General features: G+C 42.5%; 1 non-coding gene across 1 annotated transcript; it reads left to right on the top strand.

Moving 5' to 3' along the window:
- Positions 1 to 37,307: 37,307 nt before the first annotated feature.
- Trnat-ugu lies at positions 37,308 to 37,381 on the top strand. Its single transcript has one exon. It is a non-coding gene; the product is annotated as a tRNA-Thr (tRNA).
- The last annotated feature ends 34,708 nt before the right edge of the window (positions 37,382 to 72,089 follow it).

Raw genomic sequence — 72,089 nt, 5'->3', positions numbered from 1 at the left:
ACATAACCTCAGAACTCATAACTGACGTCAGAAATCCGTTAACACCAAAAACACGTATCGTTTCCCTGTGGCTAATTCCATAATACCCGGATAAAACGTTCCCGAGGTAAGACGATGCACAAATAGCGCTCTCAGAGGTGTCAGTCACCCTAAAATGTTCCGAAATCCCGGCTCAGACTGTGCGTCTCTCAGTCGGCTATTTGTCGGTAAGCTACACGGGCCATCCATCCTGCCACTATCGTCACATCATCAGTTCCGTGTCCCGGCAGCGGAGGCGTTTGTTTTCGTTTGTACTCGCCTCGCTGGCCGCAGCGATCGGCGCGCTAACTGATGGCCGGCTCCTCCGTGGCGTCCATTAATCTCGAAGCGGCGTGCGTCTGTGCGGCGGCGAGAGGAACACCGACTGACAATGGGGATCGGTTGACAGAGACGATAGCGGGGCCCGCCTGCCCGCTCCCGGAGACGGTGGCGCCGTGAAGGGCGCGCCGTAAAGCGAGGGAACAGGGCCGCAGGTAGCGATAAGGCGGCGACAAACGAGCGCCGGTGGCGCGGCAGATGGCATCGGCGCGCCGGCGTGTCCGGCAACGCCCAGCGGCGCCCCAGGCTGCCGGTAGCACAGCCGCCTGCCACCGGGCACCAGAGAGCTGCTGGCGCGGCGCGCCCACTCCGCCTTCCCACCGACACTGGCAGTCCCAGGCCTGAAGTCCCAAAGTTGTACGTACCGTGCAGCGTGCACTTCTCTCGCAGGATATCCTACGAAAAAATGTCGATATTTTTCCCAAATCGTATCGATATATACAGGATGGCCGATTGATCGTGACCGGGCCAAATATCTCACGAAACAAGCGTCAAACGAAAAAACTACAAAGAACGAAACTTGTCTAGCTTGAAGGGGGAAACCAGATGGCGCTATTGTTGGCCAGCTAGATGGCGCTGCCATAGGTCAAACGGATATCAGCTGCGAATCAGGAGGTAAAGTGCGAGAAGTTTTTCTCTGCGATTTTTCTTTATCCAGTGCACTCTTCCAAGTGTTGCTAAGTGCATAGCCGTTGTCTCTACTAAAGTTATTATCGCTAACTCTAATTTCGACTGCTTCCCGGATCACAGAGTCCCAGTAATTCGATGCGTGGGCTATGACTCTGGTTTCTTCAAATAAAATCTTATGCTTGTTATGCAGGCTATGTTCAGCCACCGCTGATTCCCGTACTTCATGTGGCGTTGGTGCTCGATGCAGCGGTCGGCAACGGTTCTTACAGACTGGCCCACGTAATTTTTGCCGCATTCGCAAGGAATAGTATAAATTCCCGGCACTCTTAAGCCGAGACTATCTTTGACTGATCTCAACATTTCCTTAATTTTCCTAGGTGGTCGGAAAAGTGGTTTTATTCCTTGCCTCTTCAGGACTCTGGCTATCTTGCTCGTTGTAGCACCGCAAAAAGGAAGCCGCGCTATGTGTTGGTCCTCTTCTTGTATGTGGCCGGCATCGTGTCTTACTTTCTTGGACAATACTGATTTAATTTCACCGGCAGAATAACCATTCCTCTTGAAAACAGTCGTCAAATGGTTAATCTCGGGACCGAGGTGGTCGTTGTCGGAAATAGTCCTGGCTCTGTGTACTAAAGTATTCAGCATAGCTCTCTTCTGAGACGGATGATGGAAGCTATGGCTATGCAGATATAAGTCTGTATGGGTTGGCTTCCTGTACACAGAATGGCCCAGTCGTCCATCCGGCTTTCGCTCTACCAACACATCTAAGAAAGGTAACTTCCCTTCCTTCTCTACCTCCAATGTAAATTTTATGTTTGGATGTACACCATTCAGATGTTCGACGAACTGCTGCAGCGTGTCGCTGCCGTGTGGCCAGATCCCCGACGTATCTGCAGAAGCATGTTGGGCGGAGGTGAGCACTGCTCAGGGCTCGTTCTTCAAAGTCATCCACGAAAAAATTCGCTATTGCTGGTGACAGCGGCGAACCTCGCTAGTTCACGACAGTCAGTTTTAGCCCTGACGACGACCATGGAGGTAGCGGTCGAAAGCTTGGAGTTTTATCCTGAATTGACGCGGCATGTACACCGAGAGATTTTTACTCAAGAAATACGTCGCGAAAGACTTCGTAGCCAAGAAATATGAATGTTTTGTAGCTGCGGCATGTCGTACATCGGACAAACTTGTCACACTGTAGAAGAGAGATGTACTCAACACCGACACTACACTCGTCTGGAGCAACCAGAGAAGTCTGCAGTGGCCGAGCATTGTCTCAGTACAGGCCATTCTATGAATTATCGACATACCAAAATTCTCGCATCGACGAGTTCGTACTGGGACAGCGTTGTTAAGGAAGCAGTGGAAATACGTAGCTCGACGAATCTTGTAAACAGAGACACGGGCTGTCAGCTTAGTACAGCTTGGGATCCAGCACTGGCCATATTGAAGTCGCTTCGATCAGAGAGGTGTATTATTGGTCATAAGACGGATGACGATTCGCCAGCAACATAACTATTCTGTTGACAACGGGAGGATAATCAACGCGCCTACGTGGACGCACATTTTTGCTTGCGGCTTCCGACAGAGGTCGCTGGGGCGGCCGATGGCAGCGCAGAGCAACGGCGGCAGCCTCCGCGCGTGCGCCGAAGTCTTTGGTTCTTCACCCTGTAGGTGGCGTTGCTGTCCTTCCAGCTATCGGTTGATATCGTCGCTATTGGCCATCGAATTTGGCGCCTCCACGCATGCGCACTTCCTGCCTAAGACTGGCATAAATAGGGGGCTCTGTCCTGCCTTAGCATTATCCAGCACAAAAGTCAAGTAACAACAACACCCGCCATGTCACCCCACATTCTCACCACATCATTTAAGAAGGTGAAGCGCATAAAGCGCTAGAACTTCGTCCCCAGCTGAGGGTTCAGCCCTCCGTCATGTGCGTCGTCGTCGCCTTAGCAGTGTGTTCGTCGCACCTGAAGATGTCGGCCAGTTGCGCTGATGAAATATTGTGGAGTTTTCACTATGACATCCGACGTCTCGCCCGAGAACCATATATACATGAATATTTTAGTTGGACCACTTTTAGAAGAACAATTGGTAACAGGTAGGTTTTTTAAATTAAAATACAGAACGTAGGTACGTTTGAAGATTTTATTTCGGTTATTCCAATGTGATACATGTACCTTAGTGAACTTATCATTTCTGAGAACGCATGCTGTTACAGCGTCATTACCTCTCAGTACCACATTAATGCTATAAATGCTCAAAATGATGTCCGTAAATCTCAATGCATTTGGCAATGCGTGTAACGACGTTCCTCTCAATAGCGAGTAGTTTGCCTTCCGTAATGTTCGCACATGCGTTGACAATGCTCTGACGCATGTTGTCAGGAGTTGTCGGTGGATCACGATAGCAAATATCCTTCAACTTTCCCCACCGAAAGAAATCCGGGGACGTCAGATCCGGTGAACGTGCGGGCCATCGTATGGTGCATCGACGACCTATCCACCTGTCATCAAATATGCTATTCAATACCTCTTCAACCGCACGCGAGCTATGTGCTGGACATCCATCATGTTGGAAGTACATCGCCATTCTGTCGTGCAGTGAAACATCTTGTAGTAACATCGGTAGAATATTACGTAGCAAATCAGCTTACATTGTACCATTTACATTGCCATCGATAGAATGGGGGCCAATTACTCTTCCTCCCATAATGCCGCACTATACATTAACCCGCCAAGGTCGCTATGTTTCACTTGTCGCAGCCATCGTGGATTTTCCGTTGCCCAATAGTGCATATTATGCCGGTTTACGTTACCTCTGTTGGTGAATGACGCTTCTTCGCTAAATAGAACGCGTGCGAAAAATCTGTCATCGTCAGGTAATTTCTCTTGTGCCGAGTGTTAGAACTGTACACGACGTTCAAAGTCGTCACAATGCAATTCCTGGTGCATAGAAATATGGTACAGGTGCAATCGATGTTGATGTAGCATTCTCAGCACCGACGTTTTTGAGATTCCCGATTCTCGCGCAATTTGTCTACTACTGATGTGCGGATTAGCTGCGGTGGCCGAGCGGTTCTAGGCACTTCAGTCTGGAACCGCGCGACCGCTATGGTCCCAGGTTCGAATCCTGCCTCGGGCATGGATGTGTGTGATGTCCATAGGTAAGTTAGGTTTAAGTAGTTCTAAGTTCTAGGGGACTAATGACCTCAGATGTTGAGTCCCATAGTGCTCAGAGCCATTTGATTAGCCGCGACAGCAGCTAAAGCACCTACTTGGGCATCATCATTTGTTGCAGGTCGTGGGTGGCGTTCCACATGTGGCTGAACACTTCCTGTTTTCTTAAATAACGTAACTATCCGGCGAACGGTCCGGACACTTGGATGATGTCGTCCAGGATACCGAGCAGCATACATAGCACAAGCCCATTGGGCATTATGATGACAATAGCCATACATCAACACGATATCGACCTTTTCTGCAATTGGTAAATGGTCCATTTTAAGACTGGTAATGTATCACGAAGCAAATACCGTCCGCACTGGCGGAATGTTACGTGATATCACGTACTTATACGCTTGTGACTATTACAGCGCCATCTATCACAAAGCGAAAAAAGTGGTCCAACTAAAACATTCATATTTCTTTACGTTGTTTGTTGTGGTCTTCAGTCCTGAGACTGGTTTGATGCAGCTCTCCATGCTACTCTATCCTGTGCAAGCTTTTTCATCTCCCAGTACCTACTGCAACCTACATCCTTCTGAATCTGCTTAGTGTATTCATCTCTTGGTCTCCCTCTACGATTTTTACCCTCAACGCTGCCCTCCAATACTAAATTGGTGATCCCTTGATGCCTCAGAACATGTCCTACCAACCGATCCCTTCTTCTGGTCAAGTTGTGCCACAAACTTCTCTTCTCCCCAATCCTATTCAATACTTCCTCATTAGTTATGTGATCTACCCATCTAATCTTCAGCATTCTTCTGTAGCACCACATTTCGAAAGCTTCTATTCTCTTCTTGTCCAAACTATTTATCGTCCATGTTTCACTTCCATACATGGCTACACTCCATACGAATACTTTCAGAAATGACTTCCTGACACTTAAATCTATACTGGATGTTAACAAATTTCTCTTCTTCAGAAACGCTTTCCTTGCCATTGCCAGCCTACATTTTATATCCTCTCTACTTCGACCATCATCAGTTATTTTGCTCCCCAAATAGCAAAACTCCTTTACTACTTTAAGTGTCTCATTTCCTAATCTAATTCCCTCAGCATTACCCGACTTAATTCGACTACATTCCATTATCCTTGTTTTGCTTTTGTTGATGTTCATCTTATATCCTCCTTTCAAGACACTGTCCATTCCATTCAACTGCTCTTCCAAGTCCTTTGCTGTCTCTGACAGAATTACAATGTCATCGGCGAAGCTCAAAGTTTTTATTTCTTCTCCATGAATTTTAATACCTACTCCGAATTTTTCTTTTGTTTCCTTTACTGCTTGCTCAATATACAGATTGAACAACATCGGGGAGAGGCTACAACCCTGTCTTACTCCCTTCCCAACCACTGCTCCCCTTCCATGTCCCTCGACTCTTATAACTTTCCATCTGGTTTCTGTACAAATTGTAAATAGCCTTTCGCTCCCTGTATTTTACCTTTGACACCTTTAGAATTTGAAAGAGAGTATTCCAGTCAACATTGTCAAAAGCTTTCTCTAAGTCTACAAATGCTAGAAACGTAGGTTTGCCTTTCCTTAATCTTTCTTCTAAGATAAGTCGTAAGGTCAGTATTGCCTCACGTGTTCCAGTGTTTCTACGGAATCCAAACCGATCTTCCCCGAGGTTGGCTTCTACTAGTTTTTCCATTCGTCTGTAAAGAATTCGTGTTAGTATTTTGCAGCTGTGACTTATTAAGCTGATAGTTCGGTAATTTTCACATCTGTCAACACCTGCTTTCTTTGGGATTGGAATTATTATATTCTTCTTGAAGTCTGAGGGTATTTCGCCTGTTTCATACATCTTGCTCACCAGATGGTAGAGTTTTGTCAGGACTGGCTCTCCCACGGCCGTCAGTAGTTCCAATGGAATATCGTCTACTCCGGGGGCCTTGTTTCGACTCAGGTCTTTCAGTGCTCTGTCAAACTCTTCACGCAGTATCATATCTCCCATTTCATCTTCATCTACATCCTCTTCCATTTCCATAATATTGTCCTCAAGTACATCGCCCTTGTATAGATCCTCTATATACTCCTTCCACCTTTCTGCTTTCCCTTCTTTGCTTAGAACTGGGTTTCCATCTGAGGTCTTGATATTCATACAAGTCGTTCTCTTATCTCCAAAGGTCTCTTTAATTTTCCTGTAGGCGGTATCTATCTTACCCCTAGTGAGATAGGCCTCTACATCCTTACATTTGTCCTCTAGCCATCCCTGCTTAGCCATTTTGCACTTCCTGTCGATCTCATTTTTGAGACGTTTGTATTCCTTTTTGCCTGTTTCACTTACTGCATTTTTATATTTTCTCCTTTCATCAATTAAATTCAATATTTCTTCTGTTACCCAAGGATTTCTACTAGCCCTCGTCTTTTTACCTACTTGATCCTCTGCTGCCTTCACTACTTCATCCCTCAAAGCTACCCATTCTTCTTCTACTGTATTTATTTCCTCCATTCCTGTCAATTGCTCCTTTATGCTCTCCCTGAATCTCTGTACAACCTCTGGTTCTTTTAGTTTATCCAGGTCCCATCTCCTTAAATTCCCACCTTTTTGCAGGTTCTTCAGTTTTAATCTACAGGTCATAACCAATAGATTGTGGTCAGAGTCCACATCTGCCCCTGGAAATGTCTTACAATTTAAAACCTGGTTCCTAAATCTCTGTCTTACCATTATATAATCTATCTGATACCTTTTAGTTCAAATGGTTCAAATGGCTCTGAGCACTATGCGACTTAACTTCTGAGGTCATCAGTCGCCTGGAACTTAGAACTAATTAAACCTAACTAACCTAAGGACATCACACACATCCATGCCCGAGGCAGGATTCGAACCTGCGACCGTAGCGGTCACGCGGTTCCAGACTGAAGCGCCTTTAACCGCACGGCCACACCGGCCGGCTTATACCTTTTCGTATCGCCAGGGTTCTTCCATGTATACAACCTTCTTTCATGATTCTTAAACCAAGTGTTAGTTATGATTATGTTGTGCTCTGTGCAAAATTCGACCAGGCGGCTTCCTCTTTCATTTCTGTCCCCCAATCCACATTCACCTACTATGTTTCCTTCTCTCCCTTTTCCTACACTCGAATTCCAGTCACCCATGACTATTAAATTTTCGTCTCCCTTCACAATCTGAATAATTTCTTTTATTTCATCATACATTTCTTCAATTTCTTCGTCATCTGCAGAGCTAGTTGGCATATAAACTTGTACTACTGTAGTAGGCGTGGGCTTCGTATCTATCTTGGCCACAATAATGCGTTCACTGTGCTGTTTGTAGTAGCTTACCCGCATTCCTATTTTCCTATTCATTATTAAACCTACTCCTGCATTACCCCTATTTGATTTTGTGTTTATAGCCCTGTAGTCACCTGACCAGAAGTCTTGTTCCTCCTGCCACCGAACTTCACTAATTCCCACTATATCTAACTTCAACCTATCCATTTCCCTTTTTAAATTTTCTAACCTACCTGCCCGATTAAGGGATCTGACATTCCACGCTCCGATCCGTAGAACGCCAGTTTTCTTTCTCCTGATAACGACATCCTCTTGAGTAGTCCCCGCCCGGAGATCCGAATGGGGGACTATTTTACCTCCGGAATATTTTACCCAAGAGGACGCCATCATCATGTAATCATACAGTAAAGCTGCATGCCCTCGGGAAAAATTACGGCTGTAGTTTCCCCTTGCTTTCAGCCGTATTTCTTTACTTACTACACGAATATGTAATAAAAAATGGGGGCTCCAATTTAAAAAAACGCGGTTGATATCCTTTTGACTTATGGCAGCGCCATCCAGCGGGCCAACCATAGCGCCATCTGGTTTTGCAGTTTTTTCGTTTGACATTTCGTGAGATATTTCGCCCCATCACTGTCAATGGACCACTCTGTAGAGGCGACAATTTGCCCACCGGTATATCGATACTGAAATGACAATATCGAGTACCGACCTTATATCTTTTCGTAGGTTTCGGTAAATATTTAAATTTTTCTTTTGAAGGTGTAATGGAACATAATTTTACTTTCACTACGTGAAGGAGCGGGCCAACCATAGCGCCATCTGGTTTCTCCCATCAAGCTAGACGAGTTTCGTTCTTTGTAGTTTTTTCGTTTGACACTTTTTTCTTGAGATATTTGGCCCCGTCACTATCAATGGACCACCCCGTATAGGCGACAATTTGCCCACCGGTATATCGATACTGAAATGACAATATCGAGTACCGACCTTATATCTTTTCGCAGGTTTCGGTAAATATTTTAAATATTTCTTTTGAAGGTGTAGTGGAACATAATTTTACTGTCACTGTGTGAAGGAGTCGTACCACTTTTTGAGTTTTCATCGTGTGCAGACTTTCTCTTTGGCTGTGTGAAGCCATTGGAGGGGCACAAAAAAGAAGTCCAACTGCACTGGATTGGGGGGAAGGGGCAGTGGCGGTGTGAACGGAACAACAAGATTTACGACGTGAAGAAATAGCGTACCACCTGCGTTAAAAAACAATTTTTAGCGTAACTAGTGTGCTATCTCTTCACATCAGCATGCTTCGAAAACGATTGCTGAAAATGATGAACAAAACTCTAAATGACAAGACTGGTCTTTGCGGTGGGCGCAGACGTGTGAGGGGAGATGCTGACGTAATTGGTGCTTGTCGCTACCAACAGAAACTGCAACGTTTAACTCCACCGCGCAATTTTGACGCTACAACTGCTAGGTCGCTGGCGCTTGCAGAAATGAAAAAAACAGAAGTCGACATGATGCGTTTCGGACAAATCCGGTATGTGACGTAATGGAACGACGGATCCATCAGACACCTATTAGTGCCCCACTTACCTGCAGTTACCATTGTTAGCAAAGTGGTTATCGCCAAGCGTGAATGTGCATCGTTTTCCTTTCAATTCTTGCTTAAGAGGGGTAAGATGGGTGTTGATGTATAGAATATCTAATAATAAATCAAAAATATACAACTCTAAAATCGGAAGTGCATTTACAACGTGCAGCCGATATTTTTATATTTCTTGATGCAGTAATTTACCAACAGCCGTATGTATTGTAGAAATGTATTTTATGAACTTCTTATGTGCTACCAGTTTCGGCATTATATCGATGCCATCCTCAGGCCCTACACGTCATAGTCGTAAAATCGCTGTACACGGAAGGAGCCATATAACTGGATCCGTGAATCAAATCGTTATGCAACAGCTCTTGATCGCCCGGCCAACAAGAGCTGTTGCATAACGATAAATGATGAAAAGGAAAACAGAAGTTAAACTTTAAACTCTTGTTGTCTTAAATATAAGTTTTCCTGCAAATACTCAAAAATTTCTGTCTTCAACATCACTATGAAGTTGACATCCTCGAAGAGATGACTGGCTTACTGGCTCGAAAATACTCTATGTGTGATGAATAATTGTGGCGGCCCCGAGAATTCTTATGACCAGCTCTGCGCTGCTGTTGACTACGGAGCTCTTTTGATTCACATGCTGACGTTTTCTGGCGGCAGCTCCACAACAGGTGCTGCGATCAACAGAGGAATGCAGAAGAATTTAGTCCAATTTTAATTTAATTTTTAAGGGCTGTGGGAGAGTACAACCTTTCATCGCCGCAGCAGTAGTAGGGGGAGGGCGGTGTGCCCATCGCCACGGCTTCCATTTAGCCCCGGGAAACATCCATAGTGCTCATTTGATAGCAGGTTCTGTGGTCCTACAGGTGTCCTCGACGGGTAGAAACGAGAAAAAATTCTTGCCGTTATCCAGGGAAGAACACAGGACCTCTAAAGCTGGAGTCTACTGTTCTACCCGCTGAGGCTGCCTTCGTGAAAAAGAAAATTGAGAAGTCTTGAAGACACGTAGCGTTTTCGAGAGAATTTCAAAATGCTTTGATGTCGGATGTGGGACTCATGAAAATCTACTTTGAACTTTTTGTTCTTGTTTAACAACTTCTATATCTGTTTCGTTTAAAGTCTAACAGGTAACTCTCTGCAAGTTGTACTACGTGATCAAAAGCATCCGGACACCACGAGAAACATACGTTTTTCATATTATGTGCATTGTGATGCCACCTACTGCCAGTTAATCTATATCAACGACCTCAGTAGTAACTAGGCATCGTGAGGGAGCATAATGGGGCCCTCCCTGGAACTCACGGACTTCGAACGTTGTCAGGTGATCGGGTGTCACTGTGTCATACGTCTGTACGCGAGATTTCCACACTCCTAAACATACCTAGGTCCACTGTTTCCGATGTGATAGTGAAGTGGAAACGCGAAGGGACATGTACAGCACAAAAGCGTACAGGCCGACCTCGTCTGTTGACTGAGGCTGCCGACAGTTGAAGACCATCACACAGGAATTTCAAACTGCATCAGGATCCACTGCAAGTGCGATGACAGTTAGGTGGGAGGTGAGAAAACTTGGATTTCATGGTCGAGCGGCTGCTCGTAAGCCCCACAGCACGCGGTAATTGCCAAACGACGCCTTGCTTGGTGTAAGGAGCGTTAACATTGGACGATTGAACAGTGGAAAAACGTTGTGTGGAGTGACGAATCACGGTACACAATGTGGCGATCCGATTGCAGGGTGTGCGTATGGCGAATGTCCGGCGAACGTCATCTACAACCGTGTGTAGTGCCAACAGTAAAAATTCGGAGGCGGTGGTGTTATGGTGTGGTCTTGTTTTTCATGGAGGGGGTTTGCAGCCCTTGTTGTTTTGCGTTGCGCTATCACAGCACAGGCCTACATTGATGTCTCAAGTCCCTTCTTGCTTTCCACTGTCGAGAGCAATTCAGGGCTGGCGGTTGCACCTTTCAAGACGATCGAGCACCTGTTCATAATGCACGGCCTGTGGCGGAGTGGTTACACGAAAATAACATCCCAGTACGGGACTGGCCTGCATAGAGTCCTAACCTGAATCCTATAGAACACCTTTGGGATGTTTTGGAACGCCGACTTCGTGCCAGGCTTCAGAGACCGACATCGACGCCTCTCCTCAGTGCAGCACTCCGTGAAGGATGGGCTGCCATTCCCCAAGATACCTTCAAGCACCTGACTGAACGTATGGTTGCGTTAGTGGAAGCTGTAACCCAGGCTAAGGGTGCGTCAACACCGTACTGAATTGTAGCATTACCGATGGAGGGTGCCACTAACTTGTAAGTCATTTTCAGACCGGTGTCGGGGTACTTTTGATCACATAGTGTATAAAAACTGGACACTTACGGAATGTTTTATTCGAATTCTATTCCATCACCTCCTAAAACATTTACTTCGTACTACTCCTCCTAACCACAACTTATTTTCTGAAATTCAAGTAATTCTAATAATTACACACTCCAGCTTTGTAATGAGTGAAAAGTAATATACGAGTTTTTTACTATCCTGCTTAAAATTTCAACTTAACTCACCATTACGTGTTGAGACCTTTGTAAAACATTCAACAGTTTTGCAATAAGTAAGTGCGGTATCGCAATAAAAGACAAAGAACTTCAATTTTTAGATCCAGAATATAGGTAAGGGGCAAAATACTTGAAATTAGTGATTTTTAAACATAATTTAATACTTGCTATACATCTGGTACATATTGTTAACACCACTGTAAGGTCCCCTACAGGCAGATGGTTTTCCAGCGAGAGATTGGACTATTCCTCACTGCAATAAAGAGGTTGTAGTCATGAAATCAAGCTATTCATGTAACTATTGTCATTGCGTCTATCTTGTACGTCTTTCATTTATGTCTAATTCATATAAATTTTACTTTGTTTAATTCGCTTTATAAGAGTATTAACATCTTTCATTCGTTAGACTGGCATGAAATCAGTATAGCAGTTCAATAAAGCACTGCTATCCGCCGGTGCAACGCACTGAAGAATAAGTAAAATTAGGCTATTAGTATCAATACATATACGTAACTGACTGTAGCGTTCACGTTAGTGACGCGTATTGTGCAATATATTAGGGCTTTCTAAGATTTGTCTTGTTCGTATTGTTCTGAGGAGCATGCACTTTGATCTGAACTTGGACAGGCCACTGAGAGCTCGCAACGACGTTTTCTAATTCCATATGCCACCGTGTGTAGTGCCAACAGTAAAAATTCGGAGGCGGTGGTGTTATGGTGTGGTCTTGTTTTTCACGGATGTGGTTTGCAGCCCTTGTTGTTTTGCGTGGCACTATCACAGCACAGAACGACATTGATGTCTCAAGCCCCTTCTCGCTTTCCATTGTTGAAGAGCAATTCAGGGCTGGCGATCGAGCACCTGTCGTACTTCACAGACTTCGGGAACATAGCGGAAGTTTAAGACATTTGAAAGCAGCAAGAGATATTAATGAAAATATGTAGTCACAAGAGGGGCATTTATCACAAACAAGAACAAATAATGGGAATGTTCGTAGATAAATATCCTGCACCCAAAGTAAAAGTCTGAAGTGCCAATGAAAGAAGCTGAAGGAAACCTCGGAACAGAACGAAAAATTTTAAATGGAAAAAAGTGATGACTGTACGTCTGGGCGTCTTCTGTTTCTACCTCAGTGCTGTAGTATCAATTGACCGTATTGAGAGGGTAAACGTGATGTTCACCAGGATTTGGATGCAGTACCTTTAAGCGCACGCTGAATAATTGGAAGTTTCAGCACCAAACCGTTTCCCTGGCATGAGTAAAATAGCGCTTGTTTCTAGTGGAAGAAGCTTTGGCCTTATTTGATTTTAACCCTGAAACAGCACCTTCTTTGCGCGCTAATGGGTCTTAAGAGCCTCGTAAACAGGTCTCGCCATTTACTGCCCCTTAAATCTCACGGCAAACTGCGGCGGGCGCTACACAAACCCGCAGGGGGCAGCTGTTCGCCCACAGACACTGTAACTGAACGGAACCGTGCTTGTCAGGTATGGGAGGAGCTCTTAGCTGGTGCCGGCGCGCACATAGTGGACTGCGTCCTCCATTTAGCGGGCCCCTACCTTAGCCGACACCGGAGGGCGGTAATTCTAGTCGCGAGAGCTACAGCAGCCCACTTCGCACTCCGCGACTGCTCACCTGTTAACAGGTTTCCACATCAGCGCAGGAATGCAGCTTTCGATAAAAGCAGCGGAACTATAGATCTACAACATGAATAACGAATCAACGCCCGCTAAACCCGCTGGGCAGAACAGGTAATTAGGATTGTGGAAAGGGCCAAGTAGGTTGGGGTCAGTTTCCTCTTTTAATTGAATTTATTGTAATTCCATAACACTTTTACAACCAAAGCGGCAGATAGCCGGACCTTTAGCGAATGCAGCTCTTTCACGGCTGAAGGCCACCAAACAAGAAAACAAATCAACAAGATAAAAATCTAATTGACATAGCAATAAAATAATTAAAACAAACAGACATCACAGCAAAGTAGATACAACAAACACATGCAAGGTGCAACACACATGGCTGAAGGCCACAATTAAGTTTCCAAATTTTAGAATATACCGGGTGATCAAAAAATCAGTGTAAATTTGAAAACTTAATAAACCACGGAATAATGTAGATAGAGAGGTAAAAATTGACACACATGCTTGGAATGACATGGGGTTTTATTAGAACAAAAAAGTAAACAAAGTATTGCTAGACGCGTGAAAGATCTCTTGCGCGCGTCGTTTGGTGATGATCGTGTGCTCAGCCGCCACTTTCGTCATGCTTGGCCTCCCAGGTTCCCAGACCTCAGTCCGTGCGATTATTGGCTTTGGAGTTACCTGAAGTCCCAAGTGTATCGTGATCGGCTGACATCTCTAGGGACGCTGAAAGACAACATCCGACGGCAATGCCTCACCATAACTCCGGACATGCTTTACAATGCCGTTTACAACATTATTCCTCGACTACAGCTATTGTTGAGGAATGATGGTGGAAATATTGAGAATTTCCTGTAAAGAACATCATCTTTACTTTGTCTTACTTCGTTATGCTAATTATTGCTATTCTGATCAGATGAAGCGCCATTTGTCGGACATTTTGTGAACGTTTGTATTTTTTTGGTTCTAATAAAACCCCATGTCATTCCAAGCGTGTTTGTCAATTTGTACCTCTCTTTTATTATTATTTTTATTATTTATTTTATGGCCTTCATTGGACCACTGTAGTCAAAAATACAAAGTTCTAAACAAGTTGTTACACATGGATACAATTTGGTTCGACAATAACTTAATATATTTAGGTAATATAATTATTAGAGGCTATTCTTATATGAAAGGCGTTTTGCTCTTCTGTCTGCCCAATATTTCTTCATTCTTTCAGATATTTTCTTTCTTTCTTCATCTGAGACAACTCTTCCTGTACTCCTTTTATTGATTTTCATTTGTAGTCTGGTTTGCGGGTCTTGCAGTATTCTGGTTTTCTCTGTCTTGTTTTTTAGGTCATCTACTGTAATTTGAAGTTCTTTTATATCTTCCTTAATTTCTGTGATCCATTTAATGTCGCTCTTGCTATTCCACAATTTTTGTATTATTTTTTTACTAATTCTGTTTTCTGGAGTTTTCATCAGATGTCCAAAGAATGTGATGCGTTTCTTCCTGATTGTGCTCATGACTGGTTCTATTTTCTTATATACTGTTTCATTTGATGCTATTCTCCAATCTCCATTTATTTTATACTGTTTATTTATACATGTCCTAATTATTCTTCTTTCTATTTTTAGTATTCTGTCAATTTCTGCTGTATTAGTTGTTTTGAAGATAGTTTCAGCTGCATACGTTATTTCTGGATGTGTAACTGTTTTATAGTGTTTTAGTTTTGCATCTATAGATAGGCTTTTTTTGTTGTATGTAGTTTTGGTAATGTAATTTGCATAGTTCAGTTTCTTTATTCTATTTTGCCATGATGGCTTCTCATTTAGATTGTATGTTATTATTTCGCCTAAATATTTAAATTTATCAACAATTTTGATTTCCTGTTCTCCTATTGTAATTTTGTTTGCAAGTGGTGGATCAGTTAGCATAATCTCCGTTTTTTCAAATGATATTCTAAGGCTTACTTTCTCTGCTATTTCTTGTAGTGATTTCACTTGTTGCCTGGCTTCTTGACCGGTGTTGGCTAGGAGAGCAAGATCATCAGCGAATCCCAAGCAGTTTAAGCTAATATCATCTTTTGCACTTCCAATTCTTATCCTCTTTGGATTGTCCTTGTACCATTCTCTCATTATGTATTCCAGTGCACAGTTGAAAAGTAATGGCGATAGGCGGTCTCCTTGCCTTAAGCCTGATTTTATGAGGAATGGTTCCGAAATTTCTCCTCTAAACTTCACTTTTGATTTGGTGTTGGTTAGAGTGAGTTGTATTATTTTAATTAGTTTTGGATGGAGTCCTAGATTTCTTAAAATTTTTAATACTGAAGGTCTGTGGAGACAGTCATATGCCTTCTTAAAATCTACAAATGTTATTTCCAGAGATCTGTTCCGTTTCTTGTAGTATGCCATAATCAATTTTAAACTAATTATCTGCTCTGCACAGCTTCTCCATGGTCTGAAACCTCCCTGAAATTCCCCTAACTCCTGTTCTAATTGCTCCTTGATTCTTTCATATAGGATCTTGGATAGAATTTTATATGTGCAATCTAGGAGAGAGATTCCTCTGTAGTTGTCTGGGTTGCTCTTATCTCCCTTTTTGTGTAGTCGGTGGATGATAGCTGTGGTCCAATGTTCGGGAAATTGTTCTGTTACCCAAATTTTTGTTAGAGCCATGTGTAAGGAGGTCTTGACTGTGTCACTTGCATATTTCCACATTTCAACAAAAACCTGATCTTCTCCACATGCCTTATAATTTTTTTGTTCTTTAAGAATTTCTTCTACTTCTTGGAAAGTTGGAGGGTCTAGTTTGTTAGGTTTGGTTTTTATTGGGGTATTTATGTTGATTTGTAAGGGTTCTTTGGGTTCCTCGCAATTCAGAAGTTTGTAAAATGCTTTTGCCATGATTTCTGCATTTTCCTTGTTACTGTGTGTCATTCTTCCATCTTCATCTTTCAGTATTAGTGTAGGGGCCTCATATTGTTGTAGTTGTTTCCCAAAGATTTTGTAGTAGTTCCTGGAGTTGGTTTTATGATAATTACCTTCTATAGACTTTATAATATCTTTATGAAATCCTCTCTTGATTCTTCTAATATTTTGAGTGAATTTTTTTCTTTCATTTTTTAGGTTGATGGCTTTTTCTTCAATTTTATGTGTTTGAAACTTTAACCATGCTTGGTGTCTATCTTCATGGAATTTGTCACATTCTGATGTCCACCATGCATGTTTCCTTTGTGGGTTCAAGGGAGCTTCTCTTTTAAGATTAGGCACTAGTTGTTCTAGATCATCTGTTAATTTGATGGTTTGTGTTATTTTTTGGTACTTATTATTTTTAATTAGCTGATGTGGGTCAAACCTCCTTTTTATTTTATTAGTTTTTCCGGTCCTCTTCTTTAATGGTGTGAATTTGATTTTAATTTTAACCATATAATGGTCTGAGCCTGTGTCTACTCCTCTCAGTACTTTAACATTGTGGATCTCCTTATGAAAATTTTTGTGCATACAGACATGGTCTAGCTGCCACTCGCCCTTCCTCCAGTCTGGATGTTTCCATGTTTTAAGTTTACTTGGCTTCCTCTTAAAGTATGTTGATTTAGATATAAGGTTGTGTTCTCTGCAGTGTTCTACAAGTCTTTCACCGTTTTTGTTTGTAAATTTATGTGGACTCCATTTTCCAATTATATCTTTATATTTCCTTTCTTTTCCCAACTGAGCATTGAAATCTCCCAACAAGATTTTTACATTCTTTTTATTTACTCTGTTCACAGTTTGTTCTAGAAGGTCCCAAAATTTATCTACCTCTTCCTCTGTTTTTGTTAGACAATTTTTTTCATTTGTTGGGGCATGAGCATGTATTATTATATAGGTTTTATTCATTGTTTTAAAGCTTAGAGTCGCAATTCTTGGTGATACTGCTTGGAAATCCGTTACTGAATCTATTATTTTTATGTTTACTAAAAACCTTGTTCCAAACTGGGGACATTGTTTCATTGCCCTCGGTCCTGGTTTCCCATTATAAATTCTGTATCCTTGTGATTCGAATGGGTCCTCTGTGGTGTTTCTCATTTCTTGGATCCCTGTTATTAATTTTTTTTGTTTATTTAGTTCATCTGTGAGCTCCTTGAGTTTTCCGGTCTGAAGTAGTGAGTTTATGTTGTGTGTTGCTATATAATTTATTTGCTCATGTTTAATCTTCTTTTTGTGTTTTAGTGTGCATTTGGATGGTTGCAAACGCTCCGATTCGTTGCTGTCTTCTAGTTGACTACCCACCGAATCCGATGTAGCCTTTTCCTGCCTTTTTGAGCAGGACGGTGGAATTTTTTTCCTAAAAGACCTTTCCATTTTTGACTGTCGAGGGTTGTCAACCTTAGCTGGAGCAAGCTCCGATTTACAACTCCGGTTGTTAACCGCAGAGGGTGTCTTTGGTCCGCGAGAGCTATTTTATTTCACTCAAGTCCGCCAGTAAACCGGTGAGGACTTCCCTATCCGCCACCTGGGACGCGTCACGTAGGAGTATCACCTCTCCTCCTACTATGACAGCCTGGTAGGTTCGTGGTTTGTACCTCTCTATCTACATTATTCCGTGATTTATTCAGTTTTCAAATTTATACTGACTTTTTGTTCACCTGGTATTACCATAGACCTTTAAAAGCAGAAGGCCGCAAAGTTTAAAAACAAGAAATCTTAAAAATCAACAAGATAAAGATGCAATTAAGGAGGCAAATAAAATAAAAGCTAAAAACATATCACGGCTAACATAAATTTAAGAATTAATTTTGCAGAATTTTTAAGAAAAGGGAAAAAAGTAACCATAAGCCTTAGATTTTAAGCAGCTGAAACAGATAATTAAACACCGGTGGCACTCAAGCCTCCAGGTAGGTCGATCTGCCGTAGTTCACTTAGGCGAGAAAGGTGGTGAGCCCAGCTACACTTGATCCGTCGGATCCCAACCAGGGGACAGCCACGGACCGACCCACACAACGACTTGCTTCCCATCAATCAGTACATGAGAACTCAAACGGAAAAGGTTACAAACGTGATAATACAGAATGGAGTATGTATTAGCTGTCAAAATTACATCCCATGTAGGACAGCGACAACAAGTGAGGAAAGGACGCTGCCTGAAATTACGGTAGTGGCCCTGGTCCGCAGCAACCGACCGACTCCTCTCAGAATGCCGACAACATCTCAAATAATCATCAGTGGAAATAAGACCAACTACACACACAACCTGACAAACACTTGCACGAAGACCTGAACGATACGCAACACACACACACACACACACACACACACACACACAGCCGACTCATGAACGATCGGCGGGCCAAAACGTGTCGTCCGGTAGGACGACCGACCGACGATCCACCAAGACGGCTCTAGTGACGCGTGGCGGCAATGGTCGGGCGAGCCATGTCGACGCAGACCTCACAGCTCCAACCCGACTGCCCTAGTGCCGCATTGCAACTCCCCGACTGGCAGGTCCGGACTGCGCTCCAGACGCGTTCCAACTGGCAGACCCGAACTTGCAACCGGAAGTACGACGACAGACAACGATCGGGAAGTCATAGCAGTCGAGCAAAGATACTGCGAGAGGGGATATATCGATACGCGCTGATAACTCCGCTCACGGTCAGGCAAAGGAGCAACTCAGTGACAGTAGTAATTAAATTAACGTAGTGAGGTGGAAGTACGTTAAAAACAGAGTGCAAAATACATGATGGCGGGAGCATGAGCCACGCACGGCTCAAACACAGGAATACAGCTTTCGACAAAAGCAGTGTACTGTTGCCACTCCTGCTGGAACTATAGATCTACAACATGAATAACGAATCAAGAAGTTGATATCTGAAACTGCAAATATGCATGAATATTAAAAATCGGCAAAGATTTCGTTCAAAATGAAGGCAGGGCTGAGACATACGATTGCCTTTCGCCGCTAATAATGAACTGAGTAAAAATTTGGAACTCGGAACTGGAGAGTTGGTAAACAAAGCCAATCTCCTCGGAAGAAACTAAAGAGTAATTGAAGCCAGTTGCCTGGTGTTTCTTGATAATTTTGTGGGATCGGCAGAAAGCAAAGAAGAAGCATCCACACAAATCAGTCTCCTGAATAAGTGTCCCAGTCAAGCAAGACTCACGGTCTCAGCTGAAAAGCGGAGAACTCATTCAGACAGCCGGAAGACATACTGAAAACCTCACCAAGTAACCATGTCACGGATCATCAGCTTCGAATACCTTGACCGGTCTGTGCAGCAGATTGGATCAGATAAATAACTAACAGTTAGAGAGAGAGAGTCCTAAGGGTGGTAACAACAATAGGTTTACGAAAAATGTCTACTGTATTCTGTAATGAAGAAGCAGTTAAGCACCCCCTTACTTTCTATAGAGGAATTGCCACAGTAGCCGCTGGCTAAAGTCTGTCCAATATGATAAGGAGTAGAACAGGCACACAAAAACAGGGATGTGCAACAGATAAAGGAATGTACACTACTGGCCATTAAAATTGCTACACCACGAACAAAACGTGCTACAGACGTGAAATTTAACCGACAGGAAGAAGATGCTGTGTGTTGTGGACTGGCAAGAGCGCCAATCCACTATGAGAGGAAGCCGAAAGGCACGCGTTTAACCTCACGCAGGCTGGCGTCAGGTCTGGAATATGACAAGGAATTGAGACTAGCAAAAAAGGTACATAGCTGCTGGAATACTTAACTTTAATCCATAATTGGTGAACATCGGTATGACGGTACATGCATCACAAGATAAATAGCAAAAGATAGGTCGTAACAAATGACGTAGCTAACTATCGTCTCTGCAAATGAGAGCGTAATTTGTCAGTGAACCATCGCTAGCAAAGTCGGCTGTACAAGTGGGGCGAGTGCTAGGAAGTCTCTCTAGACCTGCCGTGTGGCGGCGCTCGGTCTGCAATCACTGACAGTGGCGACACGCGGGACCGACGTATACTAACGGACCGCGGCCGATTTAAAGGCAACCACCTAGCAAGTGTGGTGTCTGGCGGTGACACCACACTGTGATATGCAAATGATTAGCTTTACAAAGCATTCACATAAGGTTGGCACCGTTGGCGACAGCTATAGCGTGCTGACATGGAGGAAAGTTTCCAACCGATTTCTCATACACAAACAGCAGTTGACCGGCGTTGCCTGGTGAAGCGTTGTCGTGATAACTCGTGTAAGGAGGAGAAATGCGTACCATCACGTTTCCGACTTTGATAACGATCGGATTGTAGCCTATCGTGATTGCGGTTTATCGTATCGCGACACTGCTGCTCGCGTTGGTCGAGATCCAATGACTGTTAGCAGAAGATGGAATCGGTGGGTTCAGGAGGGTAATACGGAATGCGGTGCTGGATCCCAACGGCCTCGAATCACTATCAGTCGAGATGACAGGCATCTTATCCGCATGGCTGTAACGGATCGTGCAGCAACGCCTCGATTCCTGAGTCAACAGATGCGGACGTTTGCAAGACAACAACTATCTGCACGAACAGTTGGACGACGTTTGCAGCAGCGGACACCATGGCTGCGGTTACCCTTGACGCTGCATCACAGACAGGAGCGCCTGCGAGGGTGTACTCAACGAGGAACCTGGGTGCACGAATGGCAAAACGTCATTTTTTTCGGATGAATCCAGGTTCTGTTTACAGCATCATGATGGTCTCATCCGTGTTTGGCGACATCGCTGTGAACGCACATTGGAAGCGTGTATTCGCCATCGCCATACTGGCGTATCACTCTATAAAATAAATAAAATAAATTAAAAAATGTTATTTTAAATATGTTAATTATTCTATCTGTATGATGGTGACTGTGATTGCAATTGTATTTGCTTATCTGGAACGTGGACGTTTAATTATTCGGTATTAGACACTTGACAATGGCTTTTTCGTAAAGGCAATGTTACTCGTAGTTGACCGTGAAATAAAACTGAATAATCGGACTTCGTAATTAAATCGTTTCCAAAGACTGCTGCGGTAGGTGCGGACTCATAATCTAAATCTCAATATTACAATAATTTGCCAGCCATGCCAATACGTCGTACAGAGGTGATTGTCTACTAAACATAAAAAAGTTACACAGTTAGTTAAATCAGATATATTCAATGAATAAGCCTACAGTTCATAATCCTACTTACTTTTATAAATATAAATTCTTTACAGAATCGAGTGCCTAGTGTGGTTGCAACTCGCAGTATTCTTCTATAACATGAAATATGGCGGTGTGCCAGACAATAAAATAAAATACGTGCTTCTCGCACCACTTCAACCAGAGCTCTCCCTTTCTTAATCAAACATAAGAGTAACGTAATTGTGCTTTTGTTTTATCAGCGACACAGCGCTGCAGTTGTGTGCCATAGGCTTTATTTATTTGTCACTGATTATTTATTTAATTAATATTTCGCGTTTCCGAGGAAACTCACGCTCGGCATGCAAATGTGCCTTTATATTGCCCCCTGAACTGCGAGGCGAAAGGACACACCTGCAGGCGAGCAATTCACCTAAAGGCACAAGAAAATCTAAGTTATCTACAACTATTTTCATGACTTACATTACACATTATACACATTATATACAAAATTTGAATGACGCGGGTGCGCCGTAAAAGTTCTAATGTTGGCAGATAGAGTGCGCGGATGCGCAGAAGCGTCTGTGTAACTGCGGCACTGCCGTTATATCGTACAGTTAGATCACGCGGCACAGTATTGCAGATCATATTGTTCGTGTGCGCGCGTTTTTCAGTCGTTGCACAAAGAAAATATTCAACCAAGATTACATATGAAGACTACATTCTATGACAGGTAACTTAGTTTTAAATTTACAATATTTGTTATAACACAATACAACTTAGATTGTTGAATGTTCTTAGTTACATAGTATTGTTTTGAAATACTTCAAAGAAAAATGTCCGTATTTTTCAGGTGCGTTGACCTATACACATCGTGTCGTTATTACAGTTCATATTCATCCGCCGCACAATAATTTTTTACAGGTTAGTATCGTTGTGGTAAAGTTTTTTGATCACAGTAACATAATTGTATAACAACGTGATTAATACATAAGCATGTCCATTTCTCATTTCCATTATAGTCGTAGTGATGCAGTTCGTTGTGACTAAAAGCATTGCTTATTACAGATCAGACGTGACCCGTCGAGTAATTGGTCCATGTGCAGTTCGTTTTTTACATTCCGTGGAAGCTTGGTTGCAGAACCTCAGACGGCACATAGCTGGCGTCGATCCTTGGACAGTCCAGGTAAGAGTGTCCGTCACATTTCGAGAACATTTCATTCCCTGAAGTTCCAACCAAAATTCTTCCACCCGTCGTGTTGTTTTCTGGACAGGCACTTTGTGTCCATTTAATCCAGTTAACATCTTGAAGTTGGGTACTGTAGTAATATCACTAGACGATGCACGAATTATTCACTTCACATTTTCAGTTTTTTGCTGAATATAGCTCACCTAAATGTTCGTAGTTATTAATCAAGGAAATCGTTCATCGCGTTCACATAGATACGCTGCATAATGAATGGCATTAACAGTTTCTTTCACATAGGTTTCCACGTAGTTGCAGAGTTAGTAATGTTCGTTAATGTCGGTGAACAGTGGTCCACTATGCAATGTCTTTTTGGCACTCGTTTTGTTCAAATTTTTACATAGTAACAGTTACACTATACATCAGTTAAAAAAATAAGTAATTATACATACACACGTCACATATTTTCTTAGCATAAACATAATATAGTTGCACATAAACATGTTTACATCATCATTACATCGCTATAGGTTATTACATTGTGTCACATTTGATTACATGAATTGCAGATATTTACATCCTCTTTAGCGGTTTTGCTGGGATATTATCGATGTTTTTTGTGATGTCATCTGAAATTAAGATAGGTTAGACACAACATTCATTACATCAGTAGGCAAGACCAGGCGTTTTCACTACTCAATAAATATTCAAAATAGTAAGAGAGAGAAAATGTTCGATTCCTCGCGTTTTGTGCGTGTGTGTAGAGTGTCTGTGTGGCCTTGACTACTGATAGATGCTTTTCGTGTTGAGAGATGTGCGTCTAATCTATTTCTCAAAGTAAAAGATCGCTTCACAGATGACGTCTGTCAGTTCGTCAGGTGTCACACCAAGTCAGTGGTACCTTCAGTAACAAATGTTCCGTGAAAAATTAATATGTCATCCACTGCTACGTAATCATAAATTTTACTTTAATATTCCGTCTTTCAGGTGGAGGCGCGCGCTGAAAGAAGAGTTCTTCTGTCTTCAACTGCGTCACTGGAACCGCTGAAATGAAAATTTCTATACTACTTATTATCTGTGTTGTAACAACAGAGTTTTTCGAGTTGCTTAGCAATATTTTGATGGGTATGACTTTGACATTATTCAGCATGAAATGCTCTAAGATCTCGGTGTGCGTATAGCCCAATAATTTTGTTAGTTCTAGGATGTTGTAACAGATACGCACCAGGATGCGGTATGTTAACAATTATATAAGGTCCTTCATATAGCAAACGCCACTTAGCGTTGCGTCGTTTGAGTGCTACAGATTTATGATGAGTACGAAGTAGTACAAGCATTCCTACCTCGAATTTTTGTTTTCTTTTTATTATGTTTCTGTGATGTTTGTTTCGTATTTGTGCGTGATGTGTCAATGTAGTCAATACTTCTTTTATTTTCTGTTCAGGTGTGATTTCCTTGTCTGACAACTTAGGTAATGGTTCTATCCACTGATCGTTCTGTTTGCAATTGAACATGATCTCGTTAGGTGTGTAATTCGTATCGTAAATATTTAAGCCATTGTGTACGTCTTCGAAAAGACTTAGGTAGGACACCCAATTAGTATGTTTTGATGAAATATAGGTCCTCATGAATCGATTTAATTCTCGGAAAAGTCTCTCAGTCGCGCTACATTGTGGACCAAACCTCGAAATAAATATACTTTTAATGTTATTGTCCTTCAAGAAATTTCTCCATTTGTACCCAGAGTAGTACGCTGCACCATCCGATAGAACTGCTTTAGGTCTTCCCACGTGCGTCAGGCAATCACCCGAGAATCCTCGTATTATAGCATTTGCAGTGGCGGACTTTAAAGCATAAAGCTTTACATGTTTAGAATATATATCGTAAAAAGCCAAGATATACTTGACGCCTCCAGAGCCTGCTGGATGCGGTCCACTGATGTCAGTACACAGAACTTCCAAGGGTTTACTAGGTAAAATAGAATGTAAATTTGTTTTTGTGGATAAATTCTGAGGTTTTGATTTTTGACATATGACACACGTTTTTAGTTCCCTGTAAATTTTTCTTCTCATATTGCTAAAATAACAGTATGTACTGAGCTTTGCCAAACACTTCTTCGTCCCATAATGACCCCAAACTAAGTGTGTGTGCCAAATTAGATTACGTTCAGACTCTTTGGGAATGCATACACACCAGTTAGCAGCACTTGGATGTCGGCGGTAAAATAATACATCATTGTGTAACCTGTAATACTCAGTCAAAGGATGATTGCCTTTTTCCACCAGCAATGTTACTATCTTATACAAGTGAGGATCAGACTTTTGTAATTCAGCCATGCCTCCGCACATATCAATATAATATTGGTGATACTGCCTGTCCCGCATCAAGAGAATCCTGCTGTCATTTATATTTTCTAAGTCACTGTTGGCATCATTCATACCTTGTGGAAGTCTAGACAAAGTGTCTGCAATGGTGCCGTCCTCACCTCCCATGCACTTAATTTCAAAAGAGTAGTTCTGAAGTGCAACTGCCCATCGTGATAGTCTAGGATGTACAAGCTTAAAAGTTAACAAAAATGTCAGGGCCCGGCGATCGGTGCAAATTACCGTATGTTCTCCAAATAAATAACAATTGAACCTCCCGAATGCCCATACTATGGAAAGTGTTTCCAACTCAGTAGTGGAGTATGCACGCTCACATTCAATTAGAGTGCGACTTGCAAACCCAATAATTCTTATCTGTTCCTCCTCTCCATTCCCTACAACTTGAAATAAGCAACAGCCCAAGCCAGTACGCGAAGCGTCACAAGTCATACAAAAATCTAAATTGAAATCTGGATGGCTCAATATGCCAGCACTCACCAAAGCATGCTTAACTGCATCAAAGTCACTCTGGCACCGCTCCGACCAGATCCAAACCTGACTCTTTCTGAGCAGATCCAGCAGATGTTTACTGTTCAAAAGTGGTTGTGGCAAAAAACGTCTGAAAAATGAACATAGCCCAAGGAATGATTCCAACTGCTTTCCAGTTCGAGGGCTAGGAAAGTTTCTGACAGCATCCAATTTACTGGGATCCGGACGTATGCCCTGTGAATTAATGATATGTCCTAAACACTTTATCTCACTGCAACCAAACTTTGACCCTCTTAGGTTGGCTGTGACTCCAGCTTGTGCAAATCCTTCTAAAATTCTTTGAAGAGTGTCAACGTGTTCATTCCAAGATTGTGCAGCCACCAGTATATCATCTACATAGTGTGTGACTGTCTCAACCAAATCGTCGCCAAGCACGGTATCCAGGGCTGTAATGAATACCCCAGAGCTGACATTCAGTCCGGAGGGTAGAACACAAAACTGATAGGTTCGCCCCCCGAACATAAATGCAGTATATTTCCGAGAATCAGGAGTGATACCCACCTGCCAAAACGAATTAGCGAGATCTATTGTGGAAAAATATTTTGCATCTAGAAATTTCTGTAATTGCTCTTCTAAATTTTCAGGTTTTGTGTGAACCGGTAAAATTATTTCATTAATAGCTCGTGCGTCTAACACTAACCTAATGCTTCCATTTGATTTTTTGACAACAAGTAGAGGACTACAATAAGGTGAGGTGGATGGTTCAATGACCTTCCAGTCTAACATTTGTTTTAATTCTTGCCACACAGCAGGTCGTTGAGATAACGGTACGTTATATGTCTTATGGTAGAAGATCTTGTGAGGCTTAACTTCAATCTTGTACACATACTTGTTGATAACACCTAATCGTTTGGTAAAAACTTGTAAATATTTGGATAACACTTCCTGTAGTTTTATACGTTCATGTACACTGAGAGCTGTAGCTTTACTTATCTTATGATCAAGCAATGTTTTCAAGTCCATTAGCTCTGTGTCAGATGAGTGTGTTTGCATGTCTTGAATGTCATTGTCAAGTACTAACTGAACCTTGTACCCTGTACAGTGTTTGTCATGCTTTAGAGTTCTCCTGTCCAAATCAATAATAATTACACTGCCTTTATCATTTAAAATACATTTACCTTTGGAGAAGTCTATAATGCAGTCCTTCTCGCTCATAATATCTATTCCTAATATGCAATTTGTCACAAGGTTTTGTACAACCTGGAATGGCCATTATACGGTTCCATTACCTATTTTAACGTTTACAAAAACTTGCTTCGTAACCCTACATGACTTATTACCTAGTGCAGTAGTTATTTTACAGTTTTGGGCAGGAAACTCAGGCACAGGTTCCAATTCACACATCTTTTTATTGAAATTAAAAGACAAAACGCTCACAGCTGCACCTGTATCTAGGATAATAGTAGTTGGAATCCCACCTACTACACCAGTAGTAGATGCTAAAACAATTTCATTTGTGTCCAAACGACATTGTGTACTGTCTTGCAAAAGTTCATCTGATATATCGTTATTGTGGTTATATCCTATAAATAAAACAGGTAGTTTTTGTTTAGGATTACTCGGCATATCATTATTCTGTTGTTCAAGTGTGGTGTCAAATAACTGATTAACATTGAAGTCGCCCCCCAAGAATTCTTCAGCCACGACCTGGGGCAAAGTAGTGACTGTTTCTAGTTTGTTGGATTATCATTTGTACTAGGTACTGACACAGATTGAGGTTGTGCAACAGGTGTCATTTCTATTATATTCACATTCGGATATTGCCTATTATGATCTCCAAACTTTTGCGGTTGTTGTTGCTGTTGCGCATTATAACTTACCTGTCGGTCGTAAGGTATGCTCCAATTTTGTCCTGGTGGCTGCTGTGGTAAAGCAGAGTTTGAATGAAAGTACTGATCGTTACGAGTCCAACCTTGATGCTGTCTTGGCTCGTAGTTATTATTATTTCTATTCCTGTTTGTGTTTTTGTTATTACCTTTGTATCCGTTGTTACCGTTGTAGTTATTACCGCGGTGCCTTTTGTATGGATTGCCGCATTAAATGTTATTACTGTTGTAACTATTGTTTGTATTGGAATACGCGTGTTGATTTTGATTTCCGTACTGAGACGGCATGTGAGTTTGCTGTTTTTGTTGTACCGCGTATCCAACTGTGGGCGCGCCAGAATTGTGTTGGCAAGCCTGCATGTTTTGCATACCACTAGTGTAAACATTGTGGCTGCTGTTTTGCCGCGCGAAGCGCTGATCTTCAAGTAACATGTCAACCGAATCTAAAGCTGTTAAAAAATAATCTGAATCGTCATCCGGGATATGGAGAAGTTTTTCCTTAATGTTGAAAGGCAATTTGGCCTTCAACGCTCGGAGTATATCACGCGTTGCGACTGGTTCGTCTAAAAAATGTCCCATGTTCAAGTATTTTTCAAAATATCTGCGTAAGTTACCATTTTTACTGTTAAAAGTTTCAGGTTCTAAAATTTGTCTTCTGAGTCGCTCCTGGACGGATTGCGACCAGAATTTGTTCAGAAAAGCACGCTCAAACTCACTGTACGTGGTACATACGTCAGCTTGACTGTATGCCCAGACAGCTGCATCGCCTTGGATGTAACCGACAATATATGAAATCTTTTTCCGGTCACTCCAAGTGCGTGGAAATGCGTTACTAAAAGATTTAAGAAAAATCACCGGATGAATGGTTCGTTTTTCTGGGATAAAAATCTGAAATTGCCTGTGTTTCATTAAGCTTTCATCTTCCTTCGCATTGTGATATGGATTTATTCCACTGTAATTACTGGTATGTTCAGCTGGCGAGTAATTACGATAATGTTGCTGTGGTTTACCATGATAATAGCTTGTGTTTGTGTTTCCACATCGTGGTATGTGTTGTAGTCGTGGTGTGTTTTGTTCTTGTGTATTTGTCGTGTGCGGAATGTGTGTATCATACTCGAATGTATATTGGTTTCTGAACTGTACATTTTGACTGATATTTTCGTTACATTCAGACTGTAGTTGATCGGTGAATTGTCTCATGGGTGCAGTGACGGATTGTACTGCGTCACTGATCAGCTGTTTGTTATTAGTAATGTATTGCGCTACGGAGTCGTGCACAATTGTTGGTAAATTTTCACGTAAGCATCTATCAAAATGTTTGTCTTTGTTCTCAACCCAATCATGAAATTCTTTATTAATATTTTGAAAATGAGCTGTAGCATCTGATTGTAAGATGTCAGTCAGGTGTTGTTCAACATTGTCAAATTTATTCTGTACGTCAGTAATTCGTTTTTCAAGATTGTCATGTACTGAAGGATATGTTTGAATTTGTTCAGTAAGAACTTCACACGTGACATTAAGGTTTTTTACTTGTGTCTGTAAAAGTGCTACGTCAGTTGTAGTCTTTTCTTGTCTCGTATTGAGCTGGGAAAATTTAGTACTGAGTTCGGTCATCTGTTTGGTCAGTGTGGCGTCTATAAGTTCCACACGCTTACATAAAGTGTCATTACCTATCTTGATTGCTATGAGATCAGATTTGATTTCGTCATTTTGTGTCTTTAACTGTTCATTTTGTGTCTCTAATTGTGCCTTTAAGGTTGCCATGTTTTCGGCGTTTTGTTTCATTAGCATTTGTAACATGTCGGCAATGTTTACCGTTTGCAAGGTCTCTGCCCCCGCCGCGTCATTAGACGTGACGTCATGCATTAACATGGGCTCTGATTGAGATTTTGAAATTTTTGTAGTGGACGGCCTATCGTCAAAATTTTCGTCAACACTTGCGTCAATGTTTGATGAATCGTCACTACCGGTTGCTGTCGTAAAGTCATTTTCTAACACTTGTCTCACGTCCGAGTCGGATTGCGTCTGAATAGTACGTCCTTGCTGTTCCATTTTTGCGTATTGTTTTCTAGTTATTACCATGCCACACGTGATATATGTTTCAAGAAAATTTTTGACACTGATTTTAAAATAAAATGTAGTTGAGCATGAATCGCTCGTAGCAACAATGGCTGTCTGTTAATTTAAAAATATAAACTGAATTTGAGATTATTGGTAATGGCTGCTGGCCATGTTACATGATATCGTACAGAAGTCGGCCATATTGTACACTCGTGTATTGGTATTGTTGCATACGTTATTGTTTAGGGAAAAGTACTGAGAATGAAATTTATCACTGAAACTGTTATGCAGAAAAGAAACACTACAGAATTTACTGAAAAGCTAATACACTGAATTATACGTCTGGTCAAGCCTACCAATGCAAAGATGCTGCGTCTTACCTTATTTTGCTGGAAGTTTCATTGCGTCTTCCCGCAAAATTTCAGAATTGGAAAATATCTTCAGATTTTGTTATCTCTCATACATTGACGTCCAGGTCCAGAAAGTTGATTTTTTACATGAAACAAAGAGAACAATGTAACAAATGACAAAATAACAAGTCCGACACGCAGTCGCCAATATAAAATAAATAAAATAAATTAAAAAATGTTATTTTAAATATGTTAATTATTCTATTTGTATGATGGTGATTGTGATTGCAATTGTATTTGCTTATCTGGAACGTGGACGTTTAATTATTCGGTATCAGACACTTGACAATGGCTTTTTCGTAAAGGCAATGTTACTCGTAGTTGACCGTGAAATAAAACTGAATAATCGGACTTCGTAATTAAATCGTTTCCAAAGACTGCTGCGGTAGGTGCGGACTCATAATCTAAATCTCAATATTACAATAATTTGCCAGCCATGCCAATACGTCGTACAGAGGTGATTGTCTACTAAACATAAAAAAGTTACACAGTTAGTTAAATCAGATATATTCAATGAATAAGCCTACAGTTCATAATCCTACTTACTTTTATAAATATAAATTCTTTACAGAATCGAGTGCCTAGTGTGGTTGCAACTCGCAGTATTCTTCTATAACATGAAATATGGCAGTGTGCCAGACAATAAAATAAAATACGTGCTTCTCGCACCACTTCAACCAGAGCTCTCCCTTTCTTAATCAAACATAAGAGTAACGTAATTGTGCTTTTGTTTTATCAGCGACATAGCGCTGCAGTTGCGTGCCATAGGCTTTATTTATTTGTCACTGATTATTTATTTAATTAATATTTCGCGTTTCCGAGGAAACTCACGCTCGGCATGCAAATGTGCCTTTATAACTCGGTGTGATGGTATGGGGTGCCATTGGTTACACGTCTCGGTCACCTCTTGTTTGCATTGACGGTACTTTGAACAGTGGACGTTACATTTCAGATGTGTTACGAACCGAGGCACTACCCTTCAGTCGATCCCTGCGAAACCCTGCATTTCAGCAGGATGATGCACAACCGCATGTTGCAAGTCCTGTACGGGCCTTTCTGGATACAGAAAATGTTCGACTGCTGCCCTGTCCAGCACATTCTCCAGATCTCTCAGCAATTGAAAACGTCAGCTCAATGGTGGCCGAGCAACTGGCTCATCACAATACGCCTGTCACTACTCTGGATGAACTGTGGTATCGTGTTGAAACTGCATGGGCAGCTGTACCTGTACACGCCATCCAAGCTCTGTTTGACTCAATGCCCAGGCGTATCAAGGGCGTTATTACGGCCAGAGGTGGTTGTTCTGGGTACTGATTTCTCAGGATATATGCACCCACATTGCGTGAAAATGTAATCACATGTCAGTTCTAGTATAATATGTTTGTCCAATGAAGACCCGTTTATCATCTGCATTTCTTGTTGGTGTAGCAATTTTAATGGCCAGTAGTGTAGAAAATTAAGGAGTGTAGAAATAAACGGACAGATTATGCCACAAGACTGAATGAAAATAGAATTCCTAAAATAGTAATTAGTTACTGACCAACAGGGAAGAGATCAAAACAGGGAATACAGTTAAAAGACAACCCTTTGAGAACGGAAGGCGGCGGTGCGCGAGTCTGCGATTGGTTGGCTGGTAGAAGCGAAGACGGCGTGCCTGAGGCCGGGCTGCGGTTACCACGTGGTTATACTGGAGGCGGCGGGAGTTGGCCGGTGCAGTGGATTCTCCGGCAACCTCGTGAGTTGTGGATGTGCCCGCTTCCTTGCAGAGACACGCTCTTTAGGTCTTGCGCAAAATCGCCCCAGCATGAAGACACCCAGTTAAGTACTCTAATTACTAAGAGCGCTCAATTAACTGTGATTGTGATCGCTCTTGGTGCAGTAAGACGTTGCCGGACGAATGATGTTACGTGTGTTCGATTTCATTTGATGCCTCTTAAGACAAAGTTATAAAAAAAACTTAATGTGCCAGGCATTTATAGAAACCTTACGCATAGCAGTTATCAGTTACTTCACATAGCCACTTCATCAAACTCCTTAAAACCCGTTTTTACATTAAGATGGCCACACTTACAATTCTTGACTACAATACCCTTATAAACTTACTATTTCAATCCTTTAAAGAAGCACTTGTTAAAAGGTCAATTACAAACTTAACGTTGACGGGCACTAATACACCTCGCTTTATTTTCACTTATTAAGAAAATAGAATTCCGGACAAACTTCAGAAATCCGAACTCCCATATAAGATTTCCTTCAAAATACATGTAATGAAAACAGTTACCAATAAAGGTTGACTTAATGTCACTTCAACACTAGTGCCAAGCTAAGATCCAATTACATAACATAATAGAACCACTTACATAGAAAACTACAGCAAAAACACTGATTTTTATATTTTTTATTGTACTAAGTTATCCCTAATTATATTAATCGTCCCATTAATGGGTATATTTGTACACAAATTTTTAATATCTAATGAGGCGAAACTTGCACTAGTTGGAATGTCTATATTGTGGATTTGTTGTGCTAGTTCATAATTGTTTTTGATACTGAAATTGCTGTCATATATATAGAATGCTTTCAAAATTTTATTAAGTTTCATATTTAGTTTATATGAAGGACTAGTTTTGTAGTTGACAATAGGTCGTATAGATTTCTCTTTTTTATGCAGTTTAATCTGTGATCTTAATTTAGGTATTCGGGGATTCATATTTTTCATCATATTCTTTCTTCAGGGGTCAAGAGGTGAATATTTTCATCGACTAATTTCTTGATCTTTATCTGGAACTTTGGAGTGTGGTCTTTAGTTACTTCAACGATCCCATTTTCATTAAAAATGAAAGTGTTTTAAATATATAATCGTCTTCTTTAATAATAACAAGGGTATTTCCTTTATCGGCCTTTACTACAATTGCTTTCTCTGCTAGTAGTTTATTATTGATATTTTTATGTGTTTTATCTTCAGTTTTTCTATGCAGTTTATTTTTCTCTTATAGAATTAAATCTTTCGTTTTTAGGGCTATGTATGTAAAATATGCTGTACAACATATAAAAATTTTATTAAATTGACATTGATTATTAAAAAAACTATTGGATCGATGAGTTCTAAAAATTTAATCAGCGGTCTCATCAGTTATTCAGACATACATAATGCGGAACGTACTCTTGGCTGCTACCCTACTGCTATAAAGAATAGTGCTATGAAAACTACAGTTAAAGTAAGACGATTCTACAACATCCATCAAAGATGCAACTGTGATGTAGGCGACTCGGTATAATCGATATATACCACAACGCCAAGAACTTTCACATGTTTGATGTAACTGACACTGTAATAGTATTAAGGTTGCCCATAGAGAGCACAACTATTACACATCGTAGTTTACTGTTTTTATCTAAAATATAAATGAGCTGTACACATACTAACTATCTGTTAATCAGACATTTTAAATGAATCAATTTTATGTTATTAGTGTATTTCCTACTTTTATACTTTGACGATAGCGTCACATTATGAACGCTGATTGGCAATTATGAAGTAATGTGACAGGAAGTAGGCGGAGCCTCTGCATATTTAAGCTCGTGCTCAGCACTCATAACCATCAGTTGACTTCGTAGCAGCTGAGGAGAGCTCCGCCTACCATCCTAAGGGAGCCATGGATATAATTAATTTTATTTTATCTTGTTAAATTTTGTCGTCATTAGACACTTTTATTTTATTTAAAGATTGGTTTCTAGTATTTCCTAAAATTAAGCCACAGGTCTGATGATGGTTATGTAAAAATAACCGAAACCGGTTACCTATGTCATTGAAACGTAAATGGTGTGATCAACACTGAAATTTAGTCGAAATATAATAATCTATTGATCACTGTATTTCAAAAATGTTTACCAAAAAAAAAAAAACACTGATCTTTAAAAATGAATTTTCACGTGCTCAGACATGTTAATAAAAGACTACTAGAAAGAGCTGCGCAAGGAACTCAGCAGATGCTATGCAATTTAAAGTTTAGCCAGTTGCCTGTCGCTAATATTTAAGGAAACAGGTTCGTATACGAACAGGTTACATACAATACATATTTATATATCAACTAAACTTTGGAAGGTGGTATGTGAACAACTCCATAGTGGTCAGGTTCTTAAACACTGACAAGCCTAGACCTCGGAAGACATTTCACTCCCCGCCAAGGCACTGTCACAATCAAAGGTTTTTCCGCGAATGACAAAGATATTCCAATAACCTTTGACTCGATATATGGGTAAGCTTGTAAAGGAACACGTTACACTACTGACAAATTCGCAACTTTGACCTTAAGCATTTTGCACGTTTACAACTGTATTAATAGAGTCCAGGCTTCGAAACGCCAACATAAAATCATTTGATTACAAGAAACACAGAGCACTAGTAAAACTTTTGAGAAAACTTTCAAATAACGGCCACCATTTAACTAGGCCAACTGAACTCTTCCACACCACACAGTTCGACTATGAAACTCTCACTTTAATAATAAAATTTAAATGCCTCTGAGTGCATCGGTCAACAAAACACAATTACGACCACTTACTTCATATCACGTACACAATACGAAGGATCGGGTTCAACTGCTTCACCGCTTCACTTCAAATTTTGTTCCCAGAGAAGTCATAGAATTTGTATCTACAAGCTGCCCATGTCGCCAAAACGCCCACTAATCACAGAACACAACATATAACGGTCATCACGCTCGTTCGGCAGCCGTTGCCACTCGTCTCCCAGCGAATGTCACGAGATCTCGACGGTTACCCGTCGATGGCTAACAACCCAATCCCTTCGCCCACCAACTCGGAAGACAATACACGCGAAAAGCAAAGATGGCTTAGCTCAGCCACAATCGATCTGAACGATACATGAACAAAATAATACTGGCAAGAGCTCGCAACGGCTCAATAAGCTCCAGGAATTCGTGTTTATAAAGATTTTTATTTCGCACGCTAGATGTTCGGCGGCGAACTACATGCTTAAAATTGAGTTAACGCTGTGTCAAGACTGACATAAGACTAACTTTAGACTGACCGATGGCGGCGTATAAATCGCCTCTATTTATAAGATTATAAACAATTACTGATATTGTTACATATTACATTTTTAGATATATACAATTAAAATTTTTACATACGTCTTCCCAACTTGCATAGAAACTTACATGTATTGAAAGTGAATGATTTCGTACAAAGACAGGAAAGAATCTGTTTCTATTAAGACTATAAATCACGTTTTATTACTACAAAATATATTTCGTTAATTTGCATTTATCATTTTACTCATATAAAGGATAATCACCCTATCATTTTCAGGCGAACAGACATTAGTTTTACTAAGTGAAAGGCCCAGACTGAATTAATTAAATGTTGCACGAGTAGAATTTTGCATTTCTATATAGTCGTAATTACAGTTCCAATAACTAACAACAATTAAAACATGAGTGTGCTTAATTCTGACTGAAAAATTATCATGTCATGTTTCTGTTAGGGATACAATCTGTTTTTAGGTACAATACTTAAAAATAGCTTTCGATGACTAGAAATATCGGAAGTTCAATCGTTAATTACTTCATAATTACAATAGCAAAATTATTCCTATCATTTGCCTAAAGTTTGTATAATGTACAAAGTATGATGGTCCGCTGTGGCCGAGCGGTTCTAGGCGCTTTAGTCCGGAACCGCGCTGCTGCCACCGTCGCAACTTCGAATCCTGCCTCGGGCATGGATGTGTGTGATGTCCTTAGGTTAGTTGGGTTTAAGTAGTTCTAAGTCAAGGGGACTAATGACCTCAGAAGTTAAGTCCCTTAGTGCTCCGAGCCATTTTTTTAACCCAACGTAAACAATGTCAAAACAGTACCTTAAATTATTGCAAATTACTAATATGCTGGAAAGGAAAATCTTCAGTGTATTCGAATCCAGATAACCAGAAAAGACAAAATCAAAGCAGCAGTTTAAATTGGTGTAAATTACTGATATTACACATATGCCCTCTTCGGGAGAGTAGGGATGAGACTGGAAAAGGATACAGGATTCCAAAAAGGGTTGTAGTATTACACAGCTAAACTCCATTGTACGGCTACTTTTTTTTACGTTTACATTGATGTTGTATAGCAAAAGCAACGAAGCTACAGCAAGCTTCCACATGGTTTGTTTTAATTAGTTACGGTATTATGAAGTTGTCTAAATAATATTTCGAGTTCTTCCTCCACTTCCCGTTAACGGAATTCTTGTGAAATGAAATGATCTTATGGCATTGGTAGCCGGGAGTCCGCACCTGGGGAAGTTCGGGCACCGATTTACACGTCTTTTCTGTTGACACCACACTAGGCGACTCGCGTGTCGATGATGATGAAACGGTGGTGAGGACAACACGACATCTAGTCCCCTGGATCAGAAAATCTTGTACCCGACCGGAAACTGAACCCGCACCCGCCAGATGGCAGTCAGACGCTCTGACCACTCATGTAAGGGCGTAGACGTGGTGTTCCACTAAACATTCGCAGTTGTGTTCAGAAATATTCACGTAAAATGAGTTACATTTCAGACGCAAAACAAGGAAGCCGAAAGACGGGCAGGTGTTCAGCGCTAATGAGGCAGCTTTCCCCGCACAGCGGCGATACAGGTTCGATCCCCGGGTCGGCACGTCGCTTTGATCCTGCGCTAAAGGCAGCGGCGCTACGCGGCGTTCGTGAAAGTCGCGTTATTCGGATCGCTCGCTCCAAATCTCCATCTAGGACTGGCGGCCTTTCTCCCAGACGGGCCCGTCCTCGCCTCGCCATAGACTGCGAGAGTTCAGTGAGGAAGCTGTCTCGGTGAAAGGACGCCCCTGCTCTGCTAACGGTAGTCGCGGCTAACCGACTAATGTCAGTACACTATCAGACATCATTTAAATCAGCCCATACATTTAGCAAGTATCGTTCCCTTCTTACGTCGCTGTAAACTTGTTTCTTCCCCTGCATCACCACACACATTCTTCGCAAGCCACCGTATGGGGCGTGGCAGATGGTACCTTGTACCCGTCACTTGCTTTCCTGTTACAGTCGCAAATAGAACGAGGGAAAAACAACAGACTATTGGCCCCCGTACGGGCCCTATTTTCTCTTACCTTTGTTTCTCGGACTTTGCGAGGGGTGTAAGTTGCTGGCAACAGAACAGTTCTGCAGCAAACCGCAAAAATATAATTACGTAGGCTTCCGCGGCCAGAGTCAGTCGACATAAAAGTTTTCTGGGTTTGGTACCGCGTCATAATGTAAAAACTACTGCTGCTATAGAAAAGCAGCAGTAGTTTTTACATTATGACGCGGTACCAAACCCAGAAAACTTTTATGTCGCCAATCCGCAAAAACTCGGTTCTCTAAATTTTCTCAATAATTTTTCACAGAAAGGATGTTGCCTTCCCTCCAGTGATTCCCGTTATATATATATATATATATATATATATATATATATATATATATGAAGACAGTAACAGTTCTCGAAAGGAAATGGGCAAATGTCTATAAGGTACATTATATATGTAGAATTGTGGACAGTTGGGAATGTGAGTCTCACGGGAAGCGTGCAAGGGATAAGTCCCTGCAGTCGCGCTATTCATCTGTGTCCTCGGTGGCTCATATGGATAGAGCGTCTGCCATGTAAGCAGGAGATCCCGGGTTCGAGTCCCGGTCGGGGCACACATTTTCAGCTGTCCACATCGAGGTATATCGACAACACCTGTCGGCAGCTGAAGGTTTCAGTTAGTCATCATTTATTCCCGTTATAGTTCACGAAGCATATCCGTGTTGATCAAACCCGCCGGTAACAAATCCTGCAGTTCACTTCTGAATTGCTTCAATTTCTTCGTTTAATCCGACCTGGTGGCGATACCAACTAGTGGAGTTGTAGGTGTACTCAAGAATGAGTCGCACAAGTGTTCTATACGCCGTCTCTGGTATAAATGAACTACACTTTCCTAGAACTCTTATAACAAAGCCAAGTCGACAATTCGTGTTCCCAACAATTGACCTTACCTGCACATTCCATTTCATATCGTCTTTGCAACGTTAAGTCTAGATATTTAATCGAAGAGACTGCGTCGATCAGCAAACAACTAAATTGTAATCGAGCATTAAAGAGCGTTGCCGGCCGGGGTGGCCGAGCGGTTCTAGGCGCTACAGTCTGAAACCGCGTGACCACTACGGTCGCATGTTCGAATCCTGCCTCGGGCATCCATGTGTGTGATGTCCTTAGGTTAGTTAGGTTTAAGTAGTTCTAAGTTCTAGGGGACTGATGACCATAGAAGTTAAGTCCCATAGTGCTCAGAGCCATTTGAACCATTTGATTTTTTTTAAAGAGCGTTTTTTTCGGATAATCTGCGTTAACACACATTGTACCCGACACCGATGAACAGTTTGTCTCCATTCTACTTATCTTCTTAACTCCTCCGTATAATCTATCCATCTCCACGTTCTCTCCGTTATTTTCAATCCAGTAATATGTTAGTGGTTCTTTCGTCGTCCGTTCTTAGGCCACATCGCACACTTTTATTAAACTGTATTAAGCGCACCGTTCCAGGGCGATGGACAGGAAGAGGAGAACATGAACATCGTCGGTAGCTTGCCACGCCTCCAGACCTCACACCTTGTGGCTTTTATCTTTGGATTTATCCTCCCTATGCCTGACACTCTTGAAAGTTTACGACATCGCAATGTAGAAGTTGCGAATGCGATAAGGAGAGAACAACTGCCTTGTGTGTGGCAGGGAACGACACACCATTTTGGCATTTGTCGTGTAACAAATGGTGCTCACACTGAATGCATAAAAATATGAACTTCTCCTTTCCAGGAACGTTGCAGTTATGATTCTATCTCTTGTAGTTTGGAGGCAATAAATGTTTGAAATCTGTTCTTTCTTTTTGAATAGCCCTGTATATCTAGAACAAATAAATATGTAGGTTTCTTGTCGTGTTTGATTATCACTAAGTTGTAGCGGACAATGACACAAATTTTCTGACAGAAGTAAATAATTTTTAAATTTTTCAGCTGTCGGATAATATCACATACTTCGATTTTTATACATTTTTAAGTCTGTATTTTTTTGACTGGATCTATATACCTTTTTTCGGCATTGGACAGAGACTTCGAAAAGTGATAGCCCTGCAGACCACCTCCACGCCGGAAAAGGAAGAGGTCCAATGCTGTACCAGAAGGAAACTTGTCAGCAGCCTAAAATGTATAGATAATGTAAAGTGAAATTATTATATCAATTACATAATAACATCTCAGGTAGTAAAAAAGTACGTTCGAAACTAGTCACTATCAACTTAAACGTGAACTCAACTAAGACAGAAAAGTAAAGAAGTAATACGATCAAGTGAAGCTGTTTCGCCGGACACAGTGTTGGAATTCCACAATTAGTGACACCATTAACAAATGCATTGGCTGGTCGAGTAGGGGCTCGCAGTCTGAAGGGAGGTAATCCGGTGCCACCTACTGGCGTGAGAGGTCGTCAGCGCAGGAATCCTGTGACCTCATTGGCAGAGCATCCCACCCGGCTAACCTTGTCTGTTTGCTCGGCCATTTCACCAGCGAACAAATATTCTACTGCGTACAGTGTTCGGCCACGGCAGGTTCACCAGGCTGTAACAGGTGGATATAGCGTCGAGATTCCGCGTAGTGTTCCTCAGTTGTACATAATGTACGCACCGTATGCGACGAACCACACTGTCATGGAAACTTATACACACCTGCGTTCCTTAGAATAAAGTAATCCTTCACAGAGCTACTGGACATAGCCTTTGGTGCAGTAGAAAAATAACCATGACTCCATGTTTACATAGTATACGATCTGTTTAAGAAGAAAGAGTCCTTGTGAAGGTTACCGATGCCACGGGCTTGAATCTTTCACCTTCAGGTGGGACGCTCGGCTTTGGTTACAATTGCAAAGTCGTTAGGATCTTCCGTTGTCTATAGCCATTGTATCCGAAATCTTTTTGAGCTGTTCGGATTCTTCCCATAGATGTTCTTCATCAGCGAGCATACGTGCGCCGAGTGCAAGTGTACTCATAACATTATTCGTCTGGACAGGATGATGGCAACTGTCCTCTCGCATGTACACATCTACATGTGCCGGGTTGCGAGAGACTCCATGTCGCAGAATGTCGTCAGTTCTACGACGAATCAAGACATCCAAGAAAGGGAGACGTCTGTCCTTTTCTAACTTTGTTGTTAAACGGATGTTCCCACGAATGGAATGGACATGATCCAAGAACTTATGAAGTTTATTCTCGCCATGGGACCACTCTACAGTAATGTTATCCACAAACCTCGCAACTGTGACACATTTAAAACTAGCGAAGTCCAGCACCCTCTCTTCAGAGACTTCGTACAAAGTTAGCCACCAAGGGTGGCAAGGGACTCCCTTTGGCAATCCCACCAATTAGTTATTAAATAAATAATTTATTGAGGAGAGTACATGCTAACACAAGGTTATAAATCGTTTGTTAAATTAGTTTGCAGTCAGCGATAAAGCACCTGCAAGTAAAACACTGGTAGATAATGACACAACATTAAAGCTAACCAGCAATTCTGAGCTGCCAGGAGCACGAAGAATCACACAGATTCCACTGCACACATTTCTCATACCCATATGGCTTTGTGGTGCACTGGGAAAATATGGATTACTTTGTATTATCTTCCCACAAATGATGTTGCCTACTCGAACCAGCTCTTCGACAGATGGATACAGATTTCGTTCTGATATCAACTACATCGTTCCGTTGCAGATCTGCTGGTTGATACCTGTGGCTGATTTCGATGTATGAGACATTACACTGATTGTGCAATAATTTTCAAATCTGTATCGTCTTGCTATCTTTGGAAGAATGGTGATTACATTCTGTCCCAAACACGATGGAACTTCCTCTGTTTTACAGATTCCATTCACGAACTGAAATTGTTCTAATTTTGTGAACAAAGTATTCCAGATCAAGTTTTTCTTTATTTTATTTTATCTTTTTATTTGACTGTAGTAGCCCCTTCCATCCGAATTAGATTATTCTTAGTGTCGTAAAGAAGTGGGCAGTAAAAGCCGGTGTTAACAATCTTCTTCCTGTGTTTTAGTTTTAGCTCCGTAGACGGTGTAAGTCTGTCATAACAATATATTATAGTTTTAAAAAAAAGGGAATCCAGGAAATTTCGTTTATAAAGTTGTAAAACAAGATGATTATTATCACCTGCGACACAGTGTTGCCTTTTAGAATAGTTTTTGTTCTGATCTTGTGCCTGATATACGTAAGAGTTCTGCCGGTATTTCATCGACAGTTGATGTAGTAGGAACACGATGTCGACAAACTTCTCTCGACTGCAGACTGTAGCTTGGGGAACAGACTGAAGATGCGAGCTCATATCTACAAAGACTATGCAATAAAACCCAACAGAGCGCCGGAATTATAGGCGCCAATTCTTACATCTACAAACTGTGTAGCACAGGTTTCTTAGAACCATTTTCAAACTATTTCTTCGAAGTACCACCTTCGAGCAGCACGTGGGAAAAATAAACATTCGAATCCTTCCGTGTGAACACTGATTTCACTTATTTTATCACTACTGTCATTTCCCCTATGTAGATGAGATTCACCAAACATTTTGGCAATCTGAGGAGAAAGATCTCGCCACAGCTCTCGTATCGTGTCTGTGACGCTCTCTGCCCTATTTCGTGAAAGTACAAAACGAGCTGCCATTGTTTCAACTTTTTCAATGTCCATTGTGGATCCTGTTTGGTAAGGATCCCAAACGGCATAGCAACACCCCAGAATAGGACACAAGTAGTGTCGAATGTTAGTATGTTCTCAGTGTTCTCCCAATAAAAAGCTGTCTTTGGTTCGCCTTCCCCACGACATTTTGTGTGAGATGGTTCCAGTTTAACTTGTTCGTAGTTGTAATACCTAGATATTTAGCTGAAATGACACTTTTTAACTTTATTACCGGATCTCTTTAGTACTGATTTGAAGTACCTGACAGTTTTTATTTTTTAGTGTCAGTTACAACTTTTCGCATCAGTTTTGAGCATGACTACCTCTCAGCAACCGTATATAAATTTCAACATAGAAATCACACAGCCAACCGGTTATAAATAACTGTCTGGTACATTGACCTAGGTTTCGATACGTCTAAGGATGTCTTCAGTAGAATGAAATTTCAAGAAACCGTTGTTGTTCCTAGCAAGGCATACATGCTAAAGGCTGGAACGTGTTTAATTTTTAATTTTGACGTGAGCATATCTGCTCTAAACGTTGACCATTGACTTCTCGCAATGTAACGTTATGGTTTCGTAAAATTTCATTCTGCTGAGGACATCCTTAGAGGTCTCGAAACCTAGGCGAATGTACCAAACAGTTGTTTGCAACCGGCTGGCTGTGTTTCGCGTCATAAATGTGGAAATGTTTCTTACATCTGCCACTGGTGTGTGGCAGAATGGGACCCTGGCGTACAACCTAAACAAGAAACAGGCCGTCGCCTTCGCCCGTCGCCCGTCGTGGACGCACTAAGATCAGTCGAGGTCCGTGATAGAGAGGGACCGTGGACGAAGACTATTAAGTACTCTGGCGTTACGGCAGACTTTCATCTCACGTGATGCAAACACGTCTAGGACATTAGCTGCCGGGCTATGTGACGATTGCGCCAGCTGTGCCAGGTTGTCAATCCACGAGCAATATTGCCACCTGACAATGGTCTCGCCATTTGCAGGATGCTCCTACGGCCGGTGAATAATTGTACAACAGTTGTCTGTGTCAAAGCTGCGCAACAGCTCCAGTGTGTCCAAAGTCGAGCTCGTAAGCAGGCGTGACACCTACCGCCAGATTATCCTACGGAGGTAATTCACCAGATGGCCTGCCTATGGGAGCACTTCCGAGCTTTCTTCGAGAAGACAGAAGAGCCCCAGAGAAGACGCAGTTTGGCACTGGGGCACATGGTCGTCAGTATCAGCTGGTCAGGCATGCTGCGCACTTACAGTGACGGTCAGTAATACATAAACCCAAAGAAAATGAACAGAACCAAAATGACAAACACGCGTAAAGTGAGATAAAGGAGGACCCAATTATGGGAGGAACAACGGAAAGACTAATAGTACAACACACATGGGGAGAAAAATAACTCTCAAGTGGAGACCACGACGCTGGTATTACAGATTTACCTCAAAGTTTGTTCACCTTTAGTAGACCATGAAAACAACATAATGTGCAAGTAGCAAGGTTCATTACTCTGGCAATTCCTAGAACATGACAAGAGAAGTTCTACGCTTCTATTATGTAACAATTTCGGTGCATATGTTCGCCGATGACATTGTAATTCTGTCAGAGACAGCAAAGGACTTGGAAGAGCACTTGAACGGAATGGACAGTGTCTTGAAAGGAGGATATAAGATGAAAATCAACAAAAGCAAAACGAGGATAATGGAAAGTAGTCGAATTAACTCGGGTGAAGCTGAGGCAATTAGATTAGGAAATGAGACACTTAAAGTAGTAAAGGAGTTTTGCTATTTCGGGAGCAAAATAATTGATGATGGTCGAAGCAGAGAGGATATAAAATGTAGACTGACAATGGCAAGGAAAGCGTTTCTGAAGAAGAGAAATTTGTTAACATCGAGTATAGATTTAAGTGTCAGGAAGTCGTTTCTGAAAGTATTTGTGTGGAGCGTAGCAATGTATGGGAGTGAAACATGGACGATGAATAGTTTGGACAAGAAGAGAATAGAAGCTTTCGAAATGTGGTGCTACAGAAGAATGCTGAAGATTAGATGGGTAGATCACATAACTAATGAGGAGGGATTGAATAGAATTGGGGAGAAGAGGAGTTTGTGACACAACTTGACAAGAAGACGGGACCGGTTGGTACGACATGTTCTGAGGCACCAAGGGATCACCAATTTAGCATTGGAGGGCAGCGTGGAGGGTAAAAATCGTCGTAGAGGGAGACCAAGAGATGAATACACTAAGCAGATTCAGAAGGATGTAGGTTGCAGTAAGTACTGGGAGATGAAGAAGCTTGCACAGGATAGAGTAGCATGGAGAGCTGCATCAAACCAGTCTCAGGACTGAAGACCACAACAACAACAACAGGTCGCTGACGTTACAGTTCATATTGGAAAGTGGGTAGCGTTCGAGCATTGTAAAACGAACCTTTATGAACAGACGGTTAGACTTCTACCCAAAGTGAATTTTTGATTCATATTTTTTTCATCGCTAGTCATATTATTTAATTAATATGAAATTTGAGAGGTAATATAGTTAAAAAAACACCACGTGCATTTGCATGAAGTTTAGTGAAATTCGTGTTACTTGACTTCTTACTGTTTTAATTTAATTTAATTGTTAGAATAAACATAATTATAACCATTAAATTAAGAATCATATAAAGTTTTCCTGAGAATGTATGCTTGTCCTGATTCGAGCAGTCTGGTAAGACATCCGGAACTACTTTGCACCTCGACGCTTCGAGCTGCAGACACAGAGGCAGGCCCCATTTAGCAGTTAATCTGCGTATCAGAGAACGAATGGTATAGGGGCAAATTTTTGAATACCACAGGAATTTACACCTGTACTACAAAGAAATAATGTTTGTGCGGGAGTCAAACTGTTGTCTCATAGACGTTTGTCTTACGAAGCTCGAACGCTAATCACTTTACCACCATGAACTCTAACGTCAGGTATCTACTCACAGGTGCATCAATTATGTAATAGACGCGTAAAATTTCTCTTACGATTTTCTTGGAGTTGCCAGTGTAGTGCACTTTAATGGCCTACTAAAGGTGTACACAGTTTGAAGTAAATCCGTGATCCTAACGTCGTGGCCAGTAAAGTTCTTGTGGCTGAAGAGTGGGGCCGGAAGTGAGCCAGCGCAAGGCGTTAGCCCCTGCAGAGTGCGCTGCCCGCCGAGCAGGCTCTAGCTGCCGCCGGCTTCAGGGTAACTGCTGGCAGCTAGGGCAGTGATTTACGCCGCCGGCGGAACCTGTTCCTCATCGGCGCGCGACTTGACGTGTACGTCTGGGGATAAATCCCGCCCAGCACGGTTTGTAAACGGCGACAGGAAGTCCTTCACCGGCCGGCTCTGATTGCCGCCTGCCGAGGCGCCACACAGGGCCCGACAGCCGGTGGAGGCCAGTGGCAAAAAGAGAAAACAAACGCCAGCCACTCTGCGAGGAGCACATAAAAGAAAACAGCTGTGTACAAGCGCAGCAATAAATAACAGCCGGATGCAAAAGTTCGTAGCGGTTTGCGCCAAGCTCATTATTTTATTAATGTACAGAACTTAATCAGTAATACAGCAGCATGCAGAAATTAAATATAACCTGGTGAAGAGAAAAGTGAAAGACATTACGTGAGATACGAGCGAAAATTAGCTACACAGTTTCCTCTGCGACTGACATTCTTATATATCTAATAGCAAAGGAGTACACCCAGCTCTCGCGTTCATGTACAGGCAGGTGCGAATCCAAGATTCTATGTGTGGGAGGCGGGATGGGAAAGGAGGTCACACTTTGTTACTCTCCCTCTCTTCCTGTGCCCTCTCCCCCTTCTCCCTAAGTATACTTGCCATCAACTCAGATTCTAACACGTACACATAACATTAATAATAATAATAAGAAAAACCGACAGCAAAGGAGAATGTTGCCCAGAACACAAGGTTATTGAAAATTAAGAGAGCCTTGTGCAAAACACAGCGTATTTACAACAAGAAATGTCTGTCCACCTGCACCAAAATTCGTCACTGCAACACTGTTCAAATGGTTCAAATGGCTCTGAGTACTATGGAACTCAACTTCTGAGGTCATCAGTCCCCTAGAACTTAGAACTACTTAAACCTAACTAACCTAAGGACATCACACACATCCATGTCCGAGGCAGGATTCGAACCTGCGACCGTAGCGGTCACGCGGTTCCAGACTGAAGCGCCTAGAACCGCACGGCCACACCGGCCGGCTACAACACTGTAAATAAACCTGAGGTGCTATACGCTAATGAGACACTGATGTTACACACAAAGACCGACCTTGAGAACATTCTCTCACAGGAAAGAAAAATTATTTGGAAAATTATTGGACCAAACGCCACGGATGAAGGATATGGCTTCACTCCAGGGACACCACAGAGTTGTCCAACATCGCAGCGGACATTAGAAAGGGACGACTAAAGTTTATGAACACATCAGCAGGCTTCCGCAAACCAGACTCACCAACAGAATCCTCGGGTACATCCAGGGACTCAAGACCACTACACCCTTGGTGACACAAGTCAAAATTGATCTGGAGAGAGCTCAGATAGATTCAGCAGACGTCATGAACAAAGGCGTCTATAGACACAAGGTGTACAAGTGGGAAGTGGTATCAGAGAAAACAGCAACTAAAGTCCAAAAGACAAAGTGGACTTAAGAGAGGAAGAGAGCCTTTAGTGAACGAATGAAGGAGTGCTGGAAGAACAGGAGAAGCAAGAAGTCATGAATGTTTCGTGTGGTCTGATAACAGGCCTGTAACCTGTGTAATAAGAAGAAGAAGAAGAAGAAGAAAATATATGCAGTATTTCAGCAGTACAATACTAATAGTTTACGTCGTCACTTTAGCGTAATGTCTAAGAAACTGCAAGTCAGAGGGTGTCGCCAGGCGCATTTTGTCTGGTCTTTCGGCAGATATTTGCAATGTCGTTTCTGCAACGTGTATAGCCGGAACAATCCGAAACAAATACTGCTCATCGCGTGTTTCATGTGACACCCATCGTCGACGGAATGCATCGGTTTCTTTCCCGTTTCAAACAAAATAATTCTTAAATGGGGATTTTACGTGCTACCAGATTAGTAAAATTAACGGGTACTCCAGCAGCGATTGAGCAGAAGGCTTCTGGATAGCGGTAGCAATCAGCGCTGGCCATAACTGGTTATTCTTCGTATTTTCCTGCCCCTGTTAACACATACCGGCCGAACTATTATCGCACAACACCAGTTTGGGACACGTCTGTCAAATGGGGTCGTAAAATTCGACTTTAAAAATAATTTTGTTCGTAACGGGAAACAAACAGACCCTTTCCACAGACGATGGGCGTAGTAGCATGGAAGACGTGGTGAACACTGTTTGTTGGGGTGACTCGAGCTACAGGTTGCAAATATCTGTCAAAAGATGAGAGAACATACTCCTGTCGACTCTTAGGAGACACACACTGTTTTGTGGCGGCGTTCGTAGCGACAAGCAATTCGCTGTAGAAACGGCTTACGAAGTCACCGCCACACTTTTAATAGCGGGCCGACCGGTCCGCTGGAACAGTGAACAGAAAGAGGAAAACCCAAACACTCTGATTAAATAAAAGTCGGTACTTATCTTTATTAACGAAGATACAGCAACACAGTAGTGAACTCCGTGTCTACAGAAATCTGTCTAGTTCGAGTCGGAGCGGCTAGGTCCACGTCGGCTGACGACAAACAACAACTCTGCTGCGATGAACACACAACTGACTAGCAAGTACACAATTCGGTGGCGAGTATACAACTGAGCGGCGAATACAGAACTGTCCTAGCGCTCGCGACTCCAGCGCTTAAGAAGCCAGAAGCCAGCGGTGGCGCGCGCAGACTTGCGGCGATTTGCTGTCTCGCTGGCGCTGCTTATGCGCACGGCGTCCGGACTTTGATGCTGCCAACCTTTTGGCAGCGGGCTCGGGTGGCATTACGGGCTAGGATATAACACACTGTGTATCATTTGAAAGGCATATACGATTGTTACTCCAAAAGAAATGCACACTATTTTTGTAAAAATACAGTTTTCATTCTGCATGTGTGAAAGTTTTACAGTGTGTAGATACATCTTTCCGCGCTTTTTTTCAAACTAAGTTCAACCTGTTCGCGTGAGTGGCGCCGTCACGGCATGTCTTCAAGATGGCTGCTACATTTGACGTCCGTCAGAAGGAACGTGCTGTCATATAATTCCTGTGCTGTGAAATGAGACAGTGGGAAACATTCACAAGAGATTAAAAAAGGTGCATGGAGATGCTGCTGTCGATCGCAGAACAGTTAGTCGGTGGGTAAGCAGGTTACGTTGTGAAAGCGGGCACGGCAATATTGAGGATTGTCCTCGCAGCGGCAGGCCTCGTACTGCACACACTCCAATGTGCAGAGAGTTAGCGAATTGGTGAGTGCTGGCAGACGCATCACAGTGAACGAATTGTCACGCTACGTTGGGATAGGGAAAGGAAGTGTTTGCAGAATACTGAAAGTGTTGGCGTTAAAAAGGTTTGTGCCAGGTGGGTTCCCAGGATGTTGACAGTGGCTCACAAAGAAACAAGAAAAACAGTTTGAAGCGAACTTTTGGAACAGTACGAGAATGGTAGAGATGAATTTCTTGGAAGAATCGTGACAGGTGAAACATGGCTCCATCATCTTTCACCAGAGACGAAGTGGCAATCAATGGAGTGGCATAATGAAAATTCACCCAAGAAAAAAAATTCAAAACCACACCTTCTGTTGGAAAAGTTATGGCTACGGTGTTTTTCGATTCCGAAGGACTCTTGCTTGTGGACATCATGCCAAGTGGAACCACCATAAATTCTGATGCATATGTGACGACACTGAAGAAACTTCAAGCTCGACTGAGTCGTGTTCGACCACATCGGCAAAGGTAGGATGTTTTGCTGATGCGCGACAATGCACGGCCACATGTCAGTCAAAAAACCATGGAAGCGATCACAAAACTCGGATGGACAACACTGAAACACCCGCCTTACAGTCATGACCTGGCTCCACGTGACTATCATCTCTTTGGGAAACTGAAAGAGTCTCTTCATGGAACAAGGTTTGAAGATGATGACTCCCATGTGCACGCTGCCAAACAGTGGCTCCAACAAGTTGGTCCAGAATTTTACCGTGCGGGTAAAGAGGCGCTGTTGCCAAGATGGCGTAAGGCAGTTGAGAGGGGTGGAAATTTTGTGGAGAAATGAAAATATTGTTCCTAAAGGACGTATCTACACACTGTAAAACTTTCAAACACGTAGAAAAAAAGATGGATTTTTAAAAAAATAGTGTGCATTTCTTTTGGAGTGACCCTCGTATTCAAAAATTTGAGAAGTATAAGTGGCAAACTGTTGGTTTAAGAAACATAATAGCAACAAATCTTCACGATATTGACAACGTAATTTACAAAATATAAAATTAAGGTGTTCACTCATTAAGCTCAGTATTTCACTTAGTACAAAGACTGTTAACGCAGGCCTAGAGAATATCGCTACAGGAACATGAATTTGGGGGAATGCTGTTTTCTTTAGTGTTTCCACCTATCTTCGGAAAGTCTGTCTGTGTCCTTTTTTTCTATCTCTCTCTGTGGAGGCTTTTCTCCCTTTCCTTCCTCCCTTACTCGCCTTCATGTGATTTGCCAGTTTTACATGCGAAGCCACGAACCGTGTCGGATTTGTTGTTGAGAGCCGGTGTAATCAACCCAAGAATTTGTGCCTGCACCTGATTGGAATGTTAGCACTCAGGTCTCACACTGAAAGTCAATCCACGTAGGCAGGTCCTCACACAACCAACTGACAAGTAATCCGTGCTGAACGTAGATCGTAATTTCTATAGCCCCTCACCGTTTCTAGAGTGTTAATTTTCATGCTGCTCTATTTCCCAAAGTTAACTGTGAATCGTTGAAACTGATATACATTACAATAAAAGAGGCTTCCACTAAAACGCTTTTCTTACGGGGCGAGGTCATGATTCCCACAAACCCCATTGTATTCGCGCTTGTGTGTACACGAGATTCTAACATAGAGCACAGCAGTGCATTAGACATTTCTGTACCTTCTTTATGAGTAAAGTTTAATCACTTGCTGATTTTATTACTATAATCGCACAGAGAGGCCATGTGGCAATGTTTTTTAGGACAGGAATTAACAAAAAAAAAAAAAAAAGATTGCGAACTAGACATTATAAAACTGTCATTAGACCAGAATGCCTGTATGCATCGGAGTGCCTAACTCCTAACAAAAAGGGGGAAATAGAAAACATGGAAAAGAAAGAAAGGAAAATTTTGAGAAAAATATTAGGACCGAGAAAGATTGGAGAAGAGTACAAGCTAAAGAGTAATAAGGAAATATACAAAACTATTGAGAAAGTGAGTGAGGCAATGCGTAAACGCAGACTAACGTTTTATGGTCACCTGTCGAGGATGGATGGAAACAGACTAACAAGAAAAGTGTTTGAACATAGTAACAGGAACGAAAAAACCAACAATAAATGGATACAGATGGTGAAAAAGGATTTGGCCTATTTTAATGTCACCCGTGAGTCAATCAGGGACAGGGAAAAGTTTAGACAAATAGTGAACGAAATTAAGTGTTTTCCAGAAGAAACGAAACTAAAGAATAATAACAGGAAATGGTCGGAAGAGCGGAGGAGGAACCACTCGAAAATGATGAGGAAATATTGGGAAGAGAGAAAAAAAGATCAAAAAGCCGGGCAAGTGAATTGTTGAACGTGGTCCAAAGATGGCCGAAATCGAAAGAAGAAGAAGAATGTGATGGAGACATTTGGTCATCCTACTGTGGGTCGCACGGCTTCCCCCGTCGGAGGTTCGAGTCCTCCCTCGGCCATGGGTGTGTGTGTTGTTCTTAGCGTAAGTTAGTTTAACTTATATTAAGTAGTGGTTAAGCTTAGGCACCGATAATCTCAGCAGTTTGGTGCCATAAGATCTTACCACAAATTTCTTTCTGCCTGGGTAGGATTTGTAAAAAACATAGTGAAACTTCAAAATCTCGTTAACAGAAATTGGAATAAAAAGATTTTTGGCATTCTTAATTACAGAACAAGGAAACTTCAGGAGGCGTATGCAATATGGAGGTCAGAATGTGAAACAGCAGAATTTACCTGTTGATAGCCGGTCGGTGTGGCTGAGCGTTTCTAGGCGCTACAGTCCGGAACCGCGCGACCGCTACAGTCGCAGGTTCGAATCCTGCCTCGGGCATGGATGTGTGTGATGTCCTTAGGTTAGTTAGGTTTAAGTAGTTCTAAGTTCTAGGGGCCTGATGACCTCAGCAGTTAAGTCCCATAGTGCTCAGAGCCATTTGAACCATTTGAACGTGTTGATAGCCGGCCGCGGTGGCCGAGCGGTTCTAGGCGCTACAGTCTGGAACTGCGCGACCGCTACTGTCGCAGGTTCAAATCCTGTCTCGGGCATGGATGTGTCTGATGTCCTTAGGTTACTTAGGTTCTAAGTTCTAGGGGACTGATGACCTCAGCAGTTAAGTCCCATAGTGCTGAGAGCCATTTGAACCATTTGATAAATAGTGTTTACTGATTAATACGACCTTACCAATTTAAAATTTGGCGTAGTAAGACGTAAAAAAAGAAATTAAGACTATAATTTAGCGAAAAACGTATGATATTCATGTGGTAAAGGGGTAATCTGAACTTCCTAGAAAGATGAGAGGCTAAACCGAAAAAAACGAGGGAGTTAAATGCATAAAATCTTTTGGTGGAGATTTCAATGTACAAACAAACGATGCATATGACGTGACGTGTACATTGACATGGCCAGCACCTACAACTTTGAAGCTCTGTAATGCCGTTGGATGACGTTTCCGTAGTGGGTTCCTATTCAAAATATTATGTACTGACTCCCTTTTACAAGTCCTAGAAGTTTGTAACGGGAATTTTCGAACACCCTGTATACGGTACACCAGTTTGGCTGATTTTTTTTCCTGAATTTTATTTTTATTTTTATTGTTTTTATTTTATTTTATTTATTTATTTTTCTTGTTTAGTTTTATTGTGTAGTTGATCAGAGGCCTTCTGCGCCCCGCTGGTAATATGTTGAGTCACGTCTTCTCGAAATTGATGTGTTCCGTTCAATTGTTCAGAAATGTTCATTGGTTCAAACAGGAAACCTTCTTCTCTCTTGGCTTAACACATTCCAGTTGCGAGGCGGGTCGTGGAAAGCACTCCCAAGGAAGTTCGAGAAAAATTGTCTGTATTTTGGGTGACAGACAACGACGTAATGACGGTCATTGAGGTATGTCGAAAAATCGAGTGCAGAGTCTACATTTTGTCCAAACAGGTAGTGAATGGTATGTCCGCGAATCCAGTTCACAGCATTGGTCTTTGTCCGAGGAAAATAGTCACTTTCCGGAAATAATAATGAAAGGGGAGTAATCCGAGCCGGAATGTCCCGCGTTAGAAAAGCCACAATACGACGAATCAAGTGCCAAACCTCCGCCGCCGGTCCGCAAACAAACCGATGTTCATCATTGTCTGGCACTCCGCACGTGGAACATAGAGGTGATTGGGCGAGCTGGATACGATGAAGGCGAAATTGGTTGATTTGCTTACCACTGACAGTTAGGTACCAGGCAGATTGAACATTCATGTCAAGGTAACAGGCGAAAACCGCGCGCCATACATGACGCCAGTCAACCTGGGGGAACTTTTGTTCAATCGGGTTAGGTGGACGACCTAATTGGAGGACATTGTATACTGCCTTTGTCTTGAGTAAAAGCTGTCTTGGTAAGGTGAGGCCTTGGATAACTGAGTTCAAGAAAGAAGTATCGTATATAATAGAACTGGGCCGGAACATCCGAGATCATCACAGGGGCTGACAGTGAGACCAGCGTATATGCCGACAGGAGGAGACCAGTGAGGCTCGTTGGGCAACGGGTCCATACCGTCACCTGGGAGCTGACAAATAGGGCGCGAGCTCTATCCGGCACGTGAAACAGACCTATCCCACCTCGTTCACAGGGAAGAGTAAGGGTTGCATAGTTAACTTTGAACAACAGCGCAGAGCTGACGAAAGATGCCATCGCTGCCAACATGCGACGTGCCACAGTAAGCGGGAAAGGTAGAACTTGTGCTACATGGGGAACTCGGGATGCGATATATATACTGACATGTCGAGATCGTTGGAGAATATCTAGGGATCGAAGGCGATGGTCCATAAGACCTGCTCTGATCATTAAAAGGAGGCGTCGGCAGTTGATGGTGGCTGAACGCCGGAGATCAGATGAAAAATCTATTCCCAAACAGCGAATGGTATCAACGGTGGTGAGAGGTGTAACGCACGCCAGAGGAAGTCACGTGGCAATGAACATAACTTGTGACTTACGTAGTTTAAAGAGCTACCCGACGCCTCACCATAAGTCGCTACCCACGTCAAAACAGCTCGAACCTCGTCGGCATTACGTAAACAGATGACTACATCGTCAGCATAGGCCGTGCAACAGAATGGGTAGCGATCTATGGACAACCCTACCAAACGTTGTCTGAGTCCACATAGCAAGGATTCCAAGGAAAAGGCGTACAAAATCGCTGATAGAGGGCTGATAGGCGGGGAGCACAGTGCTGCCACGTGACGGAAGACGTCTGAAAGTTATAAAGTGCAAACGAATAGGCCAACAAGATGCTGTAATACGGTTAACGATCACCTGCGCCGACAGCTTTAAATTTATAAGAAGGCGGAAACGAACCGAGCCGGCAATGAAGCTTTCGTCGCGCCCGTGAGATTCGCCACGGTGGCGGCTGGTCCGCGTACGGGGAGCCACTTAGCCAAACACGCGGGCTGCGGGCCGCGCCTCTACTATAAGCCCCGGGGCCCGCCAGTTGGCACGCAGGCGGCTAGGGCGCCCATCAGCGGCAAATCGCCGGCGAATCACATAGGTGCGTCCAAACTGCCGCCTCGGAGCCCTGGAGGGGCAGGCCTCGATGGCGCGTGTAGGCAGAGTGAGCCGTCAGCGGGGAAGTCGCCGTATAAGGCTGCCCGGGCACCCTCGTTCACCCTGGCGGCGCGGGTCAGCTCGGAAATGACACTATATTCTGGTCCGGGCGCGCTAGAGCGGCTCGTCCCCTGTAATCAGATCGCGAAGGCCGTAACGAGGCGTTTACTGCCGGCACCTTAATGTGGACCTAGCAGTACGCTCAGCGGCCGACTGTCGGCAACGAACGTCGCTCTGTTGACATTTGAATTGCAAAGGCCGCGGGACACGCATCAGACGTGTCCGTATGTGTCTGTGTCTCCGGCCCTCCCGGCTGTCACGGGCGGCGGTAATTGCGGCAGGTGAGAAGAGAAACAGGGACAGGACCCGCCGACTTGGCGCTCGGCTCAACGCGGCCCACGGCGGCAATTACGGCGACAGCTCTCGAGTACGGGTGGGTGCCAGTCGCGGGCGCTAAGTGCAACGTGTTCACACCGCTGACACGAGTTGATCTTTTTATTTGTGCCGACGTGCTAACTTTCTCTTTGACTCAGCGGCGATTATGCCGTATTTCCATCTTAGTAGGTCTTTCAGGCTGGTTATGTTCAACAGTGATCCTCATAATTACATCAGTGTGAAAATTATAAAGATCGTATTGGATCCTGAAACGTGCACTTTAAGATGGTTTTCCCAACTGAGCAAAGGCTAGAAAGCTTTATTTCACATTTGATATGAGCATAGCTGACCATTGCTGTTTAGCGATGTAATTTTACGATTTATCAAAATTTTCAAACGAACCTACCGATTGGCTGTTTAATCCAATGTTGAAACTACACGTATGCTCATAAATTAAGGATGTAACGCCGGAAATGCATATCCACCTATTTCCATCTATTGTACTATAAATTTTTTCCTTATTTTGTTGCCTGAACATATGACATTTCTGTGTCTTTATGTATTGTAATTGTTTTACAATTTGTATATATATATATATATATATATATATATATATATATATATATATATTTGCATTTATGTCGACGTATAATTGGTTTGTTTTGTAAATGTTACTTGTATTTTTACGCTGGGTCTTGCCTAGGGAAAACTCTGCTATCGAACGATTACACCGATAGGTCGTGTGGAGAACCAAAGTGTTTAGGATCTTGGGGGGCAGAGTAGAGTCTGGCTGGAGTAGGGCGGTGGAGCAGGTGTGTGGTGTGAAGCTCCCGCGAGTTGCCGCGCTTTCGGGGTTTGGCAGCATGTAATTGCGCTCGACTCGCGATGATAGTTTCTGACACGGTGTCGCGGACGGGAAGCATTAGCTGGCACACATCAAGAGCCCGTTTCGCCTGGTGACCGTGTCGAGAAAAAGGCGCGCCAACATCCAGCTTCTGCAACAGCTACGGCCGACAACAAGTGATTGTTGCCGCCTCCTTGATCGACGACTTTAAACCTTCAATCAACCAACAAGCAAGACTGAAAGCATGTAAAGTTTTAGAACTGTATGGGAGACCCCAGCTTTTCAAACTGTTCCATTTGCATCACTAAAATACAGTAACTTAGCATGAACCTCTGTTGCTTACTGTCCCAATTGCATTACCAAGCAGGGTCCCTTCCTTTTCCGAAATGAACCCGAGTGTCGTTGAAATTCAGACGCCACCATTAAAGTAATATCGTTCCATTTCACTGCTTTAATTTCGAAGTTCAGTTAAAGTATTCATAGCTGGCTGCAATATTTAGATTACACAAGCACAAATTAAGAATGCGAGTTTGTTACCAAATTTTAGCTTACCTATAACTGCAGCTCAGGTTGGTACGCACTAAATTTTACTATTGTTGATTGTTCAAAATCATTTAATTCAAGTTCAAAGTTCAATCTCTTATTTCTAAATTGCGTACATTCAAGTAGCTTATGAGATGATTGTTGAGGTAGCCCAAGACTAACCTTATTTTATTTTATTTCGTAGTGCTTCAGAAGCAAAGTTCACTATTAATTTCAGTCACTAAATTAGCTTTCAATTTTCCGGTTTATTATTCTTTTGCTAAAATAAGTCAGTTTTCACACAACACGTGTAAACCTTTAGTTGCCACACTTTTAGAGCTAATTATATGTGCATTAACCTTTCTCTTTTATAATAGTTGTCCATAGGACTGGCGACCGTAATTTTCCCCAAATCTCAAATATCTTATTAACGCCAGTTAATTGTTAACGTAACGATCGCACATTTACTTTCTTCATTAACTTCACCATTTTTTAAAACTAATTTCCACCAATTTCATTTTCATTTTTCCTCTCATTTAGATGTAACCCTTTCCTCCCTCTTTACCGACAGATTAACTTTGGTGACGATTGCTTTTTCCAAATTTCCATTAGGTATACGCGGTTTAATTTTTCACTGTCATTAAGATCGATAAGTGAGGGGGAGGTTACAAGGATAATTCTAATACATGGTGAAACAACGCTCTGGTGGGCGGATTGCACCTTTAAAGCACCTCGGGGTATGACCATGCGGTGCATTTGACTTGCGGTCGTCGCACGGTGGCGCTGGCAGCAGTCCACATACGCAGAGATGTGTTGGTGCATGTCAGAAAACGGTGCAGCGAGTAAGTGGGCAGACGTTTTCAGACGTGCTAATGGTGACTGTGTGTTGAAAATTGCTCAAAGAACACATATTGATGACGTTATGAGCGGTAGAATACTAGGGCGACTGGAGGCTGATCAAACACAGCAGGTCGTAGCACAGGACCTCCGTGTGCCGCAAAGTGTGATCTCAGGATTATAGCAACGATTCCAGCAGCCAGGAGACGGGTCCAAGCGCCACACTACAGGAAGTACACAGTGTACAACACCACAAGAAGACCGATATCTCACCACAGTGCCCGCAGACGGCCACGGATTACTGCAGTTAGCCTTGCTCGGGACCTTACCGCAGCCACTGGAACAGTTGTCTCCAGACACACAGTGTACGGATGACTGAACAAACATGGTTTATTCACCCGGAGACCTGCAAGGTACATTCCGCTGACCCCTGGTCACAGGAGAGCCCGTAAAGACTGGTGCCAAGAACACAGTACATGGTCATTGGAACTGTGGTTCCAGGTTATGTTCACGGACAAGTCCAGGTATAGTCTGAACAGTGATTCTTGCCGGGTTTTCATGTGGCGTGAACCAGGAACCAGTTACCAACCCCTTAATGTCCTTGAAAGGGATATGTATGGAGGTCGTGGTTTGATGGTGTGGGGTGGGATTATGATTGGTGCACGTACACCCCTGTATGTCTTTGACAGCGGAACTGTAGTAAGTGTATCGGGACATCATTTTGCACCAGTATGCCTTTTCAGGGGTGCAGTGGGTCCCATCTTCCTCCTCATGGTGGATAACGCACGGTCGCACCGAGCTTCCACCATAGAAGAGTACGTTGAAACAGAAGATATCAGGTGAATGGAGTGACCTGCCTGTTCTCCAGACCTAAACCCCATCGAGCACGTCTGGGATACTCTCGGTCGACTTATTGCTGCACGTCTTCAAACCCCTAGGACACTTCTTGCGCTCCGACAGGCAGTCGTGCAAGAATGAAAGGCTGTACCCCAGCAGCTGCCCTACCACCCGATCAAGAGTGTGTCACCCCGTTGTTCTGCCTGTGTACGTGTGAATGGTGATCATATCCCAAATTGATGTCGGGGTACATGCGCAGGAAACAGCAGCGTTTTGTAGCACATGTTTTTCGGTACGGTTTTCTCAACTAATCACCCATTCTGTTGACTTACAGAACTGTGTTGTGTGTGTTCCCTATGTGCTTATGGTATTAGATCCGGTTCCTTAAGTCAGCTAGACGAGTTGGTAGGGGAGGCACATGTACACGTGTTCCCTTATGAACCCACAAAGATCAAAGTCAATTGGCGTCGGGTCAAGAGAACATGGGAGCCATGCGAAACAAGCTCTGTTATCCAGTCCCTCGTGGCGGTCCACTTGGTACACTGTCATCAACCCAACAGCATATTCAGCAATGCCAATGGTGCATGACCCATCTTGCTGCTAAATGAAGTTCTGTGGTTCAGCTTCTTCCAAGTGAAGAAAGAGCCATAGTTCTAGAGCATCGAGATAAAAAACAACACTCAAGGTTACTTGACCAGAAACGAATGGCCCACAAACTTTCCGCCGGGATATGGCACAGAAACATTTAATATATAGGAGTCTCGTTGCATCCATGCTGTCTCGTGTGGATCTGCTGACCCCCGATGCTCAAATTGTAACACCCCACTCGTCACTTATCTGGTTTTGGCTTGTGTTCACCCCAGATAATTGACTAACAGATCAACAGAGAGTGCAAAACTGCCGCAATATCGGATAACGCAAGGAAAGTAAAAAGGCCCTGTGACTCCTGATTGAACTGCAGTGGCAGTGCTGACATCAATTGATTCAGAATTGATCCCTTTTAATTATAAAGGGGTGCACATTGATGTTATATTCAGTTATTGAACACCAGATGCAAATGTTGAGCATAAAATTAATTAAGAAAGTGACTTGGGACTCCACTACTTGATTGAAAACAGATGCAATCGATTATTACAAATTTATTTTAACTACCGACCTTCAGTCATCACATTACATGACTCTCCTAACAGGCAGTGGGAATAAATTGCGTTTATGTGGAGTAAACTGCGATAAATCAAAATTATTCGTATTGACTGACCTAGGCGTAATGTGAAGTGTGAGAAGAATTCTACAATACACGGCTCATGAAACCCTCGTGAAAAATTTGCCAGCGTGATGCAACAAATTAATCAGTGGCCTAACTCAAGCTGGACTGGGCACAGTGTCACCGAATTCAGTGTGGTGGGGCGACGTCGTTGTGCAGATGTCGGCCGGCCTCGTGGTGCTGCAAGGTTGCGCTTGTCTATTCACTCCTAGCTAGATTGCTCAGTACATAGCCGAAACAAAACTTTCTATCTCCAAGCTCAATCATTCCGTTTGCTAAGTTCTAAACTGCAGAGATGCTCACTCTCTCTCAGGCAAGCTGAGTAATGAACGCCACGTTTGCACTCTAGGCAAAATGGAAATGGAAGACCTCTATGGAGACTTCTGCCAGTCCACTCTTCACCTTGGTTTCCTCTTCAGCAAAATCACTTACGCCGATTGCAGCGCAAGTCACGTTAATTATGCATCGCTTCCAGCACCGACCAGTGCCTGCTCTGAGAAGTGAACAAATTCCCACAAAATTTCCCTTCCTCTCAACTTCTGCTATTTAGCTCCTCCCAGGCCGCCCATCAAGGTTAGCATCTGCATAAAACACCAATTTTTCTGAAATTCTGACTCCCAGGAGAGTACTTCAAATTCCTTGGTCCTACATTCCCATCAGAGGCTGGTGTATATCATTCTGTCGCTCTTCACCTGATTTACTTCAGACTCTGTGGACCGTGAATTCAGTGTGAAGTTGCTATAGTCACGAACACGCATATTTCAGCTTCTGTTGACCGCTCCACCATAGCTTTGCGCGGCTTTCTCGTATGTTTCACTGAAAAGAGGACGACAGACATTTATCAACACGTGTACATGTTCTCCGCCTGCTTCCCGGTACACCAGCATGGCGTCAACCACCCCCTCACTGTCACTCGTCTTAAGGCAGCTGGAGGCTGCGCCCTGTTACCGTTTTCTCAGAGTTTGAGCCGCCCTAAGCTGCCTATTGTCACTTCCCATCGCCGCTCCCCAGCCGCACTCCACCACCCGGCGCAATCGTCTCTGAATACTTCCCTGGGATAAACTAGACTCCAGTAAACTAGACGCATTTCCACAAAGTTTTCATGTCACGTGAATTACTTTAAAACCATCACCCAACATTAATTATTCCAATACCTCCATACTATGCCCTCTGCAAGATGCATTGTGCCTTGTCAGTCATTTTTGTTCAGCCCTACTGTTCGCTCAACGTGAGGTCGGTTGTATTTAATGACTTCATGTAAGGGGCATAGTTCTTGCCATCTTACAACAATAAGTATTTTCACATTTCCACTTACGTGAAATGTCTATTTATCACTGAAGACGGCACGATCCAGAAAATCTTCGTCATCATGCAGCAACGTTGCCATGTAAGCCATATTCTGTATTCTTCAGAGTTTATTGCTGTGTTGCTGGGCATGGTCGCCACACGTAAGATGCAGCCACTGCCTCCTCGAACACCGTGTGCCGTCGCTCCAGTGGCAGCAGCGTGGATTACCTCAAAGTGCTCACATTGGTGGCGTCACAAGAGATGCAGCAGTCATATTGCTGGGGTCGACGGAGCCAATCAGGACGCAGTCCCACGTGATTAAGTCGCCTTGTCGCGGCCCAGAAGGGGAATCGTCTGGTGGGCCTCCTGGAGTATGGAGCAGGACTCCTCTCTTTCGCGACGCTACTAATGTGATAGCGTTTACGGGATATGAACTTTGGCTACGGACCTGGGCACGAGTGATTACACTGAGTTATGTTTCACCTTGTTTCCAGAATAAATCTTCTAGGTTGTAATTAATTCTGACTTTCCCTTTGGTAGTTTGTACCTGGGACACAACACTTATAACAACTGCAAAAGATCAGGTTGTAGTTGTAATTGACTCCTTAAAAGTATGCACACAGATGTCACTGGAAAAGGTAATTCGCGACGAACCTCCAGACCTAATTTCTTGCTATGCAAGAAATCCTCTCACACTCGTTCAGTTAAGTCTTCAGTCGCTCTTGGTCTTTCCATAACCTTCCCTTTGCGCACAGGTATACAAACAAAACTGTTTGAGTAGCTCTTTCATTTGATGTGTTATTCATAATTCTAAGTTGAATGTAACAAATGCTACTGTAGCGGCAACTTCTGACACTGAATGTAGCAGCAACACTAAATGAAGCAGTCTTCTGGACTAATGCATGTAACACATGAGATGGATTCATGGGACAAGGAAATGGACGTACACGAATATGAATTGTTATGTTTTCCATGTTTGGAGACCGCTGCCGCTCCGCAACTTTGTACTGAATTGATGAGCAGCTGTTTCAGTTAACAAAATGTAATTTATCTTGCTCAACAAGTGGTTTCAGCGTTTATATTGAAGTAATTTTCTAGTAGAATCATGGTCAAGTGTGACGTCACAAAAATTAATGCCAGCATAGTGATCATAGTTGTGACAATGTCAAATCATTCGCTATAGATATCAAGCATGGATATACAGATGCTCAGTGGGTTTGATACTATAGCTATTGAGCAACGTTGCTTGTTGTGGTGTCAACAGAAGAGTACGCCACATCCTGTATCGAAGACTCATTATATCACACCTGGACTACAGCTGCCCCTACTCTGTGTCGGCCACTGATTCAGTACCTGTACGACAGACTCTTGGCAGACGCCAGAACTGAGTGGTCTGGAGCTGCATAGCTCCACTGCAGACAACTCCTACGAATACTCTCCTCGTTGAAGAAAATGAGGCTCCACTAGAATTCAGGAAACAATACAATGGCTGCAAACATCTACTGAAACGAGCACGATTTAGGGAAGACTCCTTGTTTACGAGGACCCGGAAACTGAGAGGATTTTTTTTTTTTTTTTTTTTTTTTTTTTTTTTTTTTTTTTTTTTTTTTACGGTGATTACTACACTACTGGCCATTACAATTGATACACCAAGAAGAAATGCATATGATAAAGGGGTATTCATTGGACAAATATATTATACTAGAACTGACATGTCATTACATTTTCTCACAATTTGAGTGCATAGATCCTGAGAAATCAGTGCCCAGACCACCCACATCTGGCCGTAATTATGGCCTTGATACGCCTGGACATTGAGTCAAACAGAGCTTGGATGGCGTGTACAGGTACAGCTGCCCATGCAGCTTCAACACGATACCACAGTTTATCAACAGTAGTGACTGGCGTATTGCGACGAGCCAGTTGCTCGGCCACCGTTGACCAGACGTTTCAGTTGGTGAGAGATCTGGAGAATGTGCTGGCCAGGGGAGCAGTTGAACATTTTCTGTATCCAGAAAGGCCCGTACAGGACCTGCAACATGCGGTCGTGCTTTATCCTGATGAAATGTAGGGTTTCGCAGGGATCGAACGAAGGGTAGATCCACGGATCGTAACACATCTGAAATGTACCGTCCACTCTTCAAAGTGCCGTCAATGCTAACAAGAGGTGACCGAGATGTGTAACCAATGGCACCCCATACCATCATGCCGGGTGACACGCTAGTACGGTGATGGCGAATACACGCGTCCAATGTGCGTTCACCGCGATGTCGCCAAACACGGATGCGTCCATCATGATGCCTTAAACAGAACCAGGATTCATCCGAAAAATTGACGCTTTGCCATTCGTGCACCCAAGTTCGTCGTTGAGTACACCATCGCAGGCGCTCCGGTCTGTGATGCAGCGTCAAGGGTAACCGCAGCCATGGTCTCCGAGCTGATAGTCCATGTTGCTGCAAACGTCGTCGAACTGTTGTTGTCTTGCAAACGTGCCCATCTGTTGACTCAGTGATCGAGACGTGGCTGCACGATCCGTTACAGCCATGCGGATAAGATGCCTGTCATCTCGACTGCTGGTGATACGAGGCCGTTGGGATCCAGCACGGCGTTCCGTATAACCCTCCTGAACCCACCGATTCCATATTCTGCTAACAGTCATTGGATCTCGACCAACTCGAGCAGCAATGTCGCGATACGATAAACCGCAATCACGATAGGCTACAATCCGATAGTTATCAAAGTCGGAAACGTGATGGTACGCATTTCTCCTCCTTACACATCACGACAACGCTTCACCAGGCAACGCCGGTCAACCGCTGTTTGTGTATGAGAAATTGGTTGGAAACGTCCCTCATGTCAGCACGTTGTAGGTGTCGCCACCGGCGCTAATCTTGTGCGAATGCCCTGAAAATCAAATCATTTGCATATCACAGCATCTTCTTCCTGTCGGTTAAATTTCGCTCCTGTAGCACGTCATCTTCGTGGTGTAGCAATTTTAATGGCCAGTAGTGTACTTTATAAAGAACTAACCCCACTGCAAAATATCTTTTATGATGTCTTACCTCTGTGTCAGCAAATTTCAAGGTTTTCGCACCTTCACTATCTCATTACAGATTAGAAGAATACAGTAGGCTTAGACATCCGCATGGATCCACAGTACTCCTATATCTATACAAATAATAAATCTATAAAACCGTCGTGTTTGTACATTGCAAATATTTGCCAAAAACTGATTATGAGTGATGTAGGGAGTGTAACAGAAGACAAAAAGACTACATTTAGAAGACAAAAAGACTACATTTCGAAGCTCTGTCCGTCTGTTTGTGTGTTTGCACACGCTAATCTCCAAATCCACTAGATGAATTATGAATTGTCCTAGAGTTTTCACAAGTGACATTAGCGTAACTTGAGGCAACATACGGGCTTCATTTTGGCAAAGACGGATCACCAAAAAATGTCTCAATTTAAATTTTTAGGATAGTGCTGTTATATCCTAGCCAGTAATGCCACCCGAGCCCGCTGCCAAAAGGTTGGCAGCATCAAAGTCCGGACGCCGTCCGCATAAGCAGCGCCAGCGAGACAGGAAATCGCCGCAAGTCTGCGCGCGCCACCGCTGGCTTCTGGGTTCTTAAGCGCTGGAGTCGCGAGCGCTAGGACAGTTCTGTATTCGCCGCTCAGTTGTATACTCGCCACCGAATTGTGTACTTGCTAGTCAGTTGTGTGTTCATCGCAGCAAAGTTGTTGTTTGTCGTCAGCCGACGCTGACCTAGCCGCTCCGACTCGAACTAGACAGATTTCTGTAGACACTGAGTTCACTACTGTGTTTCTGTATCTTCGTTAATAAAGATAAGTACCGACTTTTATTTAATCAGAGTGTTTGGGTTTTCCTCTTTCTGTTCACTGTTCCAGCGGACCGGTCGGCCCGCTACTAAAAGTGTGGCGGTGACTTCGTAAGCCGTTTCTACAGCAAATTGCTCGTCGCTACGAACGCCGCCACAAAAAGTGCTCTGCTCAGTATGTCCGATGTGACATGATCATTATGCCGCATTACGCCAAAGAACCAATATATGACGCTGTTAGTTTCGTAGTACACAAAATAACTAACAAATGGCGCTGTTAGGATTGTTACCTCAGTGACACAGCTACTTTCGGAAGTTTACGTCAGTGACAGAATTAAGTGCCGGAGTCTTATCTTTAAGAATACTGACCAACATCGAATTTACTCGGCTGGGAGATATGGATACACCGATTTCGCTTTGTGTGTTAAAATCTTGACGAAACTACTTAGCTTCTTTCGGTAGGTTTTGTTTATATTTTACTTCTTGGCTAGGAAAAACGATTGTTCGTAGTTTGTTATTTGGGTAACTGCATATTATATTTCTATACGGTTTTCTTAGGAATAAAATGCCTGGAAAACTCTAGAGTGGTTAAAAGACTGAGGACTATGTGGTCTCAAGCAACCAATGAAAATCGTGACGCGAGGTATACTGGAGCCCAAAAACATGAGGCTTTGAATAGCTCTTTGAAAAGTCCTTCCGAAAACAACACGTGACGTAACTCTGTTCGACAGTGTGAAAGATCATCTCGCGCATCACTAAACATTAGGTCGATGCATAAGTTTGTAGCGTTTTTGTTTTGGATATTGCTATTTCGGCTGCTGTGGGTTTGTTTATCGACTGTCATTTTTAATTTGTTGCTATCTGAGTTCACATATTGTCACTTTGTTAGATGGAGTCAGGGAGTGGAGCTGTGGATCCTAGTCTGTGGGGTACGTCGTGGAGAAATTGGAACGCTCACGACGTTCTCTTCTGTTTGAGACCACTACTGGGATGAAAGCAGCGGAGGCAGCCAGAAATGTTTTTGCCGTATATCGGGGTACAATGCCATTAGACAGAGAAAGAGAGTTGCTTTCTCGTTTCAAGGAGGATCGTTTTGACATTAGTGACTCTCTACGCTCAGAAACACTTTTGGGGTTTGATGAAGATCGCTTAAGCGCATAAATCGACAATTATCACAATATTGTGCTCGAGAAATGGCAGATGCGATGAAACGTGACCACTCCACCATCATGTGACATTTCAATGCAACGGGAAAGATTCAGTAATCGGGTATATGCATACCGCTCTTTATTCACATGAAGCATTGAGTGCTATTGACAAAGGATTTCAGATCGATTCCGTATTTCTGGATTTCCGCAAGGCTTTTGACACTGTACCACACAAGCGGCTTGTAGTTAAATTGCGTGCATATGGAATATCGTGTCAGTTTTGTGACTGGATTTGTGATTTCATGTCAGAGAGGTGACAGTTCGTAGTAACTAACGAAAAGTCTTCGAGTAAAACAAATGTGATTTCTGGCGTTCCCCAAGGTAGTATTATAGGTCCTTTGCTGTTCCTTATCTCTATAAACGATTTGGGAGACAATCTGAGCAGCCGTCTTGGGTACTTTGCAGTTAACGCTGACGTTTATCGACTAATAAGTTATCAGAAGATCAACACAAATTGCAAAATTATTTAGGAAAGATATCTGAATAGTGGGAAAATTGGCTGTTGACCCTAAATAACGAAAATTCGTTAAACTTCGGCTACACGATAAATCAGTCTAATCTAAAAACCGTAAATTCAACTAAATACTTGGGTATTACAATTAGTATCAAGTTAATTGGAAGGAACACATAGAAAATGTTGTGGGGAAGGCTAGCCAAAGACTGAGTTTTATTGGCAGGACACTTAGAAAATGTAACAGATCTACTAAGGAGACTGCTTGTCCGTTCTGTTTTAGAATACTGCTGCGCGGTGTGGGATCTTTACCAGATAGGACCGACGGAGTACATCGAAAAAGTTCAAAGAAAGGCAGCACGTTTTGTATTATCGCGTAATATGGGAGAGAGGGTACAGGATTTGGGCTGGACATCATTAAAAGAAAGGCGTTTTTCGTTGCGAAGGAATCTTCTCACAAAATTCCAATCATCATCTTTCTCCTCCGAATGCGAAAATATTTTGTTGACACCGACCTTCATGGGGAGAAATGATCACCACGATAAAACAAGGGAAATCAGAACTCGTACAGAAAGGTATAGGTGTTCGTTCTTTCCGCGCAGTATATGAGATTGGAGTAATAGAGAATTGTGAAGGTGGTTCGATGAACCCTCTGCCACGCACTTAAATGTAATTTGCAGAGTATCCACGTAGATGTAGATTCATGCTCTAAGCCAATATCACAAAAATCGTAGGGAGCAATATGTGCATCTCTGCTTGCTCGTCATCAATTGCTTCGTCAACGACCCCGACCATTCCTTTCCTTTATCGTTCCTGTTGACGAGAGATTGTGTCTTTATGCTAACATAAGGTAAAGATAGGAATGGTTGGGTCCAAACAAAGCAGTAACTTCCCATACCAAAACATATGTGCATCCGCTAAAGGGAACGTTACGGTTCTGGTGGGAAAGCCATGCTGTGGTGTACTACGAATTGCATCCTCGACGTGTAACCATAACTGCTGACATTTATTGTCAGCAAGTGAGACCTCTTGCAGGCGCATTCCAAGAACAACAACCAGGAAGACTCCGTTAAGGGATGCTACCCACTCCCGCGATAACGTCTGCCTGTATTCTGCTTGACTGATTGTTGGCGCTGGTAATAGTCGAAATCGGTATGTAGGGTTTCCAGAAATGTTGCGATAAACTTCGATGGATAGTAGAGGGTGTCTTGAGGAACAAATTGATGATAGGTACCCGTGTCAGATCGTAGAAGTATTAGAACACCCATTCAGCAGCAAACGTGACCTTGTACAGGGACGGACTGTAGACGGAACGTCTCGCGAGGTTGATTGTTACTCAATGATCGCGACTGACTGCCTCGATCGCAAAATGGCGCTAGCTGCTGTTCAGAAAAGCCCTGTATTCTATGAATGTGATGCTCTGTTTCCTCAGTGGATAACAGTTTTAGGCACAGGTTTCCATCCGCAATTTATTTCTCCCCTGGAACCCTCTAAATCTTCAATGTTTTTCGGTATACAAAAATAATATAAACTGCAGACGGGAACCCATGTTCAGAGCCGTCATCTACTGAGTCAACAGAGCATCATAATCATAGAAGACAAGGCCAGTGTATGCAGCATCTATCTCTATTTTCTCCACTGCCAATCTCAGCAACAGTCACGATCACTGAATAACAAACAATAATGCGAGACGTTCTGCCAAGGGTCCGTCAGCGTACAAAGCCACGTTTGCTGCTTAAGGGGTGGCCAAGTGGCAAACGTTGCCACCTATAACTTCAGCGCTCTGGATGACTTTTTCTGACATTTGTTCCTATCCTCGATTTGTTCTTCAAGACAGCCTTTAGTATCCCTCGAAATCTGTCGCAACATTTCTGGGACACCTTGTAGGGGAATATGCCAAATGAATCGTTGTGATAAAATTTAAAATGAGTGACCAAACGTCACTGCAATGGTTGTCTTATCTGAATACATGACATGTTTGACACCTGAGTGATGTATATGGTACGAGTGTAGATGCGATTTCTGTTATGGTTGGGTGCCTAACATGGTGGCAGGCCGCCAGTTAACACAGATTGCACACGGGATGATTAAATAAAAAGTCAGGTTACCGAAATCAAATGAGTCGAGGGGGGGATCTTCAGTATCACAGAAGAATTCCTAAGTCACCACAGAAGTCGAGCAGGGGTGTCTGACAACAGGATGTCACGTCGACTTTGCAGAGCCATGAACGGTAGTCGTTGCTCTACAGTAAGACACATCGCCGCCTATTAGACTTTAGGGCGTCGGGAAGATACGAGTATTACTGGTGGTACTGTGCAGAGAGAAACGCACTGCATTGACTTCAGCTGCTGATGAACGGCTCGTGGCTCTTTGGTGACACCTCGATAGAGGCGCCAACGACTGCCATGACACAGCCGAAAAGAGCACATAGGAATTGGGAAAAATTTTCCAGTAGCCAAGGTGCTGGGGGGAATGTGGGTGGGGAATGTGGAGGTTAACCAGGCGCCATGAGTCTGTAAAATATTTTCAATCAATGCATTTTAGAAGTAGTAAGGCACTGAAATATGAAGGGGGGAGAGCGGTGTTGCCTATATGTACCATAGATGCTGGCAAACTGGAAACTGTAGTGTATAGATTTAGTAGATAACGTCGATCTACGAAGTATATATTAACCATATGTTTTAAAAATATTAAAGCGTTAAGGTATAATTATTTATGATGGAAATGTGTGGTTGCATGGAATGAATATAATCTGTAGTGACACTGGTGAAATAAAGAAGAAATTGCATTCTAAAAGAGAAATATAAATCTACCTTTTCCCTGACAGATCTGAAGTCACAAAAAATTGTTATAGATTGGCATAAGTAATACTCTGCTTTGGATCACTGTGCTTACATAGGTGTGAACATGTTACATATCACATAGACGACTATATAAATATGCACATCAAAGTAGCTGCCTTATAAATAGGAGTGTATGACACATACACCAAAACATAGAGTGCTTTTTATTTTTGTAATGTAGGTTGCAAAATGAGAGCAATTTGTAGTAAAAACGCACAAGTGCAATCATTTAAGACAAAGAATCTCAGCAAAGTAAAAACATACAAGTGTGATCATTTAAGACAAAAGTCTCAGAAAACATTTACACAGGGAAATATGTGGAGTAATTGTTGTAAAATAGCAAATATCACATGGTTGTAGAATAAACGAAAGGGGTGCAATATATAACATAATGACGTAGCTCTACTATATATATGTGACCAAAAATGGCTCTGAGCACTATGGGACTTAACATCTGTGGCCATCAGTCGCCTAGAACTTAGAACTACTTAAACCTAACGAACCTAAGGACATCACACACATCCATGCTCGAGGCAGGATTCGAACCTGAGACCGTACCAGTCGCGCGGTTCCAGACTGGGCGCCTAGAACCGCGAGACCACCGCGGCCGGCTATGTGACCAAAAAATTATAGCATGGCAAAGCAAAATCAGAAAGCTATGAACATGTGACACCAAGGAAAGAAACATATTTCTCTGTGGAAAGATAGGTTGAGAACTTTTTACATAAAAATACAAATTTCACTTTCAAATAAGTATGACATAAGTAGGTTACCATAAAGCAAAGCATCACAAACAGGTGTATAAAATATGTAGTAACATAGAAGACAAGGTGTGCATGCTATACGTTATGGAACAAAGTAAGCTAATGCTCTTCAAAGCAAAAGCTCACATGTGTAGATACTTGTGACAAAACCTAACATAAGCACTAGGATGGGTTATGTAGCACGGAGACGAAAAAATACTTGCCGATGTTGTACAAATCAGCGGAGTACGATAACTTGCTGCAGCTTATTGGCTCCTGCACAACAACGTAGATGTTCCAGAATAACTAATAAGTTAGATCTTCGACACTTGACGCTAGATGAATGGGAGCTGGACTGGGACAGTGGAAATACAGGACGACAGGTATACAGACTCCTTCCAAACATCAGAGAAAGACTACAAATAAGTCACATCATCCTCAGCAGAGGTGTGGTTCACCTCAATATGTAGGAAAGAGACCGTGAAAATTGCGAGAAAGTGGTGATTTAGGATCCCTGAGCATGTATTGTTCACATGCCCACTCCAAGTGGAAACTGGGACACGTGAGCTCGCTTAGGGCGAAATGATGTTCTTAATTACGAATGCAGACACATTCCAGTTACTAAAGTTATCACGAACAGTGTAGCTAGGAATCAACTAAACAAGTTCAGAGTTGCTAACAGAAACGGAGATACGCGTATAAGAAACGTCGACATAAAAGAGTAGATGAGATAGAAGCAACATGCGAATGATGACGAAGCATGAAAGGACGACGTTATTGCCGATGGTGAGGCAGAGACAAACACTGTGTGGTCAGTGAAGTGTAGTGTAGTGTGTATTAATCAGAGCATATTCCACTGTAATTTAGTTTTAAATTATTTTTATTATAAATACATTACTTACTAGTAATAATGCTTGTGATGACAAGATGTTTCTGCTGAGTCGTTAAACAACTGGGCAATATATATATATATATATATATATATATATATATAATTATTTTTAAATTTAGTATTTTGATGTACCATCCTTAGGGTTTAAGAAAAAAATTTATACTATTGTGTATGGAATTTTCAGTAGACTGATATATTGTATGACCTGCCTTAGACACACAATAGGGCAGGTTTTATGATGCCAATAAATAAATATATAATTGCTCTGATATTCATAGGAGGGTTTTCTGATTGTGTGCAAATCATTGGAATAAGCCTTGTTTAGTAAGTACTAATCTCTTCCATTGTAGTATTTATCATCGTCGTTGTCCGTTAATATTCGTTTCCGAGTTTTCATTTTTATGCTGCATTCCCGTTATTGCACCGCTGTTCAGGCATGGAGATGCTTTTGATGGCATAGTAGACCACTCTTGGTATGAAAGACATACGTCCGCATACATTACACATAACAGAAGGTGGAGGGCTAGGCTGGGTCTGATAAAGTTCGCATCTCTGGCGTTTCTCATTATGCTGAAGTAGTTGTCGCCAGCATTTGCAATTTTCTGTTGAGGCGTGCCAGTTACTCGTGTCAATAATTAGACTCTTTCGATTCCTCTTGAACTGGTACTTACAGCGCTTCAGAAGAGCATCACGAGGCTTCCTACCTGTACTCACTTTACTATTCAAAATTTATCGAGAAAGTCTGTTGTTTCTCAGCCCCTGGACGTGCCCAATCCACCTGAGATGCCGATAATAACGGTGGCATTATACTGTAGATATTTGCCTTCTCAAGAACCGTAGAGCTTGATACGAAGTCATCCCCATTGATGTTCATAATGTAACTAAGCTTCTGTTGGTTGAAGTGTTTTAGTTTATCGAGATCACGGCCATATAGCGTCTAGGTTTCGCAACCACAGAGCAGGGTAGAAACAATAACCGCTCGATACATCATCAGTTTTCTGCTAGAGTCAGATCTTTATTCAGGAGGACTCAACGTAGGAGACGTTCAAAAGCATGAATCCTGTGCTCCGCCTACTTTTCCGATGAACGGTTAGTTGATACCATACTTCCTAGATAGATGAAGTAATCTACTTCTTCCAAAAGTGATATTGGTATCTGGAACGACAGCTGGAGTAGCTGGCTGTGCTGGTACCTCTGTTTCTTGGATGTTGATGGTAAGGTCGAGCCAGTTACATGCAGTACTGAAACAATTAACAGACAGGTGCAGCTCTATATATATATATATATATATATATATATATATATATATATATATATATATATATATATATATATATATATGTGTGTGTGTGTGTGTGTGTCTGAGGATGGGGAAGCATTGCAGATCAAATCCTTATTTAAGTCCTATTCCTTCACTGATTACAGAAGATGTCTCAGGAAACATAACTGTTAGGTATAGAGCTAACAGCGTTGATGCGAGGACACATCTTTCTTTGAGCACATTAGTTATAGGGAATTTGTCAGACGTTACACTCTCGTAAAGCACTTGCCCAGACATATCATGGAAAGCGTTCAGAACAGCCAAAACGCTTTAAAACCTTCCACATAGCGTCTCTGAGCACTGTACCGAAGGCCTTTTCTGGATCATTGAACACAAATAGTAAACGCTTATGGTGCTCCCTGCACTTCACCTGTAGTTCTTGTCTACAGAAGATCATATAAATACTGCCTCTGAAGGATAGAAATCCGTACTGAGATTCAGAAAGTACAGTCTTGGAAAGAGTCAGGACGCGATTCAGCAGAATTGTAGTAAGACTTTTACCAATCAGAGAGAGCAAGATTTTTTTTTTCTTCTTGAGTTTTCAGTTTTCTGAACTTGTTTAATGCGGTCCGCCATGAATTCCTCTCGTCTTCATGTGAGAGTAGCGTTGCTCAATCATTTGCTGGGTTATTCAAATCTCTGTTTTCTCTACAGTTTGTACCCTCTAGGGCTCCATCTAGTACCAAGGAAGTTATCCCATGATGCCTTGAAAGATGTCTCTCTTCTTTTGTCAGTATTTTCCATATATTCCTTTCCTCTCCGATTCTCCGGAGAATCTCCTCATTCCTTACCTTACCAGTCCACCTAATTTTCAACATTCGTCTGTAGCATCTGAAGCGCTTCGATTTTCTTCTTTTCCGATTTTCCCACAGTTCATGTTTTACTACCATACAACGCTGTGCTCCAGACGTACATTCTCAGAAATTTCTTTCCCAAATTGAAGTCTATGTTTAATACTGGTAGACTTCTGTTGTCCAGGCATGCCGTTTTTGCCAGTGCTAGTCTGCCTTTTATGTCGTCGCTCCGTCCTTCATGAGTTATTTTGCTACCTAGGTAGCAGAATTCCTTAACTTTATCTAATTCGTAATGATGTTAAGTTTCTCTCTGTCCTGATTCCCACTACTTCTCATTACTTTCGTTTTTCTTCGATTTACTCTCAGCCCATATCCTGTACTCATTAGACTGTTCATTCCATTCGGCAGATCATGTAATTATTCCTCACTTTCACTGAGGTTAGCAATGTCACCAGCGATTCGTATCATTGCTATACCTTGAATTTTGATTGCACCCCTGAAACTTTCTTTTATTTCCATCACTGCTTCTTCGGCGTTCAGATTGAACAGTAAGGGGCGAAAGGCTACGTCTCTGTCGTACATCCTTTTTAAACCGAAAACTTCCTTCTTGGTCTTCCACT

This window comes from Schistocerca piceifrons, chromosome 3 (genome assembly GCF_021461385.2).
Source record: "Schistocerca piceifrons isolate TAMUIC-IGC-003096 chromosome 3, iqSchPice1.1, whole genome shotgun sequence".
Taxonomy (NCBI): Eukaryota; Metazoa; Arthropoda; class Insecta; order Orthoptera; family Acrididae; genus Schistocerca; species Schistocerca piceifrons.
This window is presented reverse-complemented; position numbering and strand designations above follow the sequence as displayed.